Source organism: Geotrypetes seraphini, chromosome 5 (genome assembly GCF_902459505.1).
Source record: "Geotrypetes seraphini chromosome 5, aGeoSer1.1, whole genome shotgun sequence".
NCBI lineage: Eukaryota > Metazoa > Chordata > Amphibia > Gymnophiona > Dermophiidae > Geotrypetes > Geotrypetes seraphini.
The window spans coordinates 50,838,923-50,911,011 of NC_047088.1; the positions used below are offsets into that span (position 1 = coordinate 50,838,923).

General features: G+C 41.4%; 1 protein-coding gene across 2 annotated transcripts; it reads left to right on the plus strand.

Moving 5' to 3' along the window:
* The first annotated feature begins 5,294 nt into the window (after nucleotides 1-5,294).
* Nucleotides 5,295-56,102, plus strand: TBX22 (T-box transcription factor 22). 2 transcript variants are annotated; one of them, XM_033946999.1, is made up of 9 exons: nucleotides 5,295-5,457; nucleotides 5,916-6,072; nucleotides 6,869-6,970; nucleotides 8,687-8,861; nucleotides 9,344-9,508; nucleotides 9,658-9,722; nucleotides 13,682-13,767; nucleotides 20,742-21,381; nucleotides 55,651-56,102. In XM_033946999.1, exons 1-8 carry the CDS (start codon nucleotides 5,295-5,297, stop codon nucleotides 21,347-21,349), a joined length of 1,521 nt encoding a protein of 506 aa, XP_033802890.1. In that variant the 3' UTR covers nucleotides 21,350-21,381; nucleotides 55,651-56,102. The 2 variants fall into 2 exon arrangements, with proteins under 2 accessions (XP_033802890.1, XP_033802889.1); XM_033946998.1 differs by lacking the exon at nucleotides 55,651-56,102 and having other exon boundaries at nucleotides 20,742-21,438.
* The last annotated feature ends 15,987 nt before the right edge of the window (nucleotides 56,103-72,089 follow it).

Sequence of the window (72,089 nt, forward strand, 5' to 3'; positions counted from 1 at the left end):
AAGGTAAGCACACTTTATAGAATCATGCTTAACATGTCATAACTTTAGGCCAAGAAAATCAGACCTAAGTTGTGCACAGATCAGGCATATTCTATAACAATGCATATAACTTTTAGGAATGCCTATGATCTTCCCCATAGTCTTCCCCTGGCCATGCTCCCTTTCCAGACAATGCACCTATCAAGTTGTGTGTGTAACTTCTTACTGATGCCAATCAGCGTCAATTCTTGTTCATAGGTGCCAATGACTCGTGCTCGAGTTCTAGCGACTTGATGAATTACAGATCTAAAAAGAAATCGGTTTTCTGCTAGTCAGCTAAGGTCCTTCAGCATCATCCCCATGGTTTTCAACATGCCCAGCCCTCTTTGCCCTGTTCCTTCGATCTTCCCGAACATGGTGTCCTTCTCCAATGATTCTTCTCTTCTGACTGACCAAAATAAGACAGTCGTAACTGCATCATAGCTGGTTTGATCTCTTCCAGAATCGTCAGTTAGTAGGTGTTAATTGCCAAGTATCAGCACTGATTGGTTTTGTTGAATGATTAAGTTGCTTGTGCATATTGGCTGTGCACATTGATTTACATGTATAACTTATGGTGCTATATGCACACTGTGAGGGTAAGTTTGAAAAAGTGCATGAATTAGGGGAAGTGTGCACTTTTTTCAAAGAATGTGCTATCAGGGAATGATACATCACAGATGGTTGATATTGAGCATATGTTTAAAGAGTTGGATGACAGAAACGGCCGCGTGGGGTCCCTTGAAGCAGCACATTGTTGCAAAACATCTCAGGTCAGTCTCTCCCGGGTCATATCAGCTGTTAAGATACATAGTTTTAAAAACAACTTTAAAAATAACATTTGATATATGAATGGTAGAATAAAAAGGTATTAAAAGATATAAAGTAAAAGATATTAAATGGTATCAGAACTAAAATTTTAAGGCCGCATAATTCTTCCCGCTTTATAAAATTACAATAGCGGTGGAGTGGTGGAGCTGAGACCAAAAAGATATCCATAAAGCGAACTTACCCTGGGATATTGTTTAATATTCCGGGTATAGAGAAAGTTAAAGATGATATCATTTTGTTGGAGCTGTGTGTGCATGCAAGCACTAAATCAGGAAAGAGTGTGCCCACTTTGCACATAGAATGAACTCTTTAAGAAGAGAGGCCATCCCTAATACACACATTCAGATACAAGCAATCTCAGAGGCCTTATTTCCTTTTGGAAAATAGGTTTAAAAAGGTATGGGAGAAGGGAAAGGGGACTTAATTCACTATGCAAAGGTGTAGGCACAAAAGGGACAGAAACCTTTTAAAGCAGGCTCATCCTCTGCTTCCACATATTATTCTGGCCACATATTATTTTCCAACATAAGGTTAATACCACAGATCACTGGTACAGTATGAGACTATAAAACAAACAAAAAAAAAACAAGAGAACAATGTTCCTAGAAACCTGTTCTAGCTCTGGAAGAGAGAAGGCCCTTCTCTGCCCATGAGCTGGGCACTAGCAATGTATTTCTGGTACAAAAAATATGTTTTGCTGAATAGTGTCTTAATAAAAATGAAAGGACTCCTGACTGGGTGCAAGGGATCTACAGATAAAAGCACAGGCAGCCTTTGTGTCATGAACATACGTTGTCCTGGCAGCGACAAGCGTCTGGAGCATACCGCCTGAAACATGGCGGCTGCCTTGAGGGAGCTCAGCCCTTGCTCTGCCTCGTCTCCCAGCTCTCCCTGCTCCCCTATGGTGTCATTACTGATGTCGATGGGGAATCCCAGCCTCTATTGGCGGATGATGAAGGGGGATGAAACAAGTCTCTGCCGGCACAAAATTTGAGTTAAACAAGTCTCTGGGGCTCAGACTGTTCCTCTTGCACTCTTGGTGGCTCGATCGCTCCCTCCTGCCCACCCCTATTGCTGGGATCATGCCGCTGGGAGTGGACATGACCTATCAGAGCAAAAGTAAGCGCTCCTTGTTACTATGATCAGTCATTTTGCCTATCAGCAGGCAGGAATATGTATGTCAGCTAAGCAAGAGGTAAACTTGGAACGACTAAATCAGTGGTTTCAAAGTCGTGGCCCTCCAGGTACTATTTTGAGGCTTTTGGTATGTTTATCATAATCACAAAAGTAAAATAAAACAGTTTCTTAACCATATGTCTCTTTAGCTATAAATTACAATATTATTATTAAGACTTAGCTAAAAGGAAAGATTTATAAAATATAAAGAGTTTTACCTCATGCAAAATTGTCATTTTCTTTAATAAGACATTAACTATTTTTTCTGAGGCCCTTCAAGTACCTACAAATAGAGAATGACACGGTGACAAAATTAATCACCATTCCCGTCCCCGCGGATAACCGTGGGAAATAATCCCATGTCATTTTCTAGTGTCTATTTCAACCTCGGTCCTTTTACACCAGCATTCTTCAAAGCAAAGCTTGCGGGTCAGTGGTTGTGCCCAATTATACTCTGATTCTTCCCTCTCTTCTTAAAGAATGACATGAAGATGGTTTCCCGCGGTTATCGGCGGGGACGGGAACGGTGATGAATTTTGTCACCGTGTCATTCTCTATCTACAAATCCAAAATGTGGCCCTACAAAGGGTTTGAGTTTGAGACCACTAGACTAAATGTACTTTCATTTTACTTTCATTGTCACACACTGCGAAGGCCCTAAAATATCCTGCCAAAAAATGAATCTGGTATACCTATGGACAATAGACTGTCTGCCTAGCTGGCGCGCAAGCCAGGTGGACTGATGATGCTGTGACCTGGCAGGAAGGGTAGCATGGCGGGCCACTACAGAGACTATTGGTCATACTTCTTAGCTAGTGGGACAAGGCAGGAAGGAGGATCCAAAGGCTGCTAAAGCCTCCCAGTGTATCGCAAACTGTATGCCACAGCACACTAGTGTGCCTCTTGAGATTTCAGGTGTGCAGCGAGACGCCAGGGAGGAGGAGAGGTGCCGGTGACAGCTGACTGACTACAGGACATGCCTCTCTTGGCGATAGGCACATCCTGTAGGCAATCAGCCGACGCCAGCGCCTCTCCTTCTCTCTGCGCTTCTTCCCTTCCGGCACCTCCCTCCCTCCCATCCCCCCCCACTGGCGGCTCAGGGCCCGTCCGGAGATCCTTCGTGCATGTGCAGATGTTGGTGCGCGTGCACGTGTTAATGCGTCAACGTCCTCACACGTCTGGATGCCTCGAGCCGCGGCCACTACATTTAGCGTGCTGCAGCTCGCCAAAGTTTGCAAGACACTGGCTGGGGTGCTTCCTAAGGGTGTCTTGCATAATTGTCGCCAACAAAGTTGTGGCCTTTGTTCCCAGAAGAATTGCTGTTTCCAGTAATTGTGAGTGATGGGTGTTGTCCGGGTGTATTTTATTTATTTAGATTTTTATCCCATCCTCCCAGTAGCTCAGAACGGCCTACAAGCAAACATTCACAGACAATACAAAGACTCTACAGTAGTTTAAGTACAAGGACTATACGGCAATTTAAGTACAGGTTAAGAATGGAGAAGAGAGGGTAGAGGGGAGGGTGGATTTAAGGGGGGTGAGGCGTAGACTGCAGTTGAATTTTAGTTGAAAAGGAGGGTCTTTACTGCTTTCCAGAAGGTCATCAATGAGTTCTGTAATCTGATTTGCAGGGGGAGGGAGTTGGTTCCAGAGTTGTATGAAAGTGTATTAATACAATGAGCAGGTCCTCGGTTTTAAAGGGATTTGTCCTTAATACAAACAGTAAACCCACTTTGGCAAAACTGGAATAGATTGAACTATTCTGTCATGTTTTTAAAATGGAACGCATTATGGCTATACAACAGGGACATTACAAAAGGTTTCTGAAGATTTGGGAGCCATTGACAAAGTTTTGCAAAGAGTGATTGTTGATTTTGCTCTTTGATCATACATGTCCAGGGTGGGTTGGAACATATTTTTAATTTCTTAATTTGAGTGTACTTTTTGAATATAATTTTGGGGGGGGGGTAATATATCTATTTGTCATAGATTACAATTTTAATTGTATTTAAATGCTTTTATAGTGTAATATGATTGTATTTTATGTTGCACTTACTTATGGCTTCAAAATGAATAAAGATATAAAATAAAACAACAACCCCACTTTGGCAATAGAGCCCTAAGGGCCTTACTGTTTCCCCCTCTTGTGTTAAAACTTCTGCACCAGTTTTACTCTGGTGCAAAATTAAAATTAAAAAAAAAATTAAAAGTATCATTTTGTTCTTGTCTTTAATAGGATATTTTCCTCTAACAAATCCAGTGAAAATTTCACAAGAGAGCAACACAGAACAGGATGCAGGACTGGTGTTCGCACGTGAAAACTAAATGATCCTCGGATTTCTGTTACTTACTAATCTGAAAGATCTTCACGGCTTGGGGTTCCCCCCCCCCTTCAAAACATCTAAAAGTAAAGCCTGGCCACCTTCACTCTTTTTGCTGTTCTTTGCCATCTGAAAGAGTTGATTTCAAGGTGGGAGCATTTGCTTTTGACTAATTCAGCTCCTATTTAAATCCATTTGCAAATTAGGACAAAGCGTGCAGAACGTTTGAATTATTATTTTCCCCTTGAAAAAGTAAAACTTTTTTGTTCTTTAATTTTTTTTTTCTTTATATGTAAAGTTATGCATTTTCACGGGTCCAGTTGGCACTGTTTTTGCTCTCCTGTTGGCAAAGTGTCCCCAAGTTTGGGATTGCATCCAGTCCCTTTCACTTTAAAGATTTAATACACAATGCTGCCATTTTTATCCACCCCACTCTCCCTCCTTCGATTTCTCTCCCCCCCTTGCAGTCCCTGTGAAGTGTCAGTCAACGTGTGGTGTGCGTGTTTTTTCTTTCTTTCTTTCATTTTTTTTTTTTTAATTCCCTCCCAAAATAGTTTCCAAAACAAACAGTGCAATCCGGAGTCTCGATTGACTCAGTTGAATTCAACAGTATCACTCTCCCTCTAGCTCCCTATTGGAGGTCTGCAGTTTGCCACTGAGGGCAGGACTTTTCCCTAAAAATCCTCCCCTTGCCAATCTTGTAGAACCAGTAGGAAAATGCATCGAGGGATTTAACTGATTATACACATTATATGCATTAACTAAGAGTTCTACAATGAAAGAAACGTCCAAGATGAGTATCTGTACTTCTTGCTGTTAATTTTTTTTTTTTTTTCCAGAAAAAGAAATTTAAAAAAAAAAAAAAACCACAAAACAACACTTTTTTTTCGGGAGCTATTTTCTTGCAAATTGAAGGAACTGGTTTGAAGTTTTTCCGCCCGTTCCGTGATGGCCTTAAGTTCCAGAGCTCATGCTTTTTCGGTGGAAGCTTTAGTAGGGAAATCTGCAAAGAGGAAACTTCAGGAGTGCGTGAGTGACAAGCAGCAGGACCAGCAGGATAAAGGACAAGAAGAACGGGAATGCAAGACGGCTGGGAAAAAGGAGGAAGCCGGTTAGTATGGAATGTTTCTCCTAACTGATCATTACAACCGTTTGGTTGCACAGATTCCTCCTCCTTTTAATAAAACTCTGATTAATTTATTTTCAAGGAGACCTGTGGGGGGGTTGTTTTGTACAAAATGTTCCCCTGTTTTTAAAATGGATTCAGCCTGTATTCCCACCACAGAAAACGGGATAAGGGTGCAAATAAAAAAGATAATGAGAACAATAAATGATCTGCGTTATATTTTGCTTAAACTTAACAATGGCAAAATACTTGTACAAAAGAATGTCTATTGCAAAATGTTCTATTTTTGTTTCAGACATGCTTCCTTGGCACCAGTATGGATTTAAACAGCACCGATGCTGTTCCTAGAGTCGGTGGCTAGATGCCCTGAGAAATGCCACTTCCGGATGGGCCTGGCCTGCCTTTATTTCTCATTAACTATTTCCAATTTTTGCTTCTGACAGAAAAACGACCGAGACACGAGAATTCCTCTTCTGTTTCGGCCTCAGACAAGGAGATCCCTGAAGCCAAAAGCAGTGTTCAGGTGGAGCTACAGGGATCCGAACTCTGGAAGAGATTTCACGAGATCGGAACTGAAATGATCATCACCAAAGCCGGGAGGTATAATATAAACTTCCCTTCTGATTGTATTGCTCCGGTTCTCCCCAGCTCAAAATTTCATACATTTAATTATTAGTGACTGAAGGGATCTTAAATTCAACAAAGAAAAATGGGGAGACCCAATGATCCACAGTGAAAACTATCCACCGATGAAAACGAAAACAAAAACTGTGGATCTTAAATTCTACATGTTCAGTTACTCGATCTTTCTCACATTTGGGTGCATTCATACAAATTCCAAAAGTGCATGTGTGATGCATTCAGCTTGGCAATATAATAATGCACCCGCCTTAAATTAAAAGTTTGATAATTGTGCAAGAAGTTTCAGTCACAGATATAAAAATCCTAGATGGTCTTGAAATAAGTAGATTCAAAAGGTTTTCCAATGTTGCATCTATGGAAGACATTGACTTCACAGCATTTTCCCTCTCAGAATGAAAAAAATACCTTTTGTCAGTCCGGCCCTTGTGAGAAGTCCTTTGGATTCAAAAACTACAGTAGAAAATAAAAATAGTTTGGTCTTGCCTGCATGGGGATACATTTTCTGCATAATTTAAGTTCCATTAAATTCCAATTAAGATTGAGATATTGAAAGACACCTCCAGTTGCAATGTTTCTTCTGAGCCTGTCATACGGGCACAGCAGGGGCTTCACTTTTCATTCCTTCTAACACCCCCAATACTATTCGAGAAAAATAAAAACAGAATTGGTATTTCAGGCAACTGCTTTTAACCTCCCCAAATCTGTATTGCAATATCTTAAATTTATTTTAAAAATATTGTTTTTTTTAATGCAGGAGAATGTTTCCTTCCGTACGAGTGAAAGTGAAAGGTCTGGATTCAATGAAGCAATATTATATTGCCATGGACGTGGTTCCTGTGGATTCCAAGAGATACAGGTAAAAACGAAGAGGGCTATTTTCAAAAGTTTTCTCACTGGTGCATATGGGGGAATTTATGGACAGGGGAGGGAGGTGGAGGCGGAAGCACCAGGATAGTTAGCATCCCAAGCAGTAATTTAAATACGATTCAAAAGGATATATATATATATATATTTTTTATTTTTTTTTTTAATCACACACAACTAGAAGACATTTGTGATGAATCAAGCTAACTAGGATTCTAAATACAGATTTTATTTGCATAACAAAAACAAATATGTCCCTGCTGACCGAAAAAGTAGCAAGAACTTTCTGTCTGTCTGTCTCTCTCTCTCTCTCTCTCTCTATATATATATATACTATAGTATAAATCAAAATTTATGCGTTTAAAATGTTTTTCCTAAATAAAACCTCTGGATTCATATTTTCCCCTATATTTCCCCAGCTATTTATGCTTTATATATGATATATATAATTTGTATATTTTCCACTATACAAGGGGCCGCTGGAAAGTTCTCAGCCCAACCAACAAAGTTGGGGCAGTTTCCATAGAGGACTATATACACTTAGACCAGTGATTTTCCTTGTAGATAGATTTGTTAATACAAGGGGGCCGCTGAAAAGTTCTCAGCTCAACCAAGAAGAAGATGATATGGACCCATGAAACTTACAAGTTATCCCACACTTTTCTTGACACTTTTCGTTTCGTTTCATACCATTGAAACGAAAAGTGTCAAGAAATGTGGAATATCTTGTAAGTTTCATGGCTCCGCATCATTCTCTTCTTGGTTGGGCCGAGAATTTTTCAGCGGCCTCTCATACAATTTAAGGACAATTGGGCATACTGTATAGAGGATTGGTCCTATGTACTTTTTTAAAAGGCAGTTCCTTTTTTTTTTCTTTTCAAAACACCACATTTTTACATGGTCTTTTAATATAAACATCTCTTCCTTTCAACTGGCTTAAATAAATGAGTGGAAATATATTTACAAGGTAACAACCTTGGTTGTAAAATAAAATAAGTATAAATACCAGAGTAACTAGAGGGGAAAATAAGAATCATGAGATTTTATTTAGAACACACATTTTAAATGCATAGATTGCAATTTTTACATATTTCAAATATTGGGCTGTGAGATCTAAATCATGGGGGAAGGATTATCGGTTTGAGAAGTTGCAAACAGAAAAATATAGACAGATTGATAGGTAAATGCAAACATATATCTTTATATATAAGCTTTTCAGAGAAAGATCTATTTAACTTTGAAGGCTGTGATGCTCGGAAACCATTGTATGTATACACTACGGTTCTGTACAATGCTGTTATTCAGCTTTTCTAAAAAAAAAAAAAAAAACAACACAAAAAAAAACCTGGCCTATTTTCATCAGAAATTAAATGAAATGGCCTAAGATTTGGTGTCGTTCAGCAAAAAAGTCTCTTAAAGCAGGTTTTTCTAACTAGTTCTGTTTCCTCTGTGGTTGTGTTAGGAAATCCAAAACAGATTATTTGACTCCCCAGACGCTTCATTCTCGCTGGCATTTCATCGCTTTCTGAAGACAATTTAGATATTTTGTTTCCAACTCTCAAAGGATAGTGAATTGACGTTACATTTATAACAGGCACTGCTTTCCATTAAGTGATTTAACCCATTCCGTTTTCTGCATAGTCTAATATTCTTAGAAGGAACGACAGGCTTATTTTTCAACGATGTAAGTTGTTTTTTTTCCTTGAAGGTACGTTTACCATAGTTCTCAATGGATGGTTGCTGGAAATACGGACCACTCGTGCATAACCCCGAGACTCTACATCCACCCAGATTCTCCCTGTTCTGGGGATACCTGGATGAGGCAGATCATCAGCTTTGACAGGGTGAAACTCACCAATAATGAAATGGATGACAAAGGGCATGTAGGTGTGATTCTGCCAGCTAATCCATCACTTGCTGTGGGCGTGTAAGAGGCCAGTGCACAAAAGTAGGGGGTTGTAACCTCTGCCAAATACAGACTGGCATGCAATAGACCTGTACAATTAACTGACTTCTTAATATATAGTAATAATTGGGCAAAATGTCTTCCTAGCATTGAAATGGAATAGACTAGGCTGTGAAATTCCAGGACGATAATCTTCAACCCCAACCCCTCCGCCCCAAGGTCACTTTAAAGATATAGGGGTTCTTTTACTAAGGCGCATGCTAAATCAGCTAGCGTGCCTTGGTAAAAGACCCCCTATAGATGAACAAAGTCGAAGCAGGTTAAGTTTGGAAATAATAACAATACATATCAATTATATCATTGTTAAAAATATATATCATTCTTGACATTTTCATTTGGAATCCTAAAGACAAGACTACGCTGCTTTATCCCACCCCCCTTTCTCGCTCTCTCGTGCAGATTATCCTGCAGTCTATGCACAAGTATAAACCCAGGATCCACCTTATTCTTCACGATCCGAGATTTGATCTGTCTCAGATTCAGTCTCTACCAGCAGAAGGGGTTAAAACCTTTGTCTTTAAAGAAACGGAATTCACTACAGTGACGGCTTATCAAAACCAGCAGGTGAGCAGTGCAAGAAGCCCCGAGAAAGAGCTAACATGCCACACAGTAGAGAGGAATACCTACTAGGAAAGAAAGAACTATTTGTGCCGTCTTCTGTCTCAGCAAAGGATTTATGTTGTTTATAAGGTTCTACCTTTTTTTCTTCATAGATTACTAAACTGAAAATTGACAGAAATCCATTTGCTAAAGGATTTAGAGACCCTGGAAGAAACAGGTATTGCAAATTGCAAGCTTGAAATCGTTATTTATACATTTTTTTTATTTGGGAGGGAGCTGTTTTGTTTGGTTTTATTTCAAATTATTTTGCTCACTAACCGAATCGCTGCCTTAATTATTAGAATCCTCTAAAATATTTTACTGTGGAAATATAAGAGTCTATTATTGACGTGGATTTTGTTCGGGCCTTTTCATGGCAGTTCAAGAAAGTTTCATATATAGTAAGTTTTCTCCTTTTCCCAGGGAGCTGCTTCTAGAAGCACCTTCCGAACATCAAGGGCAGAGTGTGGTGCAGTGGTTAAAGCTACAGCCTCGGCACCCTGAGGTTGTGGGTTCAAATCCACACTGCTCATTGTGAACCTGGGCAAGTCACTTAATCCCCCCCCCCCCCCCCCATTGCCTCAGGTACATTAGCTAGATTGTGAGCCTGTCTGGACAGGCAGGGGAAAATGCTTGAGTACCTGAATAAATTCATGTAGAACACTATAGAAAATTGAATAAATAAATTAACTTTTTAAAGACACTAATAACTGCTAGATGCAGCTAGGTCCTGAAGCAAAAGACCCTGAGGTAGGAGGGTGACCCAAGATCCAAGGTACATCAGCAGGATTTGAACGCTGATTTCTCCAGTTCTTGGCCAACTATTTCAAACAATTGCCTGTTCCACTACTCCATTGGCACCAAAGCATGGGTTAATATGCACGAAATATCTGCATTACCATTTAACACACATTAAAGAGGTTTAAGTAGCACAGTTATTTCCTATTAACATGGATTTTGGTTTTGTTAAAATGCACAGTTATGCTAATTTGCTCATTTAAAATGGAAGGTAGATTAGGTTAAGGCACGAATCAGTGCTGATGCCACCATACGAGGGGGTGCCAAAAAGTTCTCAGCCCAACCAACCAGCTTCCTAAATTCTGAGCGTCATTTAGCCACTGTAGCTGAAAAGAGTGCTATCTTATTTCGTTAAGTGCCAATTTCCAGAAACAAAATTCTACGTTTTTTGACATTGTTTCAGATCGTTGATTGAACCATATCCACGTCATCCTTTTCTTGGCTGGGCTGATAACTTTTCATTACCCTCTCTTAAATGCAAACTTCACAATTTTAGAGGGGTGTGTAACGTTTCTGCATCAAAAACATATGTTAGCATATTAAGTCTAAAATATCAACAGGTTAAAAAGGGTACATTAACATTTATTTAAGCTATTTTAGGAAAATAAAAGCTTTACTTTTATGGAAGCTGTCAAAAAGCCCAATATCCCTTGCTAATTTTGCTTTCAGGTGAGTGGAGAATTAAGGGGGGGTGAGAACATTTTTCTGAAATCTAGATTTTTTTAGGTAGCAGGTATAAACCTTGGATTTGATCTTGCTAGATATAGCTGTTCGTTCCTCATATGAAATGGGAAATAAATATTTATATTTTAGGCCTGTCCTAATCCTAATCCAAATAAAAAAAGAATGAAATAAGTAATATAAAATCTGTTTCAAGAAAAGTTGTTATATTCAATGCCTCCCATTGATATTGATTAAGAAAATAAAGCATTGCCGTGAAATGAAAAAGTGTGACTGGAATCGAGGTGTTTGAGGCTAATCCTACCCAAAACATCCCCAGAATGTATCTCCTTGTAAGCTTACTTTTCAGTTTTAGACACATATATCCCAGTTTTATAAAAGTAGGATTTAAATGTTTACAATATAAAACTTCAATGTTGGCTTATGCACTGTGTAAAACCTGAATAGCATTTCCTTAGTCAAGAACCCAGAATATACATTGCACTGACACTGCATGTCAGAAAACATGTGGTGGCAAATGTTTATTGCATTTTAGTAAAGAGGCCCTTAAGCAGAAGAGGTGGTGGAGACAGAGGCTGTGTATGAATTCAGAAGGGCCTGGGATAGGCCCGTGGGATCTCTCGGATCTCTGCGGATGGGCGGACTAGATGGGTCATTTGGCCTTTATCTGCCATCATGTTTCTATGTGTCTATGAACATTCCACTGCCATTCCATATATTTAGCTTTAGGAAAAACAAGGGGGTTGGATAAGTTTTGGGGTTTTTTTTTTTTTTATTAAATCTTTATTGATTTTCAAAGCATATAAAAAGTGCAACAGTTGTACATTCATAAATATGAAATCACAGCACTTACATACTTGCAAATAACTGAAACAAATTATCCCCCCTCCCCCACCACCCCACCTTTCCCTTCCTCCCTACCTGGATGTGTGTGGAAACCTAATTAATTCAGGGAACTAAAGATTTAATCAATCAGTTTCTTAACAATTGACTCCAATGGACTCCAAATATCTTTAGAATTCTTACTATTCCCAGATTGTTCTGCTATCATTCTTTCATATCTATAGTATAAACAGTGTTTCCCACCAAAAAAAAAAATTCAACCTATCCCAGTTTTTCTAATTCCTCATAATTAATTGTATGGCTACCCCCATTATAATAATAAGTAGTTTATTTTTATATTTGTCAATTGGACTATTAAGCTGCATTAGGGCATTAACACGAAAATAGTGCACGCTAGACCATAACGCCAGCATTGAGCTGGCATTAGTTCTAGCTGCGTAGTGCCGGGTTGGTGCATGCTAATCTGCTGCGTGCGTTACAAATGCTAGCGCACTTTAGTAAAAGGAGCCCTAAGTGTTAATAGTGTCCCAAATAAAATCACATCGTAAGACAATGGAATAGAGACACCTAAAACCAAGGTGATTTTGCCCCAAATTGACTTCCAGAAATTGAGTATCAACGGGCAAAAAAAAAAGATGACAGTGCCAGCATTTATTACATTTTGGGCTCCTTTTACAAAGGTGCGCTAACGGTTTTAGCGTGCGCTAAAATGCCGCACGCGCTAGCCGCTAAAGGTGGTATTTTTTTCAGCTAGCGTGCGCTGTAGCGTGTGCTAATCCTGTGCATGTGCTAAAAATGCTAGCGCACCTTTGTAAAAGGAGCCCATTGAGTTATCCAATTTTTGTAAACGAACAGGGGTCCAAAATATTCTATATAGCAGAAAAAAAACAAGTTTGTCTCATAGATGCTGACGCTGTACATCTTATTCTCCAAGTCCAAATCCATGGCCATTGCATAGCAGAAATATTCTGATTTGTTTCCATGCTCCAAATGTCTCTCAAACTTGTTTTTGGTTGTTGGATAAGTTTTTGAAGGAAAAGTATATAAAAAATTATTGTTCAGATAGACTTGGGAAACTCATCTTTTCTCCTTTAAAATGAGCTATGATAAATATAAATATACTCTAGATAAATATAAGAGTCGTCTATTTATGATCATGACAGGAATAGCAATTCAATTGATCACGAGTAACTGGAAAAACCATGACAGAATAAGTTACATTTTTTGGTGGGTGAATGTGTGCACTACATACAGATATGAAAGAATTAATGCGGAGTGTAAGGGATTTAGTAATGTATTTAATTACGTTTGGAGCCCATTAACTAAATTTGTGAAAATATAATAATGTATATTTATTTTATCTTTCCTTAGGTTCATTTACCTTTACACATCCATGGGGGGTGGGGGGTGGGGGAGGGGAGTAAATATTGATTGTGACATTTGGTAACTTTATTCTTCATTTATATTATATATTATGTTAGATTATGTTACTATTATATGTAAGAAACTGAAAATCTTGAATGATATATATGTTACCTATACAGGTATTAGTGTAATGGATGTATTACCTACTGTTCTATCAATTGTATGACACTGTTTTAGATTAAAAATCAATAAAGATTTAAAAAAAAAAAAAAAAAAAAAAAGAAAGAAATGAGCTATGAGAAATTTTACCCACACCTTGGGATCTGTCACTGTGGAAGATAGGATGCAGGCCTTGATCAACTGTGGTCTGATTCAACATGGCTTATCTTACGTTCTGATGCAAGCTTTTCTGGCAGTCATATATGCTGAGATCTGTACTTTACTTTTCAGAGGTGCATTAGATGGGCTATTGGAAACATATCCCTGGAGGCCACCTCTCACTCTAGATTTTAAGACTTTTGGGACTGAAACATCCGGTAAGTGAAATTACTGTAAGTCTGTAAGATGCTGGTGAAAAAGAACCTCAGACTTAAAAAAAAAAAAATACCAAACCCAAAACAAATTACCCATGTAATACCAATGAATGACATTACTTTTGTAAAGCTAAATTTTTTTAAGCGACTTACTGTACAATCATGCCATTGTCCATAGGACTTTAGCATCAACCTCCATTTAGAACTGACCGTTATTAGTTCAGATTGGTAGTGACTAAAAGTTGTTGCTTTTGGAACATATCTTCATTTGCCTATTGAGAAGAGTAGTCAGTCTGATTCAGTCTGCAATGGGCAGACATCCCTCTCACTCAAAATCACTATGTCACTCAGTCCTAGTATTTCGCAGCAGACAGGCCAAGGATTTTCTTACTTTAGAGGTGAGCTCCGTAAAGGACTGAAGTACTGTGCATTGCCAGGGCAGCATGAAAAGATCTGGATGTGTGTCTGTGTTCCGTGGGTTGTTGGGGGGTAATGGATGAGAAGAAGTTAGTGGAGACATACACAAATAATATTGGTTAGTTAGACAAATTACTTGGATTCACACATTTCTGTGGACCCTGGTCATATGTGTAGACAAATGGTGTCTTCAGTTTTTACTACTGTTAATCTGATGCTTTTCTCTAGAAATGTAATGCACTAAAATGAATGACCTTTTAAAGTAGAATTGTAGTAGGTTGTGAAAGTTTTAGGGGTCCTGCCAGAAATTTGTCCTACACACTTTAAGCTTTTGAAACTTCATTATTTTCATACCACCACAAAATCCTATGACCACAAACAATACGGGAATAAGATGACCATTGTAATTAAAAATCTGATCTAGTTGCTCCTTTTTTTATTTTTTTTTCTTATTTCTTAGATTGTAAACATGGGGAAGGGGAAGAATATCCACCTAGTCATATAGGGACAAATTCTGTAATTGGGTGCCTAAAAATATAGGCACCTAAAGTTAGGAAACTATTTCATGTTAATCGCACTTAGGCACCCTTTACAGAATTGTGTCTAACTAAAACTTAGGTGCTTATTATGTGCCTAAAATGTAGGCCACAGTTTTAAAAGCCTACATTATAGGTACCTAAGTACTTTACAGAATCGTGACTGATGGCGCCTAAATCCTTCTCCGTCCCCAAACACGCCTACTTTGAAGTTTGGTGCCTGATAGATGCCTATATTATGTAGAATCATACCTAAGAAGATCGACACCTATCACCCAATTACATATTTAAAGCTCATAATTGAAACCAATATACTAATTAAGTTAGGTGCCTAACTTAGGTGCCTATTGGTCACCTATCTTTAGGAGCCTTTTAAAGAATTTTCCTCATCACCCCTTCCTGTCTTAAACTACTCTGCTGAAGGGGAAGAGAAAGGATTTTTGATATACCTCACGATTTTTTCAGCAGCAGCTCACAATGAGTTTCATTCCCTGTCCTAGAGGGTTTATAATCTAAGTTTGCACTTGAGGTTGTTTGATACTAGTTTTGTATTGGAAAATGTGATTTCTGCTTATTGCGTGTATTTTATCTTGTGAATAAAGTTTCTAAAAAAAAAAAAAAAAAAATAGAGTTAAGGGCTATTTCGATAACTGGGCCCCGCAGATAGGCACCTGGACTGAGTACACTGGGCTCAAACTGTATGACATCATCTAGGTGCCAAGATTCTTGCACCATGTCAACAGCAGGCCTAAACGCATTCACCTCAGTGCAGTTTTCTGTAAGTTACTTGCATGAATGTGGGACCCCGCCCATGCCCAGCCTAAATGTGGCATTTTAGCACATGACTTACTGTATTCTGTAAGTTATTCATGTAAATAGGAGTCCTGCCCATGCTCGCTCCACGTGTATATCCTCTTGCATTTATATCCTAAGCAAATTAAGCCCCTAAATTATAGAAAAATGCTGAGTGGTCAGCTAACATGTACATTCACCCACATATTTCTTCTATAATTTTAGAGCTCAAATAACTCTTACATTTAGGTGGAGTTGAGTGACTGCCAAGTATCATATGAATCATAAGTGTGATTTGAATCCTGGCTTCCCTGGTTCTCAGCTCACAGCTCTAAACGTTAGGTTGCGTATTCTTTCACTGAAAAAAAAAAAAAAAAACCCACACCATACTTTCAAAACAGGCATTTAACCATGTAGATAGAAGATGATTCAGAAATTATGGGCTAGATTCACTAAGCCCACGGATCCAATCCGATCCGATCTGCGGGTGGGGGGCTGATTCACGAAGCATCCTCATGTAAATGAGCACGCTCGGAATCACGCCCCCAACCGACTGCACGGATCAGAGGGCAGCGTCGGGTGGAGCAGCTGGTGGCAGGAGGGAGTGGGCTTCTAGAGCCTGGGCCAATCAGGCCTTAGATTAAGTGGGGATGGGCGGACCCGCTATGCCTAAGGCCTGATTGGTCCAGGCTTCTAGAGCCTGGGCCAATCAGGCCTTAGGCTTCGGCGGGATGGGCCGGGAAGGGGCGGGCCCGCCTCATTTCGACGAGGTGGGCCTGCCGGCTGGACGGGCAAGACCGTCTGGCCAAAAGAAAAGGTTAGTTTGGTGGGGTGGAGGTTTGGGGGCTGTTAGCGTCGGGGGGGAGGGTGCGTCTTCGGGCAGGAGGGATTGGGCACCCTCCTACCAGCGATTGATATTGTCGGGGGGGAGGGTGCGTCTTCGGGCAGGAGGGATTGGGCACCCTCCTGCCAGCGATCGATATTGTCGGGGGGGAGGGTGCGTCTTCGGGAAGGAGGGATTGGGCACCCTCCTGCCAGCGATCGATATTATCGGGGGGGCATCTTCTGGCAGGAGGGTTTGGGCACCTCCTGGGAGAACGGTATAGAAAATCAATAAATATGTTTTCTGCATGTTATTTCATTATAAAATAATGCAGGCTAAAGTGAAAAAAAAAGCAAAGCAGCACATAAACAAAATGATATAAAATAAAAATGAAACCAAATTAAAGAAGGAAACAAAACGTGTTACTCTGCAATGCCCCTGAGGTAGATGAGAGTTTCCAGGGCTTTTAACGGAGAATATTGACTTTAATTAATCAGGGCCGATTACATTTATAACTAATGTGTGCAGTGACTGTTTAATAGACTTAGGCCCAGATTCACTATAGATAGCGATTCAATCGCTGTTGGCCGATTCCTGGACGATTTTGAAACAGCGACTGATTCACTATCTTTTTTGCATGCAATCTCCTGACTCAATCGCTCAGTGAGCGATTGAGTAGGATCAGAGCCCTGACAGTAGTGATAGGAGAAGCAGCCTCCTGCCACTGCTGTCAGAGCTTCTGCTGGGGGTTTCCCCCCCCTTTTTTTTATGGCAGAGCTATTTTGTGTGTATTACACACGCAAAATATCTTGCCAATAACAAAAAATGAAAAAAAAGGCCTCCCCCCGCCGACAGCGCCCCCTCCCCTCAACCCTCCAAAAATGGCAGGAGGGATGCCTACATTTTAAGCGTTTCTTCCTCTACTAGGGAGACGCATAGGGCCGCCTAGGTTCGCCTAAGGCCCTTAGGCGAGCTTAGGCGTCTTGCGGGTCTCCCTAGGCTCCCGGAGGCGCCTTCAATATAGGTGTCCTGCCTGGGGAGCATTTTTTTAAAAAAACGTGCATCCCGATTGGCTGATTAGTCAGCTGTAGGACGCCTACAGCTGCCTAAAATCAGGACGCACTTTGGAGAATCAGGCCCTTGGTGTAAGATAAAAAAATGAATAAAGAATTTGAAAAAAAAAAAAAAGAAAAGATACACATTCCCCTTACCTTCTTGAAAAGTTTCCTGCCAGTACATGGTGACCAATTCTCACACTGTTTTTACAAGATGAGAACAGAACACCACTTGGCTAAGACTCACTGAGAGCAGTTGTGCTGCCAGAAGTAGGGTTACCAGATTTTACTATAGTAAAATCCAAACCCCCCTAGACCTTCCCCCCCAGGCATGTCCAGTTTCACCCATACCCGCCCCATTACGTTCCAGTCCCGCCCCTAAACCTACCCTAGTCCTGCCATAGCCCTAGCCCCCACTTCCTGCTCTCATCGGGTTTTGAAAAGCCTTCCGGACCCCCTGACAGCAAGACTCCAGAGAAAGAGATACAATAACAAACAAAATTAGGAGGATGAGAATGGAAGCAGGATGGCGGAGGCTTAGTGGTGAAAAGTCGGTAACATAGGAGTCAGCTCTGTGGGACCTGCGGGTGCTTGAGCACCTTCAATATTAAGCAAATTCCGTAACTGTGTCCAGGGATGGGATAACTTCCATGGGGTTTAGTACCCAACCATTTTGAAATGTTGGCTCCTATGGTGGATGGGAGTCTAAACTGCCTGGAATGGGATTGGTAGAGAGTGTGTGCTGGGAGGGGGAAAAAACCCTGCATGGGGAAGATGAAATATGGCGGGAGAATGTTGGGAAAAGGAAGATGGGGGAGAAAGAGGGGATAGAGATATTCTGATTGGGGGAGGGGAATGGGCTCAGCAATGATGTAGCTATGGGTGTGCCTGGGTGGGCATAGGCCTACTTATCCTTAGCTCAGGCCCACTTCAACAATGGCATCTCACTCACCTCTAGCTCTATCCTCTGCCAGTGGCCTGGTATATGCCCCTCCCCAATGTACTTCAGAGGCACCTCTGGTGTCCGCAGCAACTCACTTTCGCTGTCTGCACCAGCACCACTGGAATCCGTCTTCCACATCCTGCCCTTGTGACACCATTTCTTATTTCTTATTTCTTCACTGGTGGGATACAGTGAAGAGAAGTATGGGTAGCGAAAATGAGTTGCTGCAGCCACCAGGGATGCGTCTGAGGTAGGGTTATCAAACATCCGGATTTCCCCAAACATGTCCTCCTTTTGAGAACATGTCCGGGGGTCTGGATGGCTTTTCAAAACCCGGAACTTTGTCCGGGTTTTGGAAAGCTGTGTTGGGCAGTGAGGAAGTCCACCCATGCGTGGCCATCATGTGATGATGTCACACGCACGTGGGGTTAGGGGGGTGGTTAGGGGGTCCTGATTTTCCAAAAGGGAAATCTGGCAACCCTAATCTGAGGTATACTGGGGAGGGACTGGGGGGAGGGGTGTTAGCTACTGGTCCACAAGTGGGGGAGAGAGGGAGGGATTTTGAATGTGGGAGTGGGAGGTTGCGGGGAAGGCAAAAAAATAAAACAAAAAATAAAGTTATATTTTATATATCTGTTGGGGGGAAGGACTGAGTGGAAGTTAAAAACAAATCTTGCATTTTATATGTCTGAGGGGCGGGGGAAGGTGGAAAGGCCCTCCCAAGTTAACTCTGGGCCCACCCAAAATACCAGGACCTGCTACACCACTGGGACTGAGGGTGAAAGGACATGCGGTTCATAGACAGTAACACGGAAGACAAAGGCGCACACCGAGAACTGAGCGCAAGACAGAGGCGCGCACCGAAGAAAAAGATTGTTTTTAGGGGCTGCGATGGGGGTTTTGTTGGGAAGCCCCCCCCCCCACTTTACTTAATACATATCGCGGCGGCGTTGTGGGGGGGTTTGGGGGGTTGTAACACCCCACATTTTAGTGAAAACGTAAATTTTTCCCTAAAAACAGGGAAAAAGTTAAGTTTTCAGTAAAATGTGGGGGGTTACAAACCCCCAAACCCCCCACAACATCCCCACAACACGGCACAATCTGTATTAAGTAAAGTGGGGGGTTCCTCCCCCCCATACCCCCCATCGCAGCCCCTAAAATCAGTCTTTTTCTTCGGCGCGCACCTCCGCGCTGCACTCAGTTGTCTGTTCGCACCTTTGTCCCGGCGCACTTTTGACCTGACACCGGACATGCAGCTGAATTGGTAGGAGGTTTGAGGCTGGAGGGGAAAAATGGGTTGACAACAGTCGGGGAGCAAGGAAGGAAGAAAGAGTGATAGAAAGTGAGTGGGCATGAATGTTAATTTAGGCTATGTGAGCGTTAAGCTAGGAAGTTAAACTATATTGTACAATGGTCACTGTAACCCATTTGACTAGTTAGTGCTATATAACTCATTTGGCCAAATATTGTGTATGTTACCATGTTACCTTGTAACCCATGCTGAGCTCTCTGGGAAGGACGGGATCTAAAACAAATTAAATAAATGTAAGTGGGGGAGGAGTGTTTGAGAAGGTGCAAGTACAGTGTTCCCCCGTGAATTTGCGGTTCACGAATCGCGGATTCGCTCACTCGCGGTCTGCTCCGACCGCCTCTTCCTGTAGTAAAGTCGGGCTACACCAATCAGGAGCCGCATGTCAAAGCCCGACTTTACTACAGGAAGAGGCGGTCGGAGCAGACCGCGAGTGATTTCCTTCACCCGTCAGCGGTTCATAGTCTAAAGCGCGCGAGGACAAAGGCAACCCCCACACATCCCCAACATGGCAGCGTGAGGCAGCGCGATCCCTATTAAGTAGAGTGGGGGGGTTCCACCCCCACACCCCCTGTCAGAGCCTTTTAAAATACGGGTTTTCTTCGGCACGATTAAGCCCTGCGCTCAGTTGTCCGCGCTCGGTTGTCGGCGCACCTTTGTCCTCGCGTGCTTTTGACCCGTCACCCCCGTCAGCACTCTAGCTGCCCTCTCCTGCCTCCCCTGCCTTTTGACAGGTGAAAAAAACGCATTTGCGGTTTTTTGAAATTCGCGGGGGTTCCTGGAACGGAACCTCCGTGAATTTTGGGAGAGTACTGTATATATAAACGCTCGAGAGAGTTATTGAGAGTGTATACTTATGAATCAATGCGCATGCCTGTGTGATTTGTTCTTATTTGCATACAGTATACTCAAAAATCACAAAAGTATGAAAAAACACAAGTAAAACACTCAAAAATCACAAAATCTTTATTTAAAATGAAGGCTAAGCAAACTTATTTGCCCTATGCCTCTGTTATTTTTGTATAGAAGTCTTGGCTTCTGAATGACATGAAATGTGACTTGCATGACTATGGTATTCTGAGTGTACTTGTTTTGTCATCAGATGGAAGCTCAGGTTCCTCGCCCGTGACCTCCAGCGGTGGAACTCCTTCTCCAATGAATGCGCTACTTTCACCGTCTTGCTCACCTCCAGCATTTCACTTGCCTGCAGGCCACGTTGGGATTGCCTGCCCAGAAGCTTATTTACACAGTCTCAGTTTGCCCATCTGCTACAAGTTTTGCCCAAGTATTTTGCGACAACAATCTCTTGTTTTTCCCGGCCATGAAAAACTGGCAACTGCCAGTCCCCAAGTTTTGCCACCGATCATGGTGGATGTGCCCATGCTGTCTTCCCTTGGCATAACAAACTTCAAACATGGAAAATCTGAAGACTTGAGCAGCCATTGTGTACAAGCACCGGATTCTGCCAGTCAAGTGTTGTATGGGTTGCACACATCTGGAAACATTTGTCCTGCAAGCCCCGTCACTAGAGACACACTTAATTGTTCCTTACATCCTCCTTACAGCTTCTATGGTTATAACTTTCCAGTGCCATCAAGACTGATAAATGCCGCGAGCTCTTTTAAGCTGACGGACAACATTCCATCTTCTTTTAGAGACGGCAGATGTAATCTTTCCCATTGGCATTCAACAACCAACCACTGTCTTTAATGAAAGATATATCTTTTCTAAAGCAGTCACATGTAAGCAACTATCAATTTTTATATCTAAAACAGGTAAATATATATATATTGATGCAATTGAGGAGTCTATCATAAAGAGCACGGTGTCAAGTTATTGATTCCTATATCTTATTCTCAAATGCAAAGGGGGTAATTCTATAAAATTAGTGCTACATTTATGTGCCAGATATGTGCATAAATATCTAGAATAATTGAATATATGTGTGTACATATGCATGCATATGCCAAATTTCACCTAAATACTTATCTGCTCATCCACACATACTTTACATAGCTTGTATTTTACAGGTAGACATACAGATGGGAGCATGTGTGGGACACCCACATATGCATAGTGGGCAAGTCTATAACTAGGTCCACAAATTAGGTGTCAAGATGCATCACGCTGAGAGCTAATTCTAGAACAGCATCTGAGTGACAAGATTCCATTATACACAGTGTCCTGAAAAAAACCCCAGAACGCCCAACATTTTCCAAATAAGCCCAAAATAAATATACAAATATTTTTTTAAAAATGATGACTGTTATTGAGAGGTGTTACTGCAAAATGCCGTAAAAACTGGACGATCCCTATTTTCAAATTGGTATCTTTCAGAAAGTGACCATTAAAATTAATTTTAGCAAAATAGAGTTTAGTGAAGAAGATAAAGTTGCGATTATATTTTTTATGACAAAGTAAGGCATACGCTGCAAAGTGGTTGCCGAGGGACTTTCCTAATAAAGGTTGGACTAATGTGTTTTCAAAGGTCATACTGAATGTTTAAAGAATTGCAAAGTCTTTTGAACCTGTGCAAGGGGCTCCATTTTTGTCCAGACACCAAGTAGAATACCAGTATACGTACATTGGCATCTGCATGCCAACATTTAGGCACGCCCACTTATACCATGTCAATAGCAAGTATGAATGCCTGGGTCTAAATATTACAAATTTCAAGTACTAGTATATAATCCCAATCCTGGGCCCACTCTCATATAAATGTGGGGTATATACTACCGATTGATCCAACTGGCAACCAGTTTTTTAATTTTTTTAGATTTTTGTATGGACCTTCACAATATAACCAGGCACAGCATACTTCTGGTTGCTCACATCTCCATCGGTCCAACTTTTATTGAATTATTATATGTGTATTTTTTTTATCTAATCAGTCTTCTTGTCATTAAATAAACTTCATTCTTAAGGAACCATCACTTATGGCCTGTTTTACAAAGCCACACGGCAACAGCTCCGAAGCCCTTTAAATCTCTATGGGCTTCGGGGTCGTTACCACACAGCAATCGCTAGCGCAGCTTTGTAAAACAGAACCTTAGCTTTTAAAGTAATTCTTCAGTGCAATAGTTACCTTCCATTAAGCCACCTCTCCCAACATGCACGTTTCACTGGAAACTTTCTTCAGGATCGAGGGGAACTAAAACATTTAAGGGAGCTGCCATCCACCGTAGATCAAATGTTTTAGTTCTCTTCGACCATGAAGAAAGTTTCCAGTGAAACATGCATGTTGGGAGAGGTGGCTTAGTGGAAGGTAACTATTGCACTGAAGAATTACTTTAAAAGCTAAGTGATGGTTGCTTTAAGAATGAAGTTTATTTAATGACAAGACTGATTAGATGAAAAAATATACACATATAAGAATTCAATAAAAGTTGGACCGATGGAGATGTGAACAACCAGAAGTATGCTGTGCCTGGTTGTGTTGTGAAGGTCCATACAAAAATCAAAAAAATTAAAAAAACTAGTTGCCAGTTGGATCAATCGATAGTATATACCCCACATTTATATGAGAGTGGGCCCAGGGTTGGGATTATATACTAGTACTTGAAATTTGTGATTTAGATTTTTGTGCTAGATATACGGCCTCTTTTACAAAGCCGTGCTAGCGGCTCCGAAGCCCATAGAGATTTAAAGGGCTTTGGGGCTGTTGCCACGTGGTAGCCGCTAGAGCGGCTTTGTAAAAGAGGCTGATAGTGACTTGATTTTTGGGCCTAAATGTGGCACTTTAGCATGTAACCAGTGGTGTAGTAAGAGGAGGGGGTGCGGACAACTCTGGGCACGGTCTTCCTAAGGGCGCAGCTGCACCCCTCCTCCTCTATGCACTGCCTGCTTGCTCGCTCACTCCCCCATGTGCCTGCCTGCTTGCACCCCACTCCTCTCCTTGCCGTGTGCGCCCCTTGCCTTCCCCTGTACCCTTTTGGCACTCTCTCTGATATCACTTCCGGGACCCTTGCCTAGGAAGTAACATCAAAGGGGGTACGGGGAAAGGGAAGGGGGGTGTGCAGCGGGAGATGGGTACCACCGCCCTTGGCGCCGCTGCATGTAACTATAATATTCTGTAAATTACATGTGTAGGTTCAGGTTCAGGTTGCTTTTATTTGATAAACTGCTTAGGGAAGACCATCAAAGCAGGATACAATAATAAAATAAATTGAAGGGCACATTCTGAAAGGAATTCCAATACCAAAAATAGAATAGCAAAAGTACAGGTACTCTAGTCTCCATAGCACAGTCCCCCCCAGTGCGGTCCACTATATTAAGTCACAAGTGAGACAGTTTCTATACTCTCAGGAAAAGCTTCTTTTAAAAAATAAGTCTTGAGGACTTTCTTTAAAAACCAATACGAGGTCTGCTCAAAATGTTTCAGGGCAGTTTGAATTGCGTGCCAACAGGAAGTTCTTTTGAGACATGCTAGGCGGCATTGAGTAGCTTGAAAGCTCACGAGTAACCTCCTTTTCTCGATATCTGTTTTTGTCTCCAAGCTACAACAGTTTTTGTGAATGTGTGTTTTCATGATCAGCTATTTTCCATCATGTGCCACCTCAACGAGTGGCGCTAACGTAAAGTTCTGTTTTCAATTGGGTAAGACCGCTACAGACACTTATGAAATGTAAGGTATAAATGTTGGTCCCACCCATACTCGCCTATGCTCCTCCCCTAAGAATACCCCTTGCTTGCATAGGGTATAGGGTAGCGCTGAGCATTTACCAAGTGCAAACACATACCAGTGTACACTTACGCATGTTACGTGCTAGTATTCTATAATACATGCAGACGGATTTTAAATTTAGGCACCGAGTTTTAGAATGAAGGGGATAACTTCTAAGTTACAGGCCAGATTCTATATATGGCACAAAGATTTGTGCACCCAAATTTGTGGGTTTGCCCAAGTTGTACAGTATATGCAAATTACTTGCTTAACAAACTCAATAACATCAATAATTGTGTGCTAACAACCAATTATTGATGTTAATTGGTACCGTTAATATTTGCACATGCATATAGCTGTGCACTATTCTATAAAGCAGTGTGATTAACTCCCATAATACATATATCACAAGGGTACATGACAACGGGAGAAGCATGAGTGTGTCAAGGGTGTTCCAAAAATTTGCACATGTAGTTATAAAATACTGGGTAAGTGCACCTAATTTGGGCATAAGTCTGACACCCAATATTAGGTGCAAGATCTGTACTTAAGTGCTATTCTATAAAAGGTGTATAAAAGTTTTTTTCCAGAGCTTAATTTTGAGCACCATTTATAGTATCTGGAACTACATGCTTATCTCTTGTTCCCTGCTCCCCTTCCTTTAACTCCTTGCTCCCCTACCGCTCCCCCACCTCTTCCCTCCTTCCTTCTCCTCTACATCTTCTCACCTGTCTCCTCTTCGAATGGCTATAATTTTATTGTCCTGTAACTTTATTGTGAATGTCAATGATAACCCGTTCTGAGCTCCCAGGAGAACGGGATAGAGGTCTGCACGGGAACGGGGATCGCAGGAATCCTGCGGGTCCCACGGGGGTCCCGCGGGAATCCCCCCATAACCCACGGGACTCCCATGGGGACCCCCCTCTGGCCCACGGGACTCCCACAGGGACCCCCCTCTAGCCAATGGGACTCCCATGGGATGGAAGGCTTTGGAAGAAGGGTTCATCCATATAATATAATGGGCACATCAGCCTTAGTGAAAGAGGGGGTTTATAAGTTAATTACCTGAACAGAAAACAAAAAAAGGGTTCCACCAAAGAGATTACACAAGGAAAACAGCAAAAGCAACTGTAGAATTGATGATCCTGTAAGAAATAATGGCTGCTTTTTATGGGGATGGGCAGGGATAGAGGTAATTCCTTGCGGGGATGGGTGGGGACGGAGAGAATCCTGATGGGGACGGGTGGGGACGGAGAGGATCCTGGCGGGGGCAGGTGGGGACGGAGAGGATCCTGATGGGGACGGGCGGGGATGGGTGGGATTTCTGTCCCCGTGCAACTCTCTAGAACGGGATAGAAATCTAAACAAATAAATAAATAAATCTCTGGCACTTAGATGCAAGCACTTACCCAAGTTCTATGACTGGCATTGTGTTTGTATGTACTATATTTTACCTATTACACTAGTATTCTATAAAGGAAAGTTGACACCTACTTTTCTTTATACCAAGGGTTGATTCATAAGTCAAGGCAATTATTTTTTTTTTCTCTCGAAAATGCATCAACACTGGAATTCTAATACTGTACATACATTTGAAAGTGTGTGACATATACTTCTTAATATTGCCACCAGATGATAGTTGAGTGTAACAGTTTCTGGTAGGGGAGAAGCAAAAAACATGTGATTAAGGTGGTGATTAAGGCAGGTCATAACCTTTGGGCCGCCGCGGGGGCGGACTGCTGGGCGGGATGGACCTCTGGTCTGACCCAGCAGAGGCACTGCTTATGTTCTTATGTTTATGTTCTTATGACATTTTAAATCATCGTTTTATTAACAAACAAATAATAAATGTTAGCTGTTTCACTAAACCATGCACACAGTCAGCTTGAGAGGGTGACAGGTCAAAAGCGCATGGCGACAAAGGCGCGCTGACAACCCAGCGCAGACAACTGAGCGCAAGGCGGAAGTGCGCCGAAGAAAAACAGTATTTTAAAGGGCTCCGATGGGGGTGTGTGGGGGGGAAACCCCCCCCCCCCCACTTTACTTAACAGAGATCACGCCGGTGTTGTGGGGGGTTTGGGGGGTTGTAACCCCCCACATTATACTGAAAACTTCATTTTTACCCTAAAAAAGAGGAAAAAAGTTAAGTTTCCAGTAAATGAGGGGGCTTATAACCCCCTAACCCCCCACAATGCCGGCATGATCTCTATTAAGTAAAGTGGGGGGTTCCCCACCAACACCCCCCGTCGGAGCCCCTTAAAATATTGTTTTTCTTCGGCGCGCTTCCACCTTGCACTCAGTTGTCTGCCCTGGGTTGTCTGCGCTGGGTTGTCGGCGCGCGCTTTTGACTATGAACCGCTTGAGAGTAAGTACATCTGGCTGTTAACATCTTTCATAGTAGTCTCCCATCCCCAATGTTGTGGCAGACCGCCCCCCCCCTTGCCCCCTCCCCTTATTATGCCACTGGTTTGATGCATATCATATTATCTTTATCGAGCAAGATTAGTTGGTGGTGAAGTCTTAACAGCAAACCTTTTAAAACACCACTACCTTCAAAAGAATATATCTAAATGTTTTCAAATCCAGGTGAAGAAAGCTGTTCTATTTGTTAAGTACGTCTGCATTGACAAACCACTAAAATAAAATTATGCTCATTTATTCAGTTTACACACACTTATTAATTCTCGGGAATGGGAGAAGGGAGCAGAAATTAGCTAATTTGCTTTCACTGAGGTTGATGGAGCCATGATAGCTCTCCTTGATATCACTTAAGACTTCTTTAGAAATATATTCCATTTTAGTACAATCCATAAAGATCTGGGACCAAATCAGAGCAAATATTTATAATGTTCACAGTCTTTTATTCGGTGAAAAAGTAGATATGGAAAGCTACAGCATGCCTTCTGTCACAGTCTCACAACGATCCTAATTTGCTATCCATTTTTTCAAGCTGCATTGTAGAATTATTTTGGTCCATGCTCTCAGACAAGTACCTAGAACATAAGAACAGCCTTACTGGGTCAGACCAAAGGTACATCAAGCCCAGTAGCCCGTCCTCACGGTAGCCAATCCAGGCCACTAGTACCTGGCCAAAACCCAAAGAGTAGCAACATTCCAGCAACTCAAAGGATAGCAAGATTCCAGAACCCCAATGAGAGCAACATTCCAGAGCTGAGATTGTGATGTCATAATGCCTCATTCCACAGTGCCTCAGAGCCAACCTCATCAGTGATGTTACAATAGTTAATTGTCCTATACTTGGCTCAAGTATGAACATAAGAATAGCCATACTGGGTCAGACCAATGGTCCATCAAGCCCAGTAGCCTGTCCTCACGGTGGCCAATCCAGGTCACTAGTACCTGGCCAAAACCAAAAGAGTAGCAACATTCCATCATCTCAAAGAATAGCAAGATTCCAGAACCTCAATGAGAGCAACATTCCAGAGCTGAGATTGTGATGTCATAATACCTCATTCCACAGTGCCTCAGAGCCAACCTCATCAGTGATGTTGCAGTGCCTTAATTTTACTATACTTGGCTCATGTAAGAACATAAGACTAGCTATATTGGGTCAGACCAATGGTCTATCAAGCCCAGTAGCCCATTCTCACGGTGGCCAATCTAGATCCCTGGTACCTGGCCAAAACCCAAGGAGTAGCAATATTCCATGCTACTGATCCAGAGCAAGCAGTGGCTTCCCCCATGTCTTTCTCAATAACAGACTATGGACTTTTCCTCCAGAAAATTGTCCAGACCTTTTTTAAAATTAGCTACGCTATCTGCTTTTACCACAACCTCTGGCAACATGTACCAGAGCTTAACTATTTTCTGAGTGAAAAAAATATTTCCTCCTATGCTCTCAAACAAGTACCTAGCTATATAGACATATTAATCTCACTTATGGTCACAACCTTCAGATTCTGAATGATCTAATTTTCAATTTAAGGCATTAAATAAATAGTCCGGAAGTCCTTCCTGTATAAAGTTTGAAAGACATGACATTTTAAAAAAGCCAATGTTTTCAGTGATACTACTACTGAAGAACATAAGAACTGTCATACTGGGTCAGATTAATGGCCCATCTAGTCCAGTATATCATTTCCAACATAGGCCAAGCTAGGCCACAAGTAGCTGACAGAATCCCAAAGAAGTAGCAAGATTCAGTGTAACCAAACAACAGGAATAAGCAGTGAATTTCCCTGGATCTGTCTTACTATTATTACTGCTTATCATTTTTATAGCACCACCAGATGTATGCTTATCTTAGGGCCCCTTTTATCAAGCTGCGCTAGAGGTTTTAGACGTGGGCCGGCGAGGCAAGTGCTCCGATGCTCATAGGAATGGTTTGAGCGTCGGAGCATTTACCGTGCCGGCTCATACTAAAAACCTCTAGTGCAGCGTGATAAAAGGGGCTCTTAATAATGTTTTGTGGACTTTATTTCTAGGAACTTATTCAAAACTTTTTCAACCCCCAGCTATGCTATTGCTAATGGTTTTTACTACATCTTACGGAAAAAGTTCTAGAGTCTCTATAATTTGAAAGGAAGCTCTGCAATGTGAGGGCATAGGATGAAGTTAAGAGGTGTAATCTAAGGAAATACTTTTTTACAAAAAGGGTGGCAGATGAGTGGAACAGTCTCCCGGAAGAGGTGGTGGAGACAGAGACTGAGTCTAAATTCAAGAACGCCTGGGATAGTCAGTGGGGTCTCTTAGAGAGAGGAAGAAATGATGGTTACTGCGCATGGGCAAACTGGATGGGCCATTTGGCCTTTATCTGCCATCATGTTTTCTAACTATGCTTGGAGAAAAAAATTTCTATTTATTTTACATGTGCTACCATGTAATATCATTGCTGGCCCACAACAATTGGTCTGATTTTAATAGTTATAGTTTGCCTACTGGCCAATCGTCTAAAGTACATGAAGGTTAATGATACAATTGGTCTAAAATCAAATATAGAAACATATAGAAACATCATACCTACAAGTTCTTATAAGAACATAAGAACATAAGCAGTCCATCATGCCCAGCAGTCGGCTCACGCGGCGGCCCATCAGGTCCAGAGACCTGTATTTAACCCTCTATCTATACCCTTCTATCCCCTTTTCCTTCAGAAAATTGTCCAAACCCTTCTTGAACTCCAATACTGTACCCTGTCCTATCACACTCTCTGGAAGCGCATTCCAGGTGTCCACCACCCTTTGGGTGAAGAAGAACTTCCTAGCATTGGTTCTGAATCTGTCCCCTTTTAATTTTTCTGAATGCCCTCTCGTTCTTGTAGTTTTTGAAAGTTTGAAGAATCTGTCCTTCTCCACTTTCTCTATGCCCTAATGATCTTGTAGGTCTCTATCATATCCCCTCTAAATCTCCGCTTCTCCAGGGAAAAGAGCCCCAGTTTCTCCAGTCTTTCAGCGTATGAAAGGTTTTCCATACCTTTATAATCCAGACTTCCACCTGAATTCAACAATTCCTGGTGGTGGTATTCTTCATTATTCCCAGTACTTATCCTTATTTTCTTCTAATTTCATTCTTTCATTATCCACATTTCATTGTTTCATTAATTCATTTATTTCCTTAATAATTTTAATAAATAAATCATTTATATAAATAGCTTCATAACTTAGCTTTAGTAATGCCCAATTCCCCTTCCAGATGCGTTTCGCATAGATTTATCAAGGACGGGGGAACTGTAAAAAATAGAAAAACAAGTGAGAATGCAGATATATTACCACGCAGTAAAATAATTCCTAGTTTTAAATTTAATTTCCATACAATCCCTATTTTTACCTTAAAGTTAAAGCTGAGCTTCTCCTATTTAAACCAGTCACTTGCAATCAATAAGATGGCCGCGGCGTGGCGTTCTGTAACAGCGCTAAAATACACCCTCCCATCCCATGGATTGCCAGTGGCTGGTTTAAATAGGAGAAGCTCAGCTTTAACTTTAAGGTAAAAATAGGGATTGTATGGAAATTAAATTTAAAACTAGGAATTATTTTTCTGCGTGGTAATATATCTGCATTCTCATTTGTTTTTCTATTTTTTACAGTTTTCCCGACCTTGATAAAGCTATGCGAAAAGCATCTGGAAGGGGAATTGGGCATTACTAAAGCTAAGTTATGAAGCTATTTATATAAATTATTTATTTATTAAAAGTATTAAGGAAACAAATGAAATAATGAAACAATGAAATGTGGATAATGAAATTAGAGTGAAATTAGAAGAAAATAAGGATAAGTACTGGGAATAATGAAGAATACCACCACCAGGAATTGTTGAATTCAGTTGGAAGTCTGAACTCCCATTGAGTACTTTCAGTTTGTGGTTGAAATGAAATAAACCAATAATGAAATAGTATTTTCAGCGTTGTTGTGGAAATAACTGTAAGTGGCATGTACATATTAATGGCTATCTTATAGAATCGTTCCTTAGTGATGTCTACAGCAAACTAGTTCCCAAGCTTTTTAAAGAAAAGTAGGCCTGAACATCTCAACAGAAGACAGTGGCTGAACATTTGCCAGACTGACAAAAGGATAAAAATCCCAAAGAGCCCACCTGCAGCACTCTGCCCTCTAAGAAGCCAAAGAATGAAGAAGCCAAATGGATGTCAGGAGACCCAACACCCTGGAGATGAGAGCTTTTACACCCATGCTCTTTACCTTGGTCTGAAGCACCTGGGTAATACTTTAAAACCCATGATAAAATTATCATCATAGGTCTATAAAAAAAACTTTACCTAATGATCAGTGTCAATTTCAATATCGGTATCAATAGTATCTAATTCAGTGTCATAATAATAATAATAAGTCAAAGAATGAAGCTCTTAGCTTTCAGATTCACAACACATCTCTTAAGTAGAGGAGAGGCCTGGTGATTAGAGCAGCTGCCTCAGTAGTCTGAGGCTGTGAGTTCAATTCCCACTGCTGTTCCTTGTGCATCTAGGCAAGTCACTTAACCCTTCATTGCCTCATGTAAGCCACCCAGAAAAAAAAACCAGTATGTCAAGTCCTATCCCCTTTACCCTTCAAAGATCATCTGAGGCAGCAGGGGTATTCAGTTAATGCTAAATTACAACTTTTATTATCAAACATAAAATTTAATCCACTGTGGGCATGAAAAACAGAAGAACTGTTATATTATGATGTAAATAAACTTGCCAAATGCAGTCTTTGGTCCTCAAAGAACCCAATTTCTTTTGGGGGTTTTTTCTATAAGTATAAAAGGCCTAATTCTATAAGCAGTGCCGAGGTTATATGAGGTAATTGCCCTAATCACAGATGCCTTACAATACCTCATTTTTTTTTTTATTGTCATGGTAATTGACCACACCAATAAATAGTGATTTTATTAAAAAAGTTAATTTGGGGTCCTTGCAAAAGCTAAGTCGAGGCACCAACTGTCACCTACCTGAAAAGTAGGCATGGTTAGGGGCAAGGAATAGGTGTGGTTGACTTAGGTGTTGCTAGGCATCTGGTAAATTAGCCTAATTTATTTATTTGGTTTTATATCCAGTCCTCCCAGGAGAGCTCAAAACAGGTTACATTCAAGATTACATACATAACAAAGCATGGTGAAACATAAGTAGGTGCGATAAGGCACCATTTAGGAAATCAGGGCCAAAGTGCCCTGGGACCTTACGCTTCAACATGTTAAACTAAAACGTTAGAGTAAAATTCCATGTTGATTTTTACACCATTTAACTTGAACAACATTTCTGAAGAATCTTTTTTTCCTTTTTGAAAAGTTACATAAGAACATAAGAAGAGCCTTACTGGGTCAGACCAATGATCCATCAAGGCCAATAGCCCATTCTCACGGTGGCCAATCCAGGTCACTAGTACCTGGCCAAAACCCAAAGAGTAGCAATATTCCATGTTACTGAACCAGGGCAAGCAGTGGCTTCCCCCATGACTTTCTCAATAACAGACTATGGACTTTTCCTCCAGGAACTTGTCAAACCTTTCTTAAAACCAGCTACGCTATCCGCTCTAACCACATTAGAGCTTCTCTGAGTGAAAAAAATATTTCCTCCTATTGGTTTTAAGAGTTTATCCCTGTAACTTCTTTGAGTGTCCCCTAGGGCTCCTTTTACTAAGCTACGCTAGCAGTTTTAGCAAGCATGCTAGACGCTAACGCCTCCACAGAGCTAGCATTAGTTTTTGCTGTGTGGTGCGGGGGTTAGTGCACGCTAATCTTCAGTGCGCGCTAAAAACACTACTGCAGATTAGTAAAAGTAGCCCCTAATCTTTGTCATTTTTTGACAGAGTGAAAAATCGATACATTTGTACCCGTTCTATTTTGTAGACTTCAATCATATCTCCCCTCAGCCGTTGCAGGAAATTCCCCCCCACCCCCCCCCATTTTTTCTTTTCTTTTTTACTAAACTGCGATAACGGTTAGCACAGGGAGCTGCACTCCCTGCACTAATAACCATTATCGTAGTTTAGTAAAAAGGGTGGGGGGGGGTAAACCCCTCAAATGAACTCTATTTTATATTTTGAAATGCAAATGAATTTGTAGTTTCTTTTACCCTAAACTAAAATCTCTAACTACCTACACTATACTACTGCCTACAGTAAGAAAAACAATCTATAATAATAAAACGCTAAGCGCGCATGCGCACTCTTAACGCCATGTTGCCTGTTCTGTAGTTCCGTGGCCTGCAGAGTGCGCATGCGCGCTTACCACACATCTCTCTGTCTCGCAGCGGGCTTGCCGGCTCCAGCCAGACAAAGTTCATTTTTTTTGTTCAAAGCCCCCGCCGCGGCTCCTCTATCGAACCTCACCAGAGTCGGAGAAGACTTCAGACTCTGGCGGGGATCGAGAGAGGAGACGCAGCGTCGGCTTTGAACTAAAAAATGAACTTTGGCAAGCCCGCTGCGAGACAGAGACATGGCTCCTTTACTGCTCCCCCTTCCCTTCCCGCGGTCCCGACTACAAACCTGCCGATTCCAGCAGCATGTGCAGCACTCTACACACGCTGCTTCAGGGCCTTCTACTGCCCTGATTTGCTCTGCCGTGTCTCTGATGATGTCATCAGGGACGTGCCAGAGTAAATCAGGGCAGTAGAAGGCCCCAAAGCAGCGTGTGTAGAGTGCTGCATACGCTGCTGGAATCGGCAGGTTTGTCGGGACCGCGAGAAGGGAAGGGGGGGAGCAGTAAGGTAGCTGGCCAGACCACGGGAAGAGAAAGGGGAGATAGGGGAAACGCTGCTGCTGCACAGGGAAGTGGTGTGGGAGGAGGGAAATGGAGGAGTAGTGGATGCTGCTGCTGTGGCTGCTGCACAGGGAAATGGAGGGGGAGGGAATACTGCTGTGGGGGGAGAGAAATGCTGCTGCATAGGAGGCAGGGAGAGAGACAGATAGAAAGAAAGAAAGACAGACGGCGGGAGGAAGGGAGACAGAAAGAAAAGAAGAAACACACAGGGGCAGGGAGAGACACAGAAAGACAGACAGACAAAGGGGGGCCAGGGAAAGAGACAGATAGAAAGAAAGACAGCGGGAGGGAAAGAGAGAGACAGAAATATAGGCAGACAGACATATATTCTAGCACCCGTTAATGTAATGGGCTAAAATACTAGTAAGAACATAAGAATTGCCATACTGACCGAAGGTCCATCAAGCTCAGTATCCTGTTTTCCAACAGTGGCCAATCCAGGTCCTAAGTATGTAGCTAGATCCCTGATTGAATTTCTTACTCATATTTTGCAAAGTAAAGTGTAAAATACTAACCAAATATGTTTAAATTTCACATATTGTACCACTAAGATCATAACCTAGATTATTTTGCTAAGTTATGGTAGGGGTAGAGTTGGACAGGGTTAAGGGCAGGGGGATATCACAGATTTATGTGTGAGGATAATGTTAACAACAAACGTATACTATAGGCTAATATTTTTTTATTGGACTAATGTAATATGTTTCATAACAAGCTTTAGGGAGCTACACTTCATCAGGTCTGATTAAACAGGTGATAAAGTTTCAAGTCATGGAACAATAAAACAATAAACAAATAGAATGCAAAACCTAAAATATATAAAATACACTTAACAAAATGCAAACTTAAATAAACAAGCTAGAATAACTTTATTACCTAAAATAAAATCAGTATAAAATTATGGGCTCCTTTTACAAAGGTGCATTAGGGCCTTAACGCGTGGAATAGCGCGCGCTAAAATGCCCTGTGTGCTAGCCGCTACCGTCGCCTTTCAAGCAGGTGGTAATTTTTCAGCTAGCGCGCACTATTCCATGCGCTAATCTTGTGCGCGCGCTAAAAACGCTAGCGCACCTTAGTAAAAGGAGCCCTACCATACCAAAAAGCTGCTAAAATAACCACATCTCAATACATTAAGAAAAACTAACTTTAGGTATCCCAAGTAATTCATCAGGTAATGCATTCCAGATTGTAGGTAAGTGCCAGGAAAAAAATCTGTTTCCGTATATGTACCAAACCAGTCCCTTTTGGGGAAGGGGGTCACAAAGAGCACAATCAATTGACCTCAAATTATGAGAAACAACATACCATTGGAAACCCTTATTGCCCAGAAGTATAGGCACGTAAAAATAGGCACTCGGAAACAGAGCAGCTGCTTTGATGAAATATTCCTGTAGGCACACCCAGGTTTGGAGAAACATTTGAGCAAAGGCAGGACTGGAACTTATGCACATATTTGATCAAATTTGCACATATGCATAATTCTTAAAGGCATATGCCCAGTGCAACATTACTTTTGCCTCGGTGTAAATGTGACTTTGTGCACGAGTTTTCAAGCAGGAAGGCAGGAAGGTGGGTATCTTGTCTTATAAAATAGGAGCTACACATTTTCCTATGCACCTTCACAGCCTCGGTACCCTACTATAAATTTATCTTCCTTAAATGTATTCAGATTTCTGCTGACTGACATTCTAATGTACATAAAGGAAGACAGAAATATATATATAGTAGGTAAGTGGTACACTAAGGGCTCCTTTTACTAAGGTGCGCTAGACTTTTTAGCGTGCGCTAACCATACGCTAAACGCTAATACGTGCATGTTAGTCTATGGACATGTTAATGGTTAGCACGTGCTAAACGCACGTTGAAACGCTTAGCGCACCTTCGTGAAACAGGGGGTAAATTTCTTTATTTAATTTTCTATACCGTTCTCCCAGGGGAATTCAGAATGGTTTACATGAATTTATTCAGATACTCAAGCATTTTTTCCATGTCTGTCCCCGCGGGCTCATGATCTATTATCTAATGTACCTGGGGCAATGGGGGGATTAAGTGACTTGCCCAGGGTCACAAGGAACAGCATGGGTTATGCCCGCAACCTCAGGGTGCTGAGGCTGTAGCTTTAACCATTGCACCATGCCCTCCCACAAAGCAAAGTCACTGTCCATAACATCAGGAAGCTCGGCGTTTTAAGATTGGTCATTGCTCTGAGAGATCAGAAGGTGAGAATGACCAGGTCATTTATTCCCTTGAGTTCCTGCATTGTTTTCAAGAGTTAACAGTTGTAGCTTCTTCTGCTTTAGGACAGTTCTCACAAAACAAAAACCATACTAATATGGGAAATTGAAAGTGTCGCTAGGATGCTTCTTTGAGAGATATGCTTCTAATTTGTAGTGCTTTTTTTGGAAATATATTCCATTCTGCCATCTGGATACTGTAATGACTGCCTTTCCTAGACCTGAGAAATATTAAGAGGCTGTGGGTGGGTGGGCGGTGGGGTGGGAGATGGAGGAGGTCATTTTCTTTGCCATCTAGATGCTCCTATAATCTAAAGAAAAATCAATGTGATACAGATGAATTGTTCTGGCATATGATGCCAACTGTACCCCTCGCTATTGTTCACAGTTATAAAAATCTAACCACATTTCCTGTTCCTCTCTGTGAACCTTATAAATGTTCCTTGGACTACAGCTAAAATGGAATTGAGAAAAAATAAAAATCTTTTACATAAAACAACCATTTGCCAAATGTTGAAACCGAGGTGCATTTATTTCTTTAAAATGCCTTAGTTTTTGTAGAGAAATTGACATTTTCCCTTGTTTAAACTATTAATTTTTTGCTGGCCAAGCATGCAGTGGAAAACAAATGTGAAAATGTTTAGAAGTGTATGATTACACGCCTTTGGAAAATTAATCTGACAGAAGAGACGCACTGTATTTTTTTAACATGAATATAGAAATATGCTACCAGTTTGTTGAGAAACCACGTAAGCCTATGGAGCAAAGTAAGAAAAAAAAAAATCCTGTGGTTTTGTATACAGTAACAGTCAATTTCATCCAAATTTAAAACTTCTTATTAGAACAGTTTAAAACAAACCAAAATACCTAACTTAAGCTTTGTCGGTAGTGGTTTGTTGTATCTACCTTTGTATATGTTTAATCTTCTAAAATTTGGTCTGCAATTAAATGATATTGTGTCAGAACTACAGATTGGGTGAAGAAATGAAACACAGAACATAGGTACATTTGAAACTTATCCAGCATTAAAACTATTTACATGTGTGGTACTTGCCATTATAGACATGCTGTTTCAATAGACTTGTGAAGGGGGGGTTTGGATAAGCTCGTATCATTTCCTCAGCGAGTTTCCAATGTTCATGTTTACTAATTTGCCCTGAATATTAATATGTAAACATACATAATTGTGTACAGATGTATACAGAATGTTTATGTCTTATCTTGGTATATTTTCATATATGCTGGTCTTGTCTTTTAAAGCACCTGAAAGTTGTATTAACTTTTTTTCAGAAACATACATGTAAACATATTCAAAACATAAGATTAAATATATTTTAAAACAGAGTTGTTGGGGGCATAAAAGTCATGTCACGGTCAGTGATCATGGCTTTATTAAAAAAATGTTAATTTGTCCACTGGGGCCAGTTAGAGTTGAGCACGCTAGAGATGGGAGTTCGTCCAGGTCGTGGAGGGAGGGAAATGGCTGCTGATACTGAAGTGGTGAAAGTGATGGCGGCTGCTTACTAGGGAGCTGTGCTGATTGATAGCTCAGAAGAATGACCTCTTTTACCCCCCCCCCCCTCTATTTTTACAAAACCATGATAGTGGTTTTTAGCACAGGCCAGCACATTGAATGCTCTGCGCTACTCCCAACACTCATAGAGTTCCTATGAGCGGCAAGAGCAATCAGCGTGCCAGCCTGTGCTAAAAACCGCTATTGCGGTTTTGTAAAAGGGGGCGGTTAGTTCTCTGCCTGGCTAAGGCACCATGTTCCTCAAGAATGGCCTGCACGCAGGAGAGATCACTGGTGCGAGAAAAACAAAAACATATAGCAGTTTGATTTTAAACTATTGCCTTTTCGTGTAGAATGCAAACCATTAGGGCAGTGGTCCCCAAAGTATGGTCCAAGGTCTGGGTGCAGTTCGCAGAGCTCATTTTATCAGCCCACCATACTTTTCCTGCTATGAGCTGAATGTTTCCTATAGAGTAATTTTGTCTTTTCTTTTTTATGCATGGCAGAGAAGTTAGTAGATTTCATTTAAGTAGTTTAATTGTGGTCTCTCGTTCCTATCAAGATTTTAGGAAAATTCAAAAAACTTATCTATTTGGTAAATTAATGTTTTACTAATTTCTTCATAATCTTATTAATGGTATTTGATGTATTATTTCTGCTTTGTACAGTTTTGTTTTTTTCTTATTGTAAACCGCGTAGAACTGAGAGGTGCTATGGTATAAAAATAAAGTTATTATTATTATTATTGGGCTTACAGACTCCACCAGTCAAGAAGAAAATAGTAGTATGCCATGTTGACAAATTCAACAAACTCCAAAGCCACCCTCCCCACTCCCCTGACATTTTGTTGATTTGAATGTTTTAGGTAGCCTTTCTTGTGAAAGCTTGGGGACCCCTGTATTATCCAAAGACAAATACACAACAGCTTCTCTTATGCAGTCTGAACATGAATTTGCATGGTAGTGGAAAGCAGATTTCTTAGGATGTAGGGTTGCCAACTGGATCCGCTTGTTTTCAAATGTGAGCTAAGCAAATGTGCAAGCAATTGGCTAAATTTCACGCTTCTCTTGGCCATCTGTGTGCTTATTTTTGTTGTGATCAGAGACATCAAGTAGAGTATATACATCCGAAATTAATTACCCACTCCATGTGCATCCAACATTCTTATCAAAGTAATACGCTCTGCTATGTCTCTGGAACAAGTCCATCAATGACCTTCTCCTCATTTCATATGCCCATGATTAGGACAGCATGAGGCAAAACGTGAAAATGCCCTTATTGTTTGATAAATGAACAATTCTGTAATTCAAAGTAGCACCATTGTTTGCAAAAATAACTAAATGTGCAGAAAATGAATAGGGGTCATTTAATTTTTTATTCCGCTCTCCTTTGAAAATAGTTGCCAAATATATGGAACTGGTCGCAATGAACTGTGGCCTATTTCTACACATCAGGATTAACAAATCAACCATGTCTGATTGCGTGACAATTTATTTATTATTAATTTATTAACGTGATTCAACTTTTACTCGTTTCATTGATGAAACACAGCAAAAAAGGAACAGTAATTTTAAAAAACATTTAACTTTATCAATGGCACAAACTGCGCCAAAATAATTCAGGAAATATAACTAGTATGAACTCAGTGGTGACTTGATAAGCACCAAGTTATATCTAGGAAAGAATTTATGAAACAGGAATTTAACAACCTATCAAATGTAATAAGAAACGGTCACTGTTAAGAACATAAGAATTGCCACTGCTGGGTCCATCGTGCCCAGCAGTCCACTCACACAGCGGCCCTTAGGTCAATGACCAGTGCCCTAACTGAGACCAGCCTTACCTGCGTACGTTCTGGTTCAGCAGGAACTTGTCTAACTTTGTCTTGAATCCATGGAGGGTGTTTTCCCCTATGAAAGACTCTGGAAGAGCATTCCAGTTTTCTTTTTTTTTTGTAAATCTTTATAGGTTTTCAGTTATTAACAGCGCAATACAGTGAATTTAACCATAAACGAATCAAACAAAAACACTTTAAATATACAAATATTTCAACAACAAACATTTTTACCCCCTAACTTCCCCTTAACTAATGAAAATAAAACCACATGTATAATTTCATTAAAATAGATATAATGAATAATAATTATAATGTTTTCCCATCTCTCTCCCTCCCACCCTGGAGGTGTAAGGAGGACAGAAAAAAAGAAAAGGTTGAGCGTTCCAGTTTTATACCACTCTCTGGGTGAAGAAGAACTTCCTTATGTTCGTACGGAATCTATCCCCTTTCAATTTTAGAGAGTGCCCTCTTGTTCTTCCTACCTTGGAGAGGGTGAACAACCTGTCCTTATCTACTAAGTCTATTCCCTTCAGTACCTTGAATGTTTCGATCATGTCCCCTCTCAATCTCCTTTGTTCAAGGGAGAAGAGGCCCAGTTTCTCTAATCTTTCGCTGTACGGCAACTCCTCCAGCCCCTTAACCATCTTAGTCGCTCTTCTCTGGACCCTTTCGAGTAGTACCGTGTCCTTCTTCATGTACAGCAACCGGTGCTGGATGCAGTACTCCAGGTGAGGGTGCACCATGGTCCAGTAAAGCGGCATGATAACCTTCTCCGATCTATTCGTGATCCCCTTCTTTATCATTCCTAGCATTCTGTTCGCCCTTTTCACTGCCGCTGCACATTACATGGACGGCTTCATCAACTTGTCGATCAGAACTCCCAAATCTCTTTCCTGGGAGGTCTCTCCAAGTACGTTGGCAGGCAAATTCCAGTTCGTGTGGACACCAATCTATACTGGTTGTCAAATAGCCCTAATGAAGATACATAAGACAGACCTACCTACAACCAAAGCTGTGTGCATCTAACTCTGTCTCATGCAAATTTATTAGAGCTATTTTGAAAATCTGAGTGGATTGTTGTCCATGGGTGCTGGAGGTTGCCAACCCCTGCATTTAAGTTACCTGCAAATTGCATATTTTAATTGCATTTTCTTTCAGAGTTTTATAGTGTCTGAATTCCCTTAATTCCTATACTGATATGACTGGTAACACCTACCAGACAGGGCTGGTATGAGGAAATTAGGTGCAAAACTTTTTGCCTTGCATCCCCATGCCTAATTTCCCTTTTTTTGCCCCCTCCCTCATATACCTCACATTTAAAAAATAATATTGTAAATTAATATGAATGCAAATTCCATGGGGGATGTGGTACAGAGGTTGATTTCCTTAGGAACACTCCCTCTCTGATGTTAATAGTGAGTCACCTTAGGATAGGTGAAACTCAGGCAGGGAAGAGTTAAATGCCCTGAGTGAAGAAGTCTCTAAGGGGGAGGCCCAAGTCAAGAAGCCTCCAAGGGAGCAGCCCTGAGTAAGGACCTCCCAGCATAAGCAGAGAGAATGCTACAGTACCTGAGGGAAGAACCAGGGAAGAGGAATAGCCTGAGCCTGAGTTCCCTTGGGTGGGAAACTGTATGTGTGTGCAATTGAGCATCCAGAAGCTAATTATATGTGTAAGAACATAAGAATTGCCGCTGCTGGGTCAGACCAGTGGTCCATCGTGCCCAGGATTCCGCTCCCGTGACGGCCCCTAGGTCAAAGACCTGAGCCCTAACTGAATCTAGCCTTACCTGCGTACGTTCTGGTCTAGCAGGAACTTGTCTAACTTTGTCTTGAATCTCCGGAAAAGCATTCCAGTTTTCCACCACTCTCTGGATGAAAAAGAACTTCCTTACATTTGTACGGAATCTATCCCCTTTTAACTTTAGAGAGTGCCTTCTCGTTCTCCCTACCTTAAAGAGAGTGAACAACCTGTCTTTATCTACTAAGTCTATTCCCTTCATTATCTTGAACGTTTCATTCATGTCCCCTCTCAGTCTCCTCTTTTCAAGGGAGAAGAAGCCCAGTTTCTCTAATCTCTCACTGTATGACAACTCCTCCAGCCCCTTAACCATTTTAGTCGCTCTTCTCTGGACCCTTTCGAGTAGTACCTAGAAGTATATCCAAAAAGTACCTGATTTTGGTGTATACCCAGATGAGGCCCAAGCTGGTGTTAGGAGCCACTGTGTTTAGGCCTGGCTAGGAGCAAGCCCTGCTAAGAGTATTTCCTGTGACTATACTGAGAGAAAGTCTAATTGAAAGGACTAAGCCTGTGAAGTAACAGAGCCAATTATTATCCCTTTTTGCACATAAATAAAGTGTTTTGACTTTTACATACAACCTCTTTGAATGTGTGTGCCATATTTGTGTGGGTCCTGCAGCCAGTCACTAGCCATACAGCCACAGAAGGCAGAATTCAGCATGCAGCAGCCAATGTTATTGTAAGTGTTGACTGCTATGGAATTAATTAGGACTAGGCCTGCTTAGAATATCCAGGTGTTTGGTGGTACCTAGAAGTTATCCGGGTATGACTGATATTTAGTATCATACCCAGGGGGCCGATGCTCAAAGGGAGTTAGTACTGGGTTGACACGCACATTATTGTGCACTGAATATTTGATGGGGGGTCTCTCTGTATTTTGTTTGTGTGATTGAAGTGGCAATGTACAGTTTCTGTGTAGGAATCTGTAGCAGTCCTGCTTGTTCTTTGTTTTGGTTTTTTTCAGTAGATGGCATTGGTATACTAGGGTCAGATGTAATATATTGCCTTGTTATGAAAGGGTTGGTGCTGCTCGAGTCCTGACAATGTTGTTATGGTGCAGCAGGTTTACTTTAGGTTCGGAATGTACCATCAGGTGGCGCTGGAGGGGGAGTTTTGTTGCTGTTACTGAGGTGATACAAAATTTTTCATTTAAAGTTGAATATTTAAGATTATGATGTCCAATTAAATACTCTTATTGGATCATGCTTGGTGGAGGTGGATAGTTCATTGCTTTAGTAACCAACCAAAACGTAAGGCACAAGATGGCAGATTTCTATTTATCACGCCTTGTATTATGTAGTTATTATTTATCCTGGGCCTTTCTCATGTAGGGCCTTGAAAGTCAGGATGAAAGTTTTAAACTTAACCAGCCAAACAATAGAGAGTTAATGGAGTTCCTGTACAATGGCTTGAGGAGTTCCCTAAAATCACAACCTGAAATTCTAGCAAGGGTATATTAAAAGGAGATTTAAATTTGATCCAAAAATAACAGTTCACAAGTTAATCCTGTGATGTTCAGCGAGAGTTGTAGAATCCCTCCCTCTTGATGATGTGTGAGGTTTTGGGGGGGGGGGTTCCTAGTTTTTCTTTAAGGATCCTGAAAAAAGGAATTCTCAGAACTGTGGGTTTTTCCTGTGCTCAGTCCAAACCTCCTGGAAGTGAGTTCCATATCTAACAGTTTCCTTCAGTGACTAACCAAGCAGCTGTTAACACTTAACAGCTAATCAGTCCAACTCTGTTCACCTGTGAGAGTGATGCCTGACAGACTCATCTGCTCTGAGTCAGAAAGTGAATAAAAGAGGGGGAGGGGGGCAGAATAGTACAGCCCTGCAAAACCGACTGCAATTACTCATTCTTGTACTCAGAAATTATATTTTATTTTTGCTTTTGACTGTGAACCCAACATACTGGGTGCTGTGTTCACTGAGAAAGACTACCGCCTATCCTTTGAGATAATTAACAGCAGGAACAATATCTGCAAAAGAGTATATAAAAGCAAAAAACACTCATTTTTGATTAAACAAAATTATAGCCTGCCAATTACTTTGACTAACCTCTCAGTCCTTTTGTTAAGCTGCATTAGGTGCTAAAATACTTGAGTACCTGATTTCTATTTCAGTTTATTGTAAACTGCTTTGGATGAATCTGTTCATGATAAGACAGTCAATAAATCCCAATAAATACATAAATACATTTTATTTATTTATTCATTCATTCATTCAATTTTCTATATCGTTCCCCAAGGGAGCTTAGAACAGTTTGCATGAATATATTCAGGTACTGCACCTGATGCAAATTAAAATGGTATGCGTTCACGTGTGGGATGCGTTCACATGTCTGGTGGTAACTTCCAAACTAGTGTGTTGTAACCGTATGCAAAAAAATATTTTAAATTGTTTTTAGGGCACATTACCTCGCAGCTACATTACCTTGCAGTAACTAAGTAGTACAGGTATTAGGTGCCTCTGGAGGTGCAATTTAGGCACCTGGCAATCTCTTTTAAAAGAACTCTTAAACAGCATTTCCCTCTTAACTTTAGGCACCAGTATGGTGCCTACTGGTGCCGAAGTTAAGGCACCAGTTATAGAATATGTTTATAAGAACATAAGAACATAAGCATGGCCTCTGCCGTGTCAGACCAGGGGTCCATCGCGCCCGGCAGTCCGCTCCCGCGGCGGCCCTCCAGGTCTATGAGCTGAAAGTGTTCCCTATCTAACCTAAAATGTCCATACCCTATTTGCTCAATGTCCTGTGAGGTAAACCTCTATCTGTACCCTGTTATCCCCTTCGCTTCCAGGAAGTCATCCAGTCCCTTTTTGAACCCCAGAATTGTACTCTGTCTTATCACCTCTCCAGGAATCGCGTTCCAGGTGTCTACCACCTGCTGAGTGAAAAAGAACTTCCTTGCATTCATTATGAATCTGTCTCCTCTCAGTTTTTCTGAATGACCTCTTGTTTTAGTTGTCCCTGCTAGTCTAAAGAATCTGCACCTCTCCACCTATGTTTATTAAAATTTTATATTCCACAGAAGCTTGCAACAGTTCTCTGCGGCTGACAATCAAAACATTGAAGAGTGACCAAGTGCTATTCTGCGGAGTATTTCTTCCCTGCTAGTTGCTTCTTTGTTTACGAAAGAGCCCAGGAGTTTGAAATCTTTTACAACTTCTATTCTATCGCCTTCGAGCTTAAAATCTTCATCCTTGTTCATGATATTTCAGCTTTGACTTTTCTCAGTAGATACAGCATGTCTTCTTTGCAGATGGTGATGAGTGTTGTATCATCTGCATAGTGCAGGTTGTTTATATTTCGGCCACCAACTTTGAAACCTATGCTCTCTTCTTCCCAAATTTGCATTTCAGAAGATGGCTTAGCCATAAAGATGGAACAGATAAGGTGACAAGATGCATCCTTGCCTGATGCCACATTTCATTGGAAACCAATCAGCGTTGCCATATTCTGTTCTCACTGCAGCTTCTTGATTTTCATAGATGCTCTTTGTCAGCTGAGTTATGTGTTTGGGTGTTCCCATTTGAGTTCTCCATAGTTTATCGTGATCCACATAGTCAAAAGCTTTGCTGTAGTCGATGAAGCAAAAGCATAGGGGCTTTTGGTATTCTTTGCTCTTTTCCAACATCCATTTAACATTGGCAATAATGTCTCTTGTTCCTTGACTTTTTCTGAAACCAGTCTGAACCTCGTGTAGTTCTTGCTCAACATATGATTGTAGTCTTTGTTGTATTATTTTCAGCAATATTTTGCAGACAGGTGGAATTAATGCAATTGTTCTGTGGTTGTTACAGTCTTTGGTGTCACCTTTCTTCGGTATAGGTATGAACAGTGATCTTCTTCAATTGGTTGGCCATGTATTTTCCTTTCAAATCTGTTGACACAATTGAGTGAGGGCATCTTCTGAGCCTTTGATTAATTCAATTGGAATACCACTGATACCAGGTGACTTGGTTTTTTAAAAATATAACTTTAATTGTTGCTATGACTTCTTTTAAAATATCTGGTTCATCTTCAGCATCAGTTTCCTGTTCAATTTCCCCAATGTTAACCTCATTGCCTTTTTTGTATAGATTTTCCATATATTCTTTTCATCTCTTTTTAATGCTTACTGGATCATTCAATATCATTCCATTGATGTCTTTAAGCACCCCCAAACAAAACTTCAATTTCTGCTACAATCTCTTAACTTCCTGATACGCTAATCTGGTTTTTCCGTTTACATGTTCTGATTCAGTTTTCTGACAAATATCCTTTAGATATCATTCTTTGTCTTGCTGAACTTGACGTTGAAACACTTGACTAATTTGTGATACTTTTTCTCTATCACCAGAAAGTTTTGATTGTCTTCTGTGTTCTGTTACTTTTCTGATTTCTTCTGAGATCCAAGGCAATTTCTTGGCTTTCTTTCTCTTCTGGAGTGTTGTTTTTTAGCTTCATCACTAATTATGACTTTGCTATCATTCCATAACCCTTTGGGCTCTCTATCTCCTGTATCAAGACAGGCAAATTTATTGTCTAGTTTTATTCAATAGTCTGATGGAATACAGTAAAACCTCGGTTTGCGAGAATAATTCGTTCTGGAAGCATACTTGTAATCCAAAGCACTCGTATATCAAAGCAAATTTCCCCATAGGAAATAATGGAAACTCAGACGATTCGTTCCACAACCCAAAAACTTAAATACAAAATACTATAAGTACTTGTATTGCAAGACCTCACTCATTTAGAACAGTCACTACACTCCTGCAGCGTCAGAGAGAGAAGAACCATCGGCTCAGTTGTGATGATGTGACGCGTGTATATTGTATGCACTCGTTTTGCAAGTCTTTGCTTGTTTAGAACAGTCACTACACTCTTGAAGCATCAGAGAGAGAAGAACCATCGGCTCAAGTTACGATGTGTGTATACTGTATGTACTTGTATTGCAAAGACTTTGCTTGTATATCAAGTTAACATTTAATAAAATGTTTTGCTTGTCTTGCAAAACACTTGCAAACCAAGTAACTTGCAATCCAAGGTTTTACTGTATTTTCAATGTCATATTATGGGAGGTCTCTATTGATCTTCTTCTTGCGAAGCTTTACTTTGATCTTGCATGTCAAAAGTTCATGATCACTTCCACAATCAGCTCCTGGTTTAGTCCTTGCAGTCAAAACTGGAAATTTCCATTTCTGTCCTATGCAGATATAGGGCTCCTTTTACTAAGGTGCGTTAGGGCCTTAACTTGCGGAATAGCGCACGCTAAATTGCCGCGTGTGCTAGACCTTAACGCCAGCATTGACCTGACATTATTCTAGAAGCGTACCGTGCGGTTAACGCATGGTAATTTTGTGCATGCGCTAAAAACGCTAGCGCACCTTAGTAAAAGGAGACCATAGTCAATTTGATTTTGATACATGCCATTTGGAGAGGTCCATGTTTACTTATGACATTTGTGGTGTTGAAAATATGTATTCATGATTGACAGTTGGTTCGTTTTGCAAACTGTACTAAGTTATCACCAGTTTCATTTCTTTCTCCTATGCCAACACTGCATCTTCAGGTGTACTTCCTACTTTTTCATTGAAGTCCCCTATGATGATCTGTAGATCTAGTTAAGGCATTTGATCTATTTCATTTTGAAGTTATTCATAGAACAATTCTATATCCTCATCATCCATATCTGTCGTTGGAGCATATATTTGGATCAAGGTAACATTAATTGGGGTCACGAGTGGAGTTCCGCAGGGGTCGGTGCTGGGACCGCTCCTGTTCAATATATTTATTAATGACCTGGAGGCGGGAACAAATTGCGAAGTTATTAAATTTGCGGATGACACCAAACTCTACCGCAGGGTTGAAACCATGGAAGACTGCGAAGATCTGCAAAGGGACCTAACAACGCTAGAAGAATGGGCCAAAAAATGGCAAATGAACTTTAATGTAGGGAAATGCAAGGTCATGCATGTAGGGAAAAAGAACCCGATATTCAGCTACAAAATGGGAGGATCACTGCTAGGGGTAAGTAACCTTGAAATAGACCTGGGAGTGATGGTGGACAAGTCTTTAAAGGCGTCGGCACAGTGCGCCACAGCCTCAAGAAAAGCAAACAAAATGTTGGGTATCATTAAGAAGGGTATCACGACCAGGACAAAGGAGGTCATCCTGCCACTGTATCGTGCAATGGTGCGACCGCATCTGGAGTACTGTGTCCAATATTGGTCGCCGTACCTCAAAAAGGACATGGCGGTACTTGAGGGAGTCCAGAGAAGAGCAACTAAACTGATAAGAGGTATGGAAAACCTCTCATATACTGACAGACTGAAAAAGCTGGGGCTGTTCTCCCTGGAAAAGCAGAGACTTAGAGGAGACATGATAGAAACCTTCAAGATCCTGAAGGGTATAGAAAAAGTAGACAGGGACAGATTTTTCAGATTACGGGGAACCACAAGTACAAGGGGGCACTCGGAAAAATTAAAAGGAGACAGGTTTAAAACAAATGCCAGAAAGTTCTTTTTCACCCAGAGGGTGGTGGACACATGGAACGCGCTTCCGGAGGCTGTGATAGGCCGGAGCATGTTACAAGGCTTCAAAGAAGGTTTGGATAGGTTCCTAGAGGATAAAGGAATTGAAGGGTACAGATAAGAGTAGCGGTAGGTTATAGGGATAGTCTGGGACCATTGCTCAGGCAATGGGCCTGATGGGCCGCCGCGGGAGCAGACCGCTGGGCGAGATGGACCTCTGGTCTGCCTCAGCGGAGGCAACTTCTTATGTTCTTATGTTCCCTGTAGACGGATTGACATGACTCTATCACTGATAATATTGTACTTTAGTACCATCTTTGAAAGCTTATTGTTGAGGATGAATGCCACACCATTTTTCCTGTGTGTTTCATGACCAAAGTAGCAGATCCAATGTTTGTTTGATTGAAAATGGCCAGTTCTACTAGCATTATATAAAGTAAAATAAATGTCAACGTTACTTTATAGAATAGACACCACTTCAGCAACCTCTGAGTGCCGAACTATAGGTGCACTTTTATAAAATTACTCTCCACGTGTCTGTTTTCAGGCAGTGACTAATCTTTATTTTTATTAAATCTTTTGCCACATTCTTTGTATTTCATACACTATTTTCTGTCTTTTGGCCAAAATCCTTTAGGCAAATAGACCCTGATGTGATTTCTTTTCTGAGCTAAGGTTGGTGAATAGAATTCTGCAATAAAGAATTCCAGATCTTGCTTTTGGGACAATCAAGCCCTTAGAAAGTCCTTAGCACTGCTATTTTGGTTCACTTCAAAGGCAGTTATTTACATTGCTTAAATATATAAAAGACACACTAATATGTTACTAATTATTATTATTTTCCAAAGCTTTTCTGTGTAGACACAGAATCAAAGAAAATCTTTGAGGGAACAGGATTCCTAGTGTCTTCTAAATTTTCTTTCGACTAGTCCAGCAATTTAAAAATAAAAAGCAAGGTCTAATAATGACACCCTTGGAAAAGAGAACTAATGCTTATGGTTTTCTATGTCTGGCATGTTCAGCGTGACTTTGATTTTTCATCTCTACCCCAAGTCTCCTTCCAGTGAAGAGCAATTCTTTCAAATCAACTAAAAGAGCTACAAGGACAGTGAAATTTGGAAAACTGTGATGACAGATGCTAACTATTAGCTTTCTAATCACAAAAAAAGAATTGCCTGGGCCCCCCTGTCATAGCACCGCAGAACGTGAAGACATGAGTGAATGAGACTGAAGTAATTTGTAGTTTGAAAGCAATCATATGCTAAAAGTTTTTTTTAAAAACCCTGCATGCTTTGAGATCACTGATTTTTGCCAAGTTTTTAATATAATTAAGCGTGATGTCTGTGTGTCACCAGCAAATAATCCACCTGTTGTACCATTTGATTCTCTTCCTGTTGTGATTTGTTTCAAATAGAACGCACCTGCACTTGAAGCGCCCTTCAGCTTTAAAAGGCATTCTTAATCTGTGCCTCATTAAAAGGATATTTTAGTTTTATTTTGGTTTTTTTTTTGATGCTTCGCTCCAGCCACCACATAATGGCACGATTCTTTGCCTGCGTTTGATTAAACCTTTGCGTTTGATCAATGTAACAAATTGAAACAGTTGTTTATTGCTGGTCAGAGCCAAAAAGTGGGACAGTTTTTCTTTCTTTGTCCTGGTCTGCCATTGCCAGAAAGCCATTTATGATTTCATCTGTAGTGGAAAGGATTTTTTTTTTTTAATCACAGTGGCTCTCATCATTCAGATGTTATTACTGAATTAGAATTAAACAACATGCTCTTGAAAGATTAGATCCTGTGTCAAGGACTTCAAAAAGTATAGGGTCTTTTATAACTTCCCATGAGCTGGTTTTGCCATATTGGGGCAATTCTATAGCTGGGAGCCTACAATGACACATTGGGTGGATACACAGCAGGAGCCTATTCTGTAAAGGAAAGTCAATTTCTAATTTCCTTTGTAGAAAACTAGTGTGTATGTACATTGACGTTGTAAGGGGGGACGAGAGTTATCTTGGTGGGGGTGCTGGCACCTGTCCTCCTGTCTGTCCTCCCCCCCTTCCTCCACTACTGTGTATTTGCACCCCTTCCCTTCCCACGTACCTTTTTAATGTTTCCGGTGTAAGCAGAAACCCCAACCTGCCGATTGCACCAGCTTCGGCTCTTCCACTGACTTAACTTCCTGGACCCATGCTTAGGAAGTGACATCAGAGGAAGAGCCAATGCTGGTGCGAGCAGCAGGTTGGGGTTGCTGCTCACGCTGGGAATGTTAGAGGTACCGAGGGAAGGGAAGGGGGGTGGGGAAGGAGCAGATGGAGATGGTGGGCAGAGAAGATGGTGGGGGAGGGGCAACGCCGCCCCAGACAGTTCTCACCCTCGCTACGCCACTGTGTATACAGTAGGTATTAAATGGGATGGGACTTTATATACTGCTTTTCTTGTAGGGTTACAATCAATGTGGTTTACTTATTTTAGACAGGTACTTATTTTGTACCTGGGGCAATGAAGGGCTCGTAAATGACTTGCCCGGAGTCACAAGGAGCTGCGGTAGGAATCAAGCTCACAACCTCAGGGTCCTGAGGCAGCTGCTCTAACTACTAGGCCACTCCTCCACTCCACACCTAACATTTGGGCATGAGCACTTATGCCAGATATAGAGCTAGTGTAAGTGCAAATGCCTAAGTGTGGCAGGTCACAGTTTTCTATAAGTTAGACACATAAGGGGAAGCCGTGCCTATATCCTGCCCGTGCTCCTCTTCTGTGTACAACCCCCTTGTAAATACACGCTATGGGGCTCATTATCAAAACATAAAGACATCCAATGCCTAAATTGGCACTTGGATGCCCTAATCGACGTGCCGATAATCAAAACTTTGTCTAGTGGGACGTTTATCCCGCTTTGCGTCCAGAGTTCACAGAGGTATGTTAGGGGAGGGGGTTTAGACTTGGACATCTTGCAGTGATAATGGAACCTTTTGCAAGACGTCTTGGATGGAACTTCGATGTTTTGGCCTAGACCTGTTTTGAAAGCATCTAAGTGCCAAAAAGATACCAAAACTGACCAGATGATCACTGGAGCAATTACATACTGATCCCATAACATCCCACATTGGTCACAGACCCCTTCCTACCCCAAAAATTCAGAATGAAAAACTACATACCCATCTGTAGAACAACAGCATCTGATATGGAAAAGTCTACTAGAGTGCCTTCCCAACTCTTTCCCAGTCCGTGCAGCATCTGTCCTTCCCTTCCTTCCCAACAACCTCCCATCCCATGCAGCATCTGTTCTTCCTTGCCTTCCCATCCCCCAGCCTGTGCAGCATCTGTCCATACCATCCCCCAGCCTGTGCAGCAACTGTCCTTCTCTGCCTTTCCAACCCCTCCAGCCCATGCAGCATATAAGAACATAAGAAACGCCTTCGCCGGATCAGACCTAGGTCCATCTAGTCCGGCGATCCGCACACGCGGAGGCCCAGTTAGGTGCTCCTTATTGGAGACCCGGATTTCCCGTATCCCCCGATGTGATTTGTAAGAAGGTATGAATCCAACTTGCGCTTGAAACCCAGAACAGTAGTCTCTGCCACAACCTCCTCTGGGAGAGCATTCTGGGAGAATGTTCTTCCTTCCCTTCCCAACCCCAGCCCCCCAACAGGATCTTGTGGAATGACCACTCTCTCCAGCTTCTGGCTCCCCCACCTACCTCCTCCTTGACCGCTGACTTTATAAATCTTTGGGCAGCCGTCAGAGGCAATGCGTGAGCCTACTCCATCGGCTTGCCCTGGAAGTCTTCATTCTGCAGCAACTTCCTGTTCCTACTAAGACGGGACACTGGAGAATGAAGACTTCTGGAGCATGCTTACGGCAGCTAACTCACTCGTTGCTGCTGACGACTGTCCAAAGATTTAAAATGACAGTGGTTGGGGAGGAGGTAGGTGGGAGAGCCATAACTCTTCTGACCTCCGACCGCCAATTTTTTTTTTGGGGGGGAGACAATAGCCCCTGTGGCCACCCCCATCTGATGCCTATGTTATTATTTCTCTTAAACAGTGTGCAATTTATACTACATATCAAACAGCAACTATTGGCAAGAGTTAATAGCGTGCGGGTAGAGCTTTCAAGTGGGACTCAATCTGTTCATTGATTAATGTACAAGAACAGCTAACCATAAATATTATTATGTTGGGAAGCTTAGGTTTAAACGTTTCAATTTCAGATGATCTAGCTAAATTATTGCAAATTTTGCTAAATCTGGCAATAAAAACAATTTTTTACTCACTGGAAGGATTTTTCGAGAGTTGAAAATATCATTTGGTAGAATTCAGTATGCCTTATTGCTAAGTTTAAAAGGGCTTTTGCCGAAAAGAGGGGTAGTTTGCACAAACTCCATAGGATACTAAACTAAACTAAACCTTAAGTTTATATACCGCATCATCTCCATAATTATAGAGCTCGGCACGGTTTACACGAGTTTAATAAAGGAAGGAGTAGCATAAGGGTTGGAAGTTGAGAACAGGGGGAAACATTACATTATTGTGAAGAGCCTAGTTTTCAGGTGCTTACGGAATAATTGAAAGGAGCCCAGATTCTGTAGTGGGGCAGTGAGATTATTCCAGAGCCCTGTGATTCTGAAAAAGAGAGAATTGCCCAATTTTCCTGCTTAAAGGATACCTTTTAGCGAGGGGAAGGATAGTTTGAGTTTTTGGGTAGGCTTGGTGGTGTCAAGGCTCGAGGAGTTCCAAGATAGTGGGATTAGGGGAGGGAGGATGCCGTGTAGGATCTTAAAAGCCAGGCAGGCGCATTTGAAATGAACCCTGCAAATTATTGGGAGCCATTGAAGTTTGGACAGAAGTGGGGAAACATGATCGAATTTGCGTTTTGCGAAAATATGGAACCCTCTTGTGAAATATAGTGACATATCAAATTTATTTTCTTGAATTTCATTACTAATGTACATCCATGCTGTTAGTTTTCTGTTGATTACTGTTATTAATTATTGGTAGTTATACTACCTTCATCTGTGTGTTGATTATATGTATTAATGGTTTTATTTCTCTATTTAACGTAACTAATATTGTATAGGACAAATGTTGGTTCCTATATAAGGTAATCTGTTATGATCTGTTTGCTATTCATAATTTTATAATAAAAAACTTATTGAACAAACTATACAATTAACAATGTGTCCGAATTTTGCACTCACACTGAAAAATTTTCTTCACAGTACTGAGCTTTCAGTTCTTGAGATGATATGCAGCCAATATCACCTTTGCTCCAAGAGCTTGCTCACATAGAGGCCAATTTTCATACCAAGGGCAGCAGGCCCACTATCTCCCGTGCTCAATGCCAGGGCCATATCCTTCACCAGCATTGAATTTCCAGGTTAAATGCAGCCGCCGAAGAGTGGAAGAGAGGCCTAGTGTTTAGAGCACCTGCCTCAGCACCCTGAGGTTGTGAGCTCAATTCCCACCACAGCTCCTTGTGACTCTAGGCAAGTCAGGTAACACTTCATTACCCCAGGTACAAAATAAGTTCCTGCCTAAAATGTGTAAACCATGCAGAAAAATCAGTATACAATTTCCATTCCCCCTTAGTCATCCCAGCCAATATTCATTGGTTATGGCATAGCAGCTAAAGGTAGACATTTTTTTAGGCAGGTCTATAAGGCCAACTTAGCTGGTCCGGCCAATCCATTGACTAGAATATTCAATGGGATACCTGAGTGGATAGTGTCTGGATTCTTATTTTGTCCGTTACCAGCACTTTGCCCATGATTACCATTCTGACCCAGGCAAGAATTTATTGTACCAAAGTTAAAATGGTACAATAAATTCTTGCCTGCATCGTGTACATTGTCTGCAGTTTTTGTTTGGTTTTCCTGTTTCGGTGGTTTTTCTGCAGATTTGGTTGGATTTCTTTTTTTGTTACCATTCTGACCCGAAATGCTTTTATAAAAATTATCTATAAATTATCATATAAATACATATTTTGCAAAGTCAATTTATTGTGACATCATTAACCGTAAGCTAGTACCCTGTTTAATTTTATTTATTTTAATAATGGTAGTTTTACAGTCCAATGAACGAAAATCGTTGGGTGGTCATGCAACAAAGTCTATAACTTCACTCTGTTTAAAGATAATCTTATTCCATTCAGCACATAAAGGCTCTCTTTTACTATGCCGCGGTAGAGGTTTTTACCATGACCCGTGGCGCTAAATGCTCCAACGCTCATTGGAATTCTATGAGCATTGGAGCAGCGTTGGAACAATTAGCACCCTGGGACGATGAAGAAACCTCTACCGCGGCTTAGTAAAAGGGGGGGGGGGGAATGTAGGTATTGACAATAATTATAAGCTGTAAAATTTCACATTGAAATTCTAAGTGGTGGCTGAGGAAACAGCAAAAAAAACCCTCTAGGGGTTTCCTCTTTTTTTTTTTTTTGCCTCATTGTGTACACACATGCAAATAAAATATATATATATATATATATATATATATATATACTGTATGTATGTAAAATTATTTTCTTTAGCAAAATTCCACATGTAACTTTTGGCAAGAGTGAAAGGGAAAACCAAAAACAACTGTCTCAATGTAGCTGATTCTCTAATTCGTTAGGTTACAAGCTTCACATTTGCACAGCTGTGACCAATAACTACTGTCGTTACTATTTTGCTATGATATGAAACAAAAATGAAATGGAAATGTTTATGCCGTAAATGCCTTGCCACACATTAAACAGACAATACGAGCTAAAGATTTACTCTTCTAGAAAAGTCATTCTCCTATATTCCTATCATCATCTAGACCCCCACATAAGCACTGTAGTTTCTAACAAAACCACCTTCATTACAGCAGATGGTGTTACTTCTTCTGACCCAGTCAGGCCCCAGTAGAGGCAAATCTTTGTATTTGTCTTCAGAATTCAGTTGGCCATTTGCCTAGACAGCATCTGCAAGATGCTTGGGGCATTCTGGATACATTCATCAACGTTGTTCCTGGAGAAAATTTATAGATTAACCCCCTCATTCTCCATCACACGCCGGAAGTTAGGTGCCAGTGCTGTGCCTAATCTCTGTGCTAAAAAGGCAGTCTTGCACCAAGATAGCAGCAAAACAATAGTTACACGCATAACTGCTCTTAGGCGCCATTCTGTAACTTTGCATCTATATGCTCTAGTATATAACTGGAAGGGGGGATGTTGACACCTGAGGAGCAATGAGCAGGCCATGGGTGGGCCCCAAATTTATGCACATCACTTACACAATACTGTAAGTTATGAAGGAAGAATAACCAACAGTGGAGATGACACAAAGGCAAAGATGAACTTCACGGGTACTTTATCGGGATCTTCTCTGACTCAACGTGGGCTGTCTTTTGGCTACAGTGCCTGTTATCAGGAGTCTGGTGATCTGGATGGAATCTTAAACAGAATATCCAACTGCCAGCTTCAAAGCAATACAATCCTGCCTTGATTTTTGGAAATTCTAAATCCCAAAACATTCAATGTATGAAATCCATGCTGGATTTGAGAGAGATTGCGCATTCGGAGGTCCTTCCACTTATTGAATGTTTTGAGATCAGATCCTAAGATTTAGAATTTCTCAAAAATCAAGACAGGATTGTGCTGCTTTGAAGATAGTGAGTGGAAGTTCTTTTTAAGATTTCGTCCATATCTTATATCACAGGACTCCTAATACAGGCACTGTAGCTGAAACGCAACCCATGTCAAGCCATAGAAGCTCCCGATAAAGTACCCGTTAAATTCATTTTTGCCTTTGTGTCGGTCATCTCCATTGTTGGTTATTCTTCTACTGTAAGTTTTGGGCATAAATTCCACATTTAGTAGTATGCGTTTCTGCCTGTGATAGATCTGCCGTAAATGGTCACACCTAAATATATATGTGTAAATGCCGACTTGTACTAATATTCTATAATAGCAATTATCCTCATAATTGTCATTATAGAATTTACTGTTTGTGTGCTAAATTTTGGCAACTAAATATAGATGACCTTTATTGAATTACCTCCTATTTGTTTACACTGAAGCCATATGGTTCATGCTTTCACTGTCTTAAAGAAATCACATTTAATCAGTTCAGTGCAAAAAAAAAAAAATCCTCTTCTTGTTTGCACCCATCAATAATGGGTGCAAATCAAATTATTTAAGGCTGTTCATTCTGTAGCATGTGAGTGCCCTATTTCAACATGTGCACCTGACATGTGTTTTCATTGAAATTAGATAGCTCTCCTTCAAGAGACACATGCCAATCAACAGCACTGCATGCGGAAATACCATAAATGCGTAAAGAAGACTTGCTGACATGTGCCTGCAAATTGATCTTCAAGATGTGGAGTGCCTCTGGGGTGAAACCATATGGAAAACCAAGACCAGCTTGAGCTCAATGTGTTCTTAATTTCATTCCAAATGTCACTAGTGCTGCGATAGTACATCACACCCCAACAGCCACCAACTTAGTGACTGGCTGAAGAGTAGGAAACAAGACATTCAGAGCTGCCTACAAGAATAATTAGCTTATAATGAAGATAGTAAATGTGTTTTCTTCATGTTACTTGTCTACAATGAAATTAATCTGGTTTTAAGGTCTCTCACGCCAGCGTATTTCATGGAAACATTTGTCTGTATGTGTTTCTGTGTATCTTAGGTTGAGTTTTGCATGTTCATCCAGACACATCTTTTTTAAAATTCCTGTGTTTCCTTGTTAATTTCCAGAATTGTAACACTGCGCAACAAATTTTAACTTTTTTTCTGGGGCAAGAAGAAAATGAGGTTTAATTTATAGAATTTGGCCTCCTGTGTATGAAAATAGCCTTAGTTTTCTCCTATCACGTATAGTTTTTGAGCAAATCGCAAATAGCATGAGAAGTCATAATGTGACACATTGTGCCGATTTAAGAGTTCCTATAAATTTTATTTTCTAGAATCGTTTTGCAGTTGAAGTGCATTTATAAACGAGATTAGGAGCATCTCTAATTAATGTCCAACGATAATCAGCCAGCATTAATGAATTCCATCTGCCCTGATATCGTTTCTCCATTGTAGCAATGTCCTGGTGAAACCTTTCCCATGCTCATCACTAACACTACCAAGATTATCGGGGAAAAAAAATCTAATATGAGGCAAACTGTTTTAATATTTCACAGATTGTTATAACATTTACTCTAAGCAATAGAAAACAGAGCGAAAATGTTAATTTTTGCATTATAATGCTCTTTTGCCAAAAATCAGAGGGTTATACCGAAAAATTAAGGTCAGTTTTGAATTCAGCGACCCCCAAATCACTATAGAACACCCACTACAATTCATGCCTCAAAACCTCTGTTGCACAGTGATAATTAGCCTATATATTGTACTGTATTATGCAAATTCAAAGCCTTACATGAACACACAAGAGTGATATGTACCATTCTCACTGAAATCTCATAATGACTAAAAAATGGAATTTCATTATTTACTTAGGGGCTAGTGCAATCTGTGTAGTAAAACGGTACTCTGTTTCTTAAAGTACACACTATGAAAAATGGTAACTCCCCTTGCAGTAAACTAATGGCCTGCAAATTACTGTATCCTCCTAAATGCTTTCTGAATCATTTATTTATTTAACAAATATCTATTGGCCCCAGCCCCATCACTCCACCGCTATTTATAAATTTACAGCGTGAGGAATTACGTGGACCTTCATCACTGGCCTACAGATAATTTTATTATAAAGTTTTAACTTCTTTCTTTTTAAATATTTGTTTCCACTATTCAATAAATATTTCATATGATAATTTATAATAATTTACTTCTAAGCAACTTCTCTTAAGAGCTGATTAGACCCGGGAAAGGATAACCCGACATGTTTCGCACCAACGTGCTTTATCAAGGCTCTCCCTCGGCCGTTGTTGTCATCCAACCCACAATTTATTTAGAGAGTTCTCTATGTTCTGCCCAAACTCCTCCCCCTGAGCACGCCTCCTCTACATGTATGCTCCAGTTTGCACTGCAGATATTTTTATAAGAGAACCATTTATAAAATTGCCCTCTACTGTTGAAAGGGGAAAGGGATTGGGACTTGTATACCATCTAGGAGCATAGTAAGGGGAAGGCGGGGATGGGGATGTTCTGCCACAGGTGCCAATGGGCACCAGCACCCATCTTCCTTTCCACCCCCCTCCCACTACTGCACTCACACACCCCTTCCTTTCCCCCATACCTCTTTAACATTCCTGGCGCAAGCGGCAACCCCCAACCTGCTGCTCATGCCAGCATCGGCTCTTCCTATGATGTCACTTCCTGGATCTGCACCTTGGAAGTGGCGTCAGAGGAGAGTGAGAGGCGCCTGGGGCAGTGGTGCCCCTTCCCCGCCCCCCTCCTGCTGCGTGCACCCCCTTCCCTTCACCAATACCTTTTTAACATTCCTGGTGCGAGCAGTAGGTCAGGGTTGTTGCTTGCGCCAGGAATGTTAAAAAGGTATTGGTGAAGGGAAGGGGGTGCACGCAGCAGGAGGGGGGGCGGGGAAGGGGCACCACTGCCCCGGGCACCTCTCACTCTTGCTGCGCCACCTTTTTGTAGTTTTTACAACCACATTCAAAGCGATTTACATACAGGTACTTGAAGCATTTTCCCTATCTGTGCCAATAGATTCGTGAAAGTAATATACGAGACTAACAGGAGGCCAACCAATGTTCTCTGAACAAGAGGTTGCAGACAAGGACTCATCGTATGAGAGACCCAGGGAAATATACAGAAGCAGTGGAAGTGGTGAGTCCAAGTTGATGAAAAATATACAGGAGAGAAGCAGAGGAGCCTGAAAGATGAGAAAACTAAAGGCTAATAGGAATCATGAGTAAGTTTGTTGGAACAGGCTCTGGAGGCAGAATAAGAAAACTGGATAGCCTGCTCACACTCATATAACAACTCCTAGGCCCTCAAAATGGGGAACAACTGGATCAGGCAACCACAAAAGAGCTTGAGGGAAGATCAAGATGAGGTATGCTCTGGACTCTGATATTAACATATTATTAGCACATGGGCTCACTGTAAAAAGCGGCCAATCAGCAGATGCCTTAAAGATGTGCCAAATTCTCATAAATTCTGGCACATAAAATACAGCAGGGTACCAATTAGGTTTTACCTCCTGAAAACCTGGGCTGAAAGGTTGCAGGGCTGTGCTTCAAGCGCAAGACATTTGAGAGAATCAGACTGCGCTGGTCACTAGGCCACATTTGTCCGAATCACTGGCAGAACTTGCTGAGCAGATGCCTGGAAATGGGATCAGAACTGTGGGTGTACCAGACAGAAAACGATGTGCCTTGGCAGATCTATTCACTTCCTTAATTATCCTTTGCCTTAATTTACTGCCAAATGCTTTCTTTGGATACATTCTACCCCAGGTTTAAGTTGTCAGTTTTCTGCCATCCTCAATATTCACTATTCTCCTTGCAAAACCCCTGTCATTTCCTGCCTCTTGTTGGTCTAATTCCCTTAATTTTTCAGCTAGCAATTAGAAAAAAAAGAATCTGCAAAAATTCCATGGTCATTTTCCTATGCAAAATTATGAAGACAAGAAATCTACTCCTTTGAATGGCCCCTAAAACATAAAAAAGTAAAGTGTTGATATTTAAAAACATTTCTCCAGGTAGCAGCAAGAAACCTGCCCTAAGTGTATCTGGACAAGCTATATCATTAGAGGCTGAATATTGTGACTATTTAAACCAGTGGTTCTTAACCTTGTTGGAGATACTGAACCCCACCAGTTTCATATGCGTGTTCACCGAACCCTTCTTTATTGGAAAAATAAAATATGATTTTTACAAATTCAAAACATAGGTATACAGTGAGGGAAAAAATAATATCAATTTTGAAAACAAAAAAGTTCTCCTATATTTCGAATAATAATAACATAATAATGAAATTTACTGCAAATCAGTGTGACTTCTGCTGTTGCCTCTCAGAGACCAGTTCAGAAATGCGCGGCTTTACCTTGGCAAGTGCCACTCTCATGTCATTTTCGCAACAGTCTGTTCCTTTTCTTCGTTTTTATGTCCAGCATCCTCGAAAAGGATTGCTCGCAAAGATATGTTGTAACAAACGGTATGAAAATTTCCAGAGCTTTCTTAGCAATAACAGGGTACGTTACCAATTGTTGACACCAAAACGTTGAGAGCGTTGTTGTTCTGAAGAGTTGCTGTTGAACCTGGCTCTGCTGAATTTCAATGATTTCATCGAGGTATTCATCATTGACATCTGTTGTCTCAACACTAAACGTGAACGGCTGTCTCACCCATGCTGGATATGACTCTCTTGTAGGGAAGTATCCGTCGAGAGACTTTGCAAGCTCATCTAAGTGTGTGGCAATAGTTTGCTTCAGTTCCGCGGGTACAGAAATGTCTCCGATTCCAGATACATCTTTGATCTTACTTACACAGTTGCCTAGCAGGGGAAAGTTTGCGAAGTTATCGTTTTCTGTTCGTTGTTTCCATAATGGTAGCTTTTTTTGAAAAGCTTTCAGGTTTTCTTCCGCTTCGATGATGTTGACTCCACCACCCTGCATCTGCTTATTGAGATGATTGAGAGCTGCAAAGATATCAGTCATGTACGCTAAAATGAGAATGAACTCAGAATTTTTGAAGCAATCTGCATGACAATGTTGCTGCTCTTGCAAAAACAATTCCAATTCCAAACGCATGGTAAAAACACGATGCAGCACCTGTCCCCGGGATAATCACCGAACATTAGAATGGTACAGAAGTACCTCGAATTCAGATCCCATTTCTTTACACAGCTCCTTGAAGATGCGGTGCTTCAGAACATTATTTCGCACATAGTTCACGCATTCCACAACAATTTTTAAAACTTCTGCCAGTTTTGGAGGCAAGGTTTTTGTTGCCAACGCATGCCTGTGCAGAATGCAATGCGTAACAATGATGTGTGGTGCATCGGCATTCACTAGCGCATCAAAACCGGACTTTCTTCCGAGCATGGCTGGAGCTCCGTCCGAACAAACTGCAGAAACCATATCCCACGAAAGATTGTTGTCTTTGAAGAAGTCATCCACAAGTTTCTTCACATCAGTTGCCTTAGTTGTTGTTGTAAGAGGCTTACAAAATAAAAAATCTTCCTTTATCACGTCGTTTTTCACATAGCGCACGAATACTGCAAGCTGGCTTAGATTGCAAACGTCTGTGGTCTCGTCGAGTTGAAGGCTGAATTTTGCCGGGCTTGAAATCAGATCTGCAACTACTTGAGCCAAGATGTCTTTGCTCATGTCCTCTATTCTGTTGCTGATGATGTCATTTGAAAGAGGAATTTCAGATAACTGAACTTCAGCCACTTTTCCCAGCATGATATTCGCCATCTTCAACACAGCTGGTTTTATGAGTGTTTCACCAATGGTGTGTGGTTTGCCCTTCTTTGCGATCAGGTAAGCAAGTTCGTACGATGCTGTGAGGATCGGTTTGTTGATGGGTACAAAGCCGAGAACAGGCAGAGTAGCCTTTTCATCGAATCTTGCTCTCTTCACCTTGAATTCAGCGAGCATTGTGTTCTTGTATTTTCCATCTCCATGCAGCTTAAGGAAGTGTTCCTTTAGTTTTGCCGGAGCTAGACTAGAATTACTCAACTTGGCATTGCAAATCATGCAGTTAGGACACTGACTCCCATCACGTTCCGTTATACATGTGAATCCATATTGTACATATTCGTCCGACCACTTTCGTATTTTGCTCGACATGGATAACCAAAATAGTGAAGGAAGCAATAGGCAATAAGAAAAATTCATTCAGGAAGTGGAAAAAGGACAAAACTGAGGAGAATTGGAAAGAGCACAGGAAAAATCAAAAAGAATGTCACCGTGTGGTTCGAAAAGCCAAAAGAGAGTACGAAGAGAGGCTAGCTAAGGAAGCACGAAACTTCAAACCATTCTTTAAATATGTTAAAGGGAAGGAGCCGGCTAGGGAGGAGGTAGGACCGCTGGATGACGAAGACAGGAAGGGAGTTGTGAAAGAGGAGAAAGAAGTGGCAGAAAGGCTAAACATGTTTTTTTCGTCTGTATTTACAAATGAGGACACTTCAAACATACCGGAACCTGAGCAATTCTTTCATGGAAGTCAAACAGAAAAATTAATATCCATAGAAGTGAGCCTTGAAGACGTACGCAGGCAGATAGGAAAACTAAAACCTGACAAATCCCCGGGTCCGGACGGAATACATCCAAGGGTTCTGAAAGAATTAAAGGAGGAGATAGCGGAACTACTACAGCAAATTTGCAACCTGTCCCTAAAAACAGGCGTGATCCCGGAGGATTGGAAGATAGCCAACGTTACGCCCATCTTTAAAAAGGGATCAAGAGGAGACCCTGGAAATTACAGACCAGTGAGTCTGACCTCGGTTCCGGGAAAAATGGCAGAAGCTCTGATAAAAGAAAACATCGATGAACATTTCGAAAGGAATGAACTACTGATAACCAGTCAACATGGTTTCTGCAAGGGTAGATCGTGCCTAACGAACTTATTGCACTTCTTCGAGGGAGTTAACAAACAAATGGACAGAGGAGACCCCATAGACATCATATATCTAGATTTCCAAAAAGCCTTTGACAAGGTGCCCCATGAACGTCTACTCCAGAAGCTGAAGAACCATGGGGTGGAAGGAGATGTACATAGATGGATCAGAAACTGGTTGGAAGGTAGAAAGCAAAGGGTAGGAGTGAAAGGCCACTACTCTGACTGGAGGAGGGTCACGAGTGGTGTACCGCAGGGCTCGGTGCTCGGGCCACTGCTATTTAATATATTCATAAATGATCTAGAAACAGGGACAAAGTGTGAGATAATAAAATTTGCAGACGACACCAAACTTTTTAGTGGTGCTCGGACTATAGAAGACTGCGAAGAATTGCAAAGGGACTTGAACAAGCTAGGGGAATGGGCGACGAGGTGGCAGATGAAGTTCAACGTTGAGAAATGTAAAGTATTACATATGGGAAGCAGAAACTTGAGGTACAACTATACGATGGGAGGGATATTATTGAAGGAGAGTATACAGGAAAGGGACTTGGGGGTAATGGTGGACACAACAATGAAGCCGATGGCACAGTGTGCAGCGGCCGCCAAGAAAGCGAATAGAATGCTTGGTATAATCAAGAAGGGTATTGCGACCAGAACGAAAGAAGTTATTCTGCCGTTGTATCGGGCGATGGTGCGCCCGCATCTGGAGTACTGCGTCCAATTTTGGTCACCATACCTTAAGAAGGATATGGCGTTACTCGAGAGGGTCCAGAGGAGAGCGACACGTCTGATAAAAGGTATGGAAAACCTTTCATACGCTGAGAGATTGGAGAAATTGGGTCTCTTTTCTCTGGAGAAGAGGAGACTTAGAGGGGATTTGATAGAAACTTACAAGATCATAAAGGGCATAGAGAAAGTAGAGAGAGACAGATTCTTCAAACTTTCAAAAAATAAAAGAACAAGAGGGCACTCGGAAAAGATAGAAGGGGACAGATTCAAAACGAATGCTAGGAAGTTCTTCTTTACCCAACGTGTGGTGGACACCTGGAATGTGCTTCCAGAGGACGTGATAGGGCAGAGTACAGTAATGGGGTTTAAGAAAGGATTAGACAATTACCTACTGGAAAAGGGGATAGAGGGGTATAGATAGAGGATTACTGCACAGGTACTGGACCTGTTGGGCCGCCGCGAGAGCGGACTGCTGGGCACGATGGACCTCTGGTCTGACCCAGCAGAGGCACTGCTTATGTTCTTATGTTCTTATAGTTAGTAAGGGATTAAAATATTAAGATAGATATCACACGACGTACCATCACAACAGTTACAATTCGACTACTGTGCGCATCAAATCCCCTGCAGCATAGATAGGCCAAGCGATGTTGCGTGATCACCTGCAGCCAATTATAGACAAGCGGGGCGTATCATCACGAATCATAAGCGCTTCGGTCACGTTCAATCATCTATCAGTTAAATCACAAATTTTGATCAGGAATTGATTGATGTATATAAGGCGTTAGTTACAGATTGATAGATCAAGAAACCGAGTACACGATCAGTCTTGATCAAAATCACTGAATAACTGATAGATGATTGAACATGACCGAAGCGCTATATGAGTCGGAGGGTGTGTTTTGACCTCCGCCGAACCCGCGAGACTTACTCACCGAACTCCTGGGGTTCGGTAGAACCCAGGTTAAGAACCACTGATCTAAACACTCACTGCAGTATCCATATAGTCAGGGGTAGGCAAGGAGAAGGAATCGAGTGAGGTGAAGCCATAAACTTGCTGGAATAGCCAGGTCTTAAGATTTACTTTGAGCTTATAGAGGGAAGGTATGGTTCTAATGTCTAATGGGAGCTGTTTCCACAAAAAAAGGACCTTGAAAAGAAAAAACAGTATGATGGGTCACATCAAGGCGAAGGTGGTGGCGGCAGCAAAAAGGGCGAACAGAATGCTAGGAATGATAAAGAAGGGGATCACGAACAGATCGGAGAAGGTTATCATGCCACTGTACTGAACCGTGGTGCGCCCTCATCTGGAGTACTGAGTCCAGCACTGGTTGCCATACATGAAGGAGGACACGGTACTACTCAAAAGGGTCCAGAGAAGAGCGACTAAAATGGTTAAAGGGCTGGAGGAGTTGCCGTACAGTGAGAGATTAGAGAAACTGGGCCTCTTCTCCCTTGAAAAAAGGAGACTGAGAGGGGACATGATCGAAACATTCAAGATAATGAAGGGAATAGACTTAGTAGATAAAGACAGGTTGTTCACCCTCTCCAAGATAGAGAGAATGAGAGGGCTCTCTCTAAAATTGAAAGGGGATAGATTTCGTACAAATGTAAGGAAGTTGTTCTTCACCCAGAGAGTGGTAGAAAACTGGAACGCTCTTCCGGAGTCTATCATAGGGGAAAACACCTTCCAGGGATTCAAGACAAAATTAGACAAGTTCCTGCTGAACCGGAATGTACGCAGGTAGGGCTGGTCTCAGGGTGCTGGTCTTTGACCAGAGGGCCACCGCATGAGTGGACTGCTGGGCACAATGGACCACTGGTCTGACCCAGCAGTGGCAATTCTTATGTTCTTATGCATTTATGAGAGCTTCCGAGAGAAGGTGCAATAGGGCTTTTTGGGAAGAGTGAAGGGGACATCCAGGAGAATAAACAATCAAAAGCCTGGATAAGTAGTCTGGTACAGAGGGGAGAATGCCTTTGGAGACAAGAACAAAGAGTGGGAGGAGGTCAAGAGGCTGATCAGTAGAAGTAGAACTGGCTGAATATTTGGAATAGAATTGGAACCTTGGTAATTCAGATAGCTGGCTGGCTCTATAACTTCAGGGTATCTAAATTCAATCCTGGATTTATGCAACTGCATATCAGGATAAAACCAGCATTAAATTAGTCTATCCTGAATGAATGGAGCCAGGTGGCAATATGACATGATAATAACTCTAAAACCAAAAACACAATCCAACCAGTGTGGAGTGAATAGTCAAGCGAAAAATGCCAAAAGAAAAAAAAACTGCAGAGACAATGTACAAAGTGTCAGGCTAGCCGGTTAGAGAATTGCTGTGCCGCTGAGCTAATTGCAGCAAGGGAATCTCCCTGCCGCAATCAGTTTAGTGGCCACAGCAAGGAACCCATCTGCCCCGTGAAGTTGGCCAGCAAGAGAGATGTCCACTCCCTCCTGACGGAACCCTCGAAGCTCCTCCCCAAATATCTGTGGCAGGAGGAGTGCCCAATTCCTCCTGCCACAATGGTGAACCCTCCCAACACAGTCCGCAGCAGGAGGGATGCCCTGACACTCACACACACCCCAACATCCCCCTGACACTCTCTGTCTCTACCCGGACAATTCTCTGACACCTCAAGTTCCCCCTGCCACTCTCCGACTCGGGTGGCAGCACAAGGAATTGGGCACTCCTCCTGCCAAAAACAGTTGGGGGGGGGGGGGGCTTTGAGGTTTCCAGCAGGAGAGAGTGGGCATCCATCCTCCTGGGGGATGCCTCAAGGGGTGGTGGGAGGGATGAGTGGGCATCCCTCCTGCTGTCCGACTTTGTGGGGGGATGAGTTCCTTGCTGCAGCCGCCAAACTGATTGCAGCAGGAAGATTCCCTTGCCACGATCGGCTCAGCAGCCACGTCTATTTGAAATGTAAACACAGCATTTTGTTGGTCTATATTTCAGGCGCTTATCGCGGCCCTAGGGAGATGCCTAGGGTTCCCTATGCTCGCCTAAGGCCACTTCCAGGTGAAACCATGCCCACGCCTAGCCTTGGGCAAGCTTAAGCAGTCCTACGCATCTCCCTAGGCTCGTGAAAATGCTTACAGTGTAGATGACCTGCCTTGGGGTGATTTTTTAAAAAATGTGCGTCCCGATTGGCTGGTTAGACAGTGGTAGGATGCCTATTGCCGCTTACAATCGGGATGCCATTTATAGATTTTGACCCTAAAAGCCTAGCAGGAAGTCGATTTTGAAAATCAGCATTTGGACATTTTGGCAATTAAAACGTCCAAGTGCCAGTTCACGCTGTTTTTTGAACATGAGCCCCATGGTCTCCACGAAAGAGATGACTATACCTAGATGTATCAGCAAAGACCTCTGTTGTGTCTTTTCACTCAAGTGATTGCCTTGTTACAAAACATTTCACAGTAAATAGTATTATAGTTATTTACAATTTTGCAAGAGAATTTTTCTGCTATGTGATTGTTTAAATAACATTTCAGATGCATTTGAGGAATGTATGTTTCCAATTCTGAATATCCAAACATACATTCAAGGGTTTTATTTACTGATGTGCCATGATACAGTATTTCAGAGAGGTTTTGGGAGGCATTGGGAATAAGTTGCCAGCTGACAAGCACGCTGTGTGGGTGTCTGGCTGTTATCCGTCAAATTACTGACAGTGAACAGCTGACAGGACGATGCCTTAAGGCTGTTGTTTGACGACTGTGCTAAACAAATTATGGTTTTCAAGAAAAAAACATATTGTTTGTTTATCCAAATTTTTAAGCCAACAAATGTGGCCTTGGAAATGTTGGATTAAATTAATCATATTTGTGACTTTTCTTTTTCTACAGCACGTGTTTTTTTAACCCAGTTTTCTAGAGAATTTATAGGGCAAATCCACAATCTTGGCAGCCTCGTTTATGATCCCCTTACCCCCATTCTATAAAATTACACTTACATTTTTACGCTTTGTGTGCAACATTGCGCACTTAGGTTATTGCAGGCTAAAAACAACGTGAAACAACATGGGAAATGTTCCGTGTTATTTCAAACAGATGCACCTCCTTAATAGTCAGAAGACATGTAATCCTTTCCTTACCTAAGACTCATTTTTATAAATACGTGGGGGATTTCTGTGAAAATAGGAACAGTGTGCTACAGCTTAGTAAAATGATATTCCACCCTTATTTTCATTAGTTTGGGGCTAATTTATAAAGTGCTACATAAGGATAAACTTCAAATCAGATTTTCATCCAAAACTCTATACGGTTGTTTCTGTGTTCAGTGAGGGGCCCTGTTACGAAAGTGAGTTAAACCCTTACCCCCAAAATTCTATACAAAGCGCTAAAAATTGTGCATGCAAATTTTCCCAATTTGTGCATGCACTTTAACTGGATTATTAGCCAATTAGCGCCAATAAATGGGATCTTAAAGAGCAATTATTAGCACTAATTAGTTTTAATTAAAAGGAATTCAAGTCAATATAGGCATAGGATCACATCAATCGCACATCAATCGCCACGTCAATCGCACCCCGTCAAATGCACACACCAACAAATGCGTACAGGACAGTGGCGCACCGTCAATCGTGCTAGTGTTAGGGTAAGGTTTAGATGAGGATTATGGGACCCTTTAGGGCGCCAGTAGTGATCTGTGAAATGGAACGAAAGCCCGAGGAGCATGGTGGGTCTGGAAAATGTATATGTGAAGCAGTGAAATCGATACCCCTGACGCAGCGAATGAAGTGAAACGGAGGGTTCCCCGTTGGGTTCAGTGGCTGCAAGGCCCAGGAGGCGAAGTTTTGGACTGAGAAAATCCTGGATGCCAATAGCAGCTAAGTTGTTTTTTTATCTGCTTTCTGTGCAAGATCCTGGACCGTAATGCCGTAGTGCTCATTTGTCCACATTATCACGATTGTGGGCGGTGCGTCCCGGCGTGCTGTTTGATATCACTCTGCAGGCTATCACAGTGCTTTTTTTCTACATTTTGTTGGGTGTGCAGGAGTGTTTATTTTGAAGAAGTGGAGTTTTTTGTCAGATGAAGCTGAACTGAGGCTTTTTCTCCATTTCTTTTTTCTTTTTGTTCCTTTCCTGCTGTTACGTGTTGTGTGTGATTGGTGGTTTGTGTGTGATTAAGGCCTTTTAGTGTTGCAGAGGGGGTATCTGTTTCCATATAGGGTTTTGATTTAGAGTAGAAAAGTTGAGTTTAACTGACCCTGATCCCGAGGTGAAGTGCTTAGTGTGACCCTTTAGGGTTCCCATAATCTTCATCTAAACCTTACCCTAACATAAGAACATAAGAACATAAGCAATGCCTCTGCTGGGTCAGACCTGAGGTCCATCATGCCCAGCAGTCCACTCACGCGGCGGCCCAACAGGTCCAGGACCTGTGCAGTAATCCTCTATTTATACCCCTCTATCCCCTTTTCCAGCAGGAAATTGTCCAATCCTTTCTTAAACCCCTGTACTGTACTCTGCCCTATTACTCCCTCTGGAAGCGCATTCCAGGTGTCCACCACTCATTGGGTAAAGAAGAACTTCCTAGCATTCATTTTAAATCTGTCCCCTTTCAACTTTTCCAAGTGTCCTCTTGTTCTTTTATTTTTCGAAAGTTTGAAGAATCTGTCCTTCTCTACTCTCTCTATGCCCTTCATGATCTTATAAGTCTCTATCATATCCCCTCTAAGTCTCCTCTTCTCCAGGGAAAAGAGACCAAGCAAGTGAATATTTTAAGTGTAAAGGGGGGAAGGGGGTTCCCCCCCACCACCCTCTCAAAAAGAAAAAATAGTATCTGCTGTATGGAGCATGATTGATGGTGTGTTATTGTGCTGCGCGCATTTGTCGGGTCACGCAAAAAAACCGCGGGAGCATCTCAAAATATGCAATGTAAAATTTGCAGCCACCATGCAGTAAAATTCCACCTAATGACAGAGTAAATGCAAATTTTTCTGCAATTTAGTAAAAAGGTTCCTAAATTCCTACTTCAGTGTATACTGTCAAGTGAAATGTATGAATTTACATTCTTCATCTCTTTCTACTAAATAAGAAAGCAGCAGATTTATTTCCATGTTGTAGGCTTATTAATAAAAACACCATGTTACACTTTCCTGCAAACTTGTTTGTTGGTAGATTTTCTCTAGTTTGCTGCAATTTCTGCCATAAAAAGGAACCTGCAAACCATGGGTGAAGAGTGGTGACCTAACTACATCAAGCTTCCAAGAAGATTGGGTAACCTTTACAAAGTGGTCTTGTTTACAACCTTAGCAGCACAAAGATAACCTGTATGGAACAGTGATTTCAACCTTAAATAGGGGAAGGGGTAAAACACTGACCTTACAGACCTCGCAGATCTAAACCCGCACGTCCTTAAAAATCTGAGGTCCGTGCCACTTTTAGTCTCAGCATAGGTTATGGTTCTGACAGACCTCTATATCAATTTAGCTCTGACGGATCCTAATGCTTTTCCCTCCCTTTGCCACTTTTAGTCTTGGCATAGGGAGGGAGAAGCATTAGGGTCCGTCAGAGCTAAAGTTTCAAGGAGGTCTGTCAGAGCCATAATCTATGCTGAGACTAAAAGTGGCGGGGTGCTGGGTTAGTATATTTTGTATTCTGGTTCTACTTTGTTGTTATTCCATGGTTGCCTGTACTTTGTAGGTTGCTTTTCTATGTGAAAATAAAAATTGATTACACATAAAAAGTGGCACGAACCTCAGATTTTTAAGGACGTGTGGGTTTAGTTTGTCAAGGTCCGTAAGGTCCACGAGGTCCAAGTTTTACCTCTTCCCCTTAAATAGTAATGGTACGACTGCATTAGACTTCCAAAAGCAATAGGCAGGATGGTAATTTCAGCCTTAACAGCATTAATCTAACTGCACAAAATTTCCAAAAAGATGGAGAAAACCTACCGAGAGTAACAGTGGTTAACATCTAAACAGCAATGAGGATGGAGAGGCCAGATGTCTACAACAGCAAACTCACAGGTCTTGGTGGCCATGAGGATTGTTAGCAAGTGTTTCTTGGCTTCTGGAAATCAGAGGAGCATGGCAAGGTCTGGGTGGTCTTCTGGTAGAGGTAATGGAAGCTGATGTAGTGATAAGATTTGGACATGACTGGGACAGATGGTGGAAAATGGTAGTTCGAAAGGTTGAGTGAGAGAGATAAGATGTGTGTGTGTGTGGAGGGGGGGGGGGAGGAGGAACCTGACATATAGTCACATAAATTCAGTTGGCAAGACATGGAACTGAAGTGAAATGGAATGGGTTACAATTCTTAAAATAAAACGAGGAAGTAATGGACAGAACAATAAGGAAAAGGAAAAGACTCAAATGAACCCTTTTATCTAAATCTCAAATGCATCCTTAAAGAGAAAGGTTTGAAGGTTAGATTTGAAATTATTAGAATTAATCTCCTGTCTTAGAGCTATTGGGAGAGCATTCCATAATGTGGGTGCGACTACAGAATAAATGGTTTTTACATGTTGAGTCATAAAATAACTGTTGAACGGATGGAACTGTAAGAAGATGTTGCTAAGACGGATCTTAGTGACCGTGAAGTTTCATACGGGATCAAAAGTCTGTCAATAAACCGGGGGGGGAAGGGGGGAGGAATGATTGGCCTGAACATTGAAAGCAAGAAAAATAATTTTGAATGTAATTATGTAATTCTATGGGAGATGGGCAACCAATGGGCCTTTTTTAAAAGAGGGGTTACATGGTCAAACTTCTTAGCATTAAAGATCATTTTTTCATAGGGCTCATATTAGGTGCAATCATTTTTATAGGCAATAAGGGGCAGAATCTATAATGAGCTTATAGCTAGGTGATGTCATATGTCAATCACACTTAGGTGCCCATTACAGAATCGTGTTCAGCGACGTCTAACTTATAACTTAGGTGCCTCTAATGTACGCAAAGGTTTTAATGCTCAGTGCACCCTGCTTGGGCTTCAGCATGTACAAAAGGTCAATGTTAGGGCATGGGAATTGGCGTCAAGTGAAATTCTATAAAGGGTTTGTGCCCTTTATAGAATCATGCTTAGCACCGTTCTTTTTAGTGACCTTTTCTAGCATGATTTATAGAATTTGGCTCTTAATTTTTTTTTTTTTTGTTATAAACTGATATTTATGATCGAGCTTCGGACCATTGTGTGCTTTGAAGGTACTAGTCATTTCATCCCTACGACTCATAATTACATGATACTTTAGTGTCAGTCATCCACCATTAACTCTTATTTCCTCATTATGTGTTATTTTCTGTCTTTCATGTCATCAGTCTATAAATTACACTGGAAACATTCCTGTTGCCTTTGAACATAATGTGTTCACAGCTTCTTAAAAATATGTAAAAAAATTGACTGGATCCTATCTGCCCTGCTAACTGCAGTCTTCTACTTTTCTGCCATTTACTGTACATCCAACTTACTCACAAATGCTGTCTATTCCCGTCATCTTCTCTTTCTTGTGGGGAGTGTGTGGCACTGTGGTAAGAGCTTCAGTCTCAGCGCCCTGAGGTTGTGGGTTTAAATCCCATGCTGCTCCTTGTGACCATGGGCAAGTCACTTAATCCCCCATTGCCCAATGTACATTAGATAGAGTGTGAGCCCTTTGGGACAGATAAGGAAAATGCTTGAGTATCTGAATGTAAACCACATAGGCCTTAAGTGGTATATAAAAATAAAATAAATTGAATTCCAAGTCATTCTCAGACTGCTCCAGTCCAGCTTCCTCCTTCTCCATTCCACTGAGGTCACTCATGCCAATATTTCTATTGATTTCTTCATGGCTAAGGCCACAGGCTTAATTATGCCTTGCCCTCCTTGAACTGTTCTTGATACTGTTCATCACAGTTCCCTTACATAAGAACATAAGAAATGCATCCGCTGGGTCAGACCCGAGGTCCATCGCGCCCAGCAGTCTGCTCACGCGGCGGCCCAACAGGTCCAGGACCTGTGCAGTAAATTTCTATCTATACCCCTCTATCCCCTTTTCCAGCAGAAATTTGTCCAAACCTTTCTTAAACCCCAGTACTGTACTCTGCCCTATAACTTCCTCTGGAATTGTATTCCAGGTGTCCACCACACGTTGTGTAAAGAAGAACTTCCTAGCATTAGTTTTGAATTTGCCTCCTTTCAACTTTTCCGAATGCCCTCTTGTTTTTTTATTTTCTGAAAGTTTGAAGAATCTGTCCCTCTCTACTCTCTCTATGCCCTTCATGATCTTGTAAGTCTCTGTCATTTCCCCTCTCAATCTTCTCTTTTCTAGGGAAAAGAGTCCCAGTTTTTCCAATCTCTCAGCGTATGAAAGGCTTTCCACCCCCTTAATCAGTCGTGTCGCTCTCCTCTGAACTCTCTCGAGCAATGCCATATCCTTCTTAAGGTACGATGACCAATACTGGACGCAGTACTCAAGATGTGGACGCACCATTGCCCGATACAGCGGCAGGATAACT

Coding starts and splice junctions, on each gene's coding strand:
- TBX22 (XM_033946999.1), top strand. CDS start 5,295: ATGGCCTTAAGTTCCAGAGCTCATGCTTTTTCGGTGGAAGCTTTAGTA. Junction 9,509..9,657: donor CGGCTTATCAAAACCAGCAG/GTGAGCAGTGCA, acceptor TTTTCTTCATAG/ATTACTAAACTGAAAATTGA. Junction 9,723..13,681: donor AGAGACCCTGGAAGAAACAG/GTATTGCAAATT, acceptor TTTACTTTTCAG/AGGTGCATTAGATGGGCTAT.